Genomic DNA, 72,089 nt, shown 5'->3' on the forward strand with positions numbered 1-72,089 from the left:
CTCTTCCATTTTTAGGACCATGTCATTTGAAAATGATGTCTTCAATTTTCCCTGCTTTAAAATTGAATTTAGCCTGAAAATAAATATGCCATGCCACTCTCAGTGCAAACACACTGTAAGAGCCCCAAAGAATGTGCAAGCAATTCTGAGATTTCTCATGAGACCTAAATGTTTGCCAGATCACATCATTCCCTTTGTAGTCTCTTTTGGAGTTGCATTTTGTTTCATTTTGAGATGGGAGCCATGTAGCTCAGGCTGGCCTCAAACTTGCTAAGTAGTGAGGCTGACCTTGAACCGCCCCCTCTCCAATACTGTTGCCTATACCTCCGAAGTGCTTGGACTATAGGCCTGTGTCACCATGCCTGGCACACCTCTATTTTCAAAATGTGCCTGCATTGGATCTGCTAGAGAATGGCTTCATCATTATTCCTCTTTCTTCAGCTACCAGTCACGAAAATCCACCTTTCCAGGTGGAATTACCTTAAGGAACAACACGGGCCTGTCGTTCAGTGCCATTCTGCATTCCTGGGGACCGTGCAACTGAGAGCAGTCAAAATTTTACTTTTGCACAGCTGTGAGGAAGCACACCCTGTGGCCTCTTGCAAAATCTGTCTGTGACTTTTCTCACTTGACTATAATCTCACTTTCTCTAAACACAACACAAGCCAGCAAGCATGAGATTGTTCCCAAATTGTTACCAGCTTTTATTTTTAAGTGGTTGGTATTCCATTCACTAATTTATCACTGAAGCTTTGTCTAAAGGACTTGTTTCTTAGGGCTGGAAAGATGGCTTAGCCATTAGGAGTAGTTACTACTCTTTAAGAGGCCCTGACTTCAGTTCTAAGTCCTGGAGGTTCACGATGCCAGTAACTCCAGCTGCAAAGGATACAGCGCCCTCTTCTGGGCTTAGAGGCCACCTGCAGTTATGCACACACACCCATACATACACACACAATTAAAAGTAAATAAAACCTTTTTTAAAAGATTCCTTCCTTCAACACAGGATGGGAAGAGGCTGATTGGGAGCAGAAAAGTTGGTTAAAAGGAAGAGTACTATTTGTCACTACAGTCTCCATCTACAAGATGTGTCAATGGCTTCATTCTTCCCTACCTGATCTCAACGGCAATTTAGTAAAAACAAAAGGAAAAACTCTCCACCCTTACAAAGCCCTTGAACATGAGAACTTGTTTTGTGATCTAATTTGTTTATTAGAATTCAGTAACTTTTCTTTCTTGATGCTCTCTCTCTCTCTGTCTCTGTCTCTGTCTCTGTCTCTGTGTGTGTGGTGTACTCATGTGTTTGTGTCTGTGTGGAGGTGGATAAGGGGAGCTTGTACAGGCTAAGGATCAATGATGGGCCTCTTCCTCTATCACTCTTGGTATAAACTGACTACATGACTGCTCCATGGTATGGCTATGAGGAAGGTTTTATTGTAGATATGAGAGTACAACCTGGAGCATCTGGAACAGTTCAGAGCAGAGAGAGAAAGAAGTAGACTAAGCATGGCAAGCAGATTGGACATGGTCAGGCTTTCTGCAAAAGAGAAGAGAATAACAGGACATAGAAACAGGAAAACATAGTGAACAAAACAGGAACAGAACAGAGAGAGAGAGAGAGAGAGAGAGAGAGAGAGAGAGAGAGAGAGAGACGAGAGAGAGAGAGGAAACGAGCAGGGTTACATGGAGAACGAGAAGTTTGGGGACGGAAGCCATGAGCAGGAGGGAGTTTAGGGTAGGGAGGAGATGAGAAGAGCTGGGATACCAACATGGACTCTGAATGTGTAACAGCTATCTGTGATGCTGAGGGAGCCTGGAGACCAGCATGGACTTTGATGCTAATGGACACCACAGGTAGCTACAGGTCTCTTCTGTCAGAGGAGAGCCGACTTCAAAACTTCCTGAGGAATGCAGACTTCTATCTAACTGCCAGAACTCCTCCTCCAGTCCAGGTTGAGCTCATTTCTAGATCTTCGGACTGCGTTTTGGAGTTTGGAGGATTGTAGTTTCCTTTGGACTTGACATGCTCTGCCGAATCCCTTGACACAGGGTCACTCACATAACCTGGAGCTTGTGGACTGGCCGGGATCCTCTGTCTCCTCCAGCACTGGGACTGGAGATGTCCCCACTGTGGCCCACTTTTATGTGGGTGCTGGGATCCAAGCGCAGGTCCACGTGCTTATACAGCAGTCACTTTACCGACAGAGCTGGCTCCCCAATCTGTAGATGTTTCTTTGTGGGGTGGCTTTCCCCAACTGCCTTTCCTCACTAGACCCTTTCTCCAGTGCTGGACAAAGGAAAACTATGCTAGAAAGTCCTGCTTACATAACTAATTTCGTTTGACAACTACAACACAGGCCAAGCATTTAATATTTCACAACACAGGCTTTTTATGGAGTTGCTTTATGTTTCAACACAATACACTGTTCAAAGACCATCTGACCATCTATCCAGCCCCTTACATCCCAAGGGTGCAGTTAAAATTCTAGGGGGAAGAAAAAACGTTCCACACAACAGCATCACATCCTGATCCTCCCTTTTGTTCATTCCCCTCCCTCCTGTGTTCTCTGGGGTGGCCAAGCCAATACCCTGGGCAATTCACTTTCTTGACACTCCCAAGGGCTGGGAGAAAAACCCTCCTTTGATCTGAGGATGAGTGTATTGACTCCTCTCAGTGCCAGCAGGGTTGTGACAAATGGTCATTATCTCAGATGAGATAATGAATGAGAAAATGCTTTGTGATTGTTTTATTATTGTTAGTAATTCATTTATTAGTATTGTTATTACTCCTAATAAAATGATCCCCATGCTTCCGTCTCTATAGCTCTCATGCTGGCTGCGTACAATGCCTCAGATTTGAAGAAGATGCTTTGGGATAAGCAGTGGAGGGAGACTTGTCCATCACTATTCCAGGTCCTGGAATTACTTGCTAGATTAACAAGCACCCACCACGCCTAGCTGATTCTGAAAGCAGCTTCCCAATTCTGGCCTCACTCTTCTTTGTCATGGATACTATGTTCATGTGTTCACACAGTGAAAAATTCTGCCTTCCCCTGCTGAGTGAGGCTCCAGATGTTCACAGCATGAAAAGTTCTGCCTGCCCCTGCTGAGTGAGGTTCCAGATGTTCACACAGTGAAAAGTTCTGTCTGCCCCTGCTGAGGTTCCCAGCATTCCCCTGACAAGAGCCATCTCTAGATCTAGAACAGTTTAATGACTCTGCCACCTTCCTCCCCTCCCATCAACTATTAGAAAAAAAGGACAGATAGGGCCTGACACTTGCCGCTGAGGGAGAAGACAAAATTTTAAATGTCATCTAGAATACAGAGTCTGATCTCAGTCGTTCTAAAGTCACAGGCTGTTATGAAATGTGTTCTACAGAAATAATAAACTTGGTGTGTAGCATTCTCTTTGTGATATCTTTTTTACATTTAGAGTGCTTCTGCAAGTTAACAACCCAGAGCAGGAAGAAGGAAGCCACTCACAGAGGTGCACAAGTGTCCCCCAGACATCCCCTTTGTCACAAAGACACATATGGGGAGGAAGAGATATGTATGTGTGCGCACATGCGTGTATGAGTGCATGTGTGTGTGTATGTGTGTGTGGTGTGTCTGTGTGTCTCAGTACCTTTCTTAATTACTCTCCACCTTAGTTTTTAGAAAGGGTCTCTCACTAAACTGGCCATTCTACAGTGGACTACACTGGCTAGCCAGGACCACTGAGATCCTGGGTTCTACCTGTCTCCATCCCTCCAGCACTGAGATTACAGAGCTTCACTTGACCATATCTAGCTTTCTGGTGTGGGTGCTGGAGATCTGAACTCGGATCCTTATGCTCACACAACACGTGCTTTAGACTGAGCCATCTTTGCAGTCTCCTCCTAAGAAGATTTTAATGTCGGAGCATATTTGTTAAATTTCATCTAGAAATAGCTCTCTCCGAGTCCTATGATAAGTATGCAGTTACTGAATTGAAATGATCTACCCTTTGAGAAGAACACAAGGCCAGTGCTCTGAGACCACAGAAGAAAAGTTCACATATGACACATAACTAAGAAGGAGAAATGGAGAGATAGGAAGGTAATCATTATCCTAAGGTGGATGCCCAGGCACTCAGAGAATCGAGGCATCTGCCTTCCATATGATCCAGAAGTAAAAGGGGGCCTATAAGGTCTCCTTGAAAAGACAGTTAATGACGACTTCAGAAAATCAAAATGCATCCCAAGGAAAGTCTGAGGTAGGAATGATGGTTGGACGTTTTTGAGTGATTTTTACATACCAGACACTGTTTTAGTTGCTTTCTTTGTGTTGACATCTTTAGTCACAATGTCAATAAGAACTTTTGGCACCTGAAGAGCAGGGAGTCAGGAGGGCTTGTTAGAACTAAACTGAACTGTAACACACCAAGTGAATAACCCGAGAATTGGAAGACTGCTTGCTATGGAAAACATACCATGCATGTACACACACACACACACACACACACACACACACACACACACATGCATGTACATATATGTACCACGCGTCCCTCCCCCTTCCCTCCCTCTCTCTCTCTCTCACACACACACACAATCACCACATGCATGCACATATATGTACCACACCTCCCTCCCCTTACACACACACACACACATGCACGCATGCGCACACACATGCACAATAGCAAGGTGTGAACACAGGAGAGTTTCCTAGAATAAGGCACACATTTCCCATCCTTTACTTGTTGCTGGTCCTCTTGGCCACCCGTGAACAGGTTCCAGTCAGTTTCTCAAGAGAGAAAGTATTTTGGTGTCCCAGTGAATTAAAAGGAAGTTCCTGGGGCTTTCAGCCATTTTTATCCCACCTGCTACCACACGAAGGTAGCTAAAGAGTGTGAGCCTGCTTCCTCCAGGCTCTGAACAGTCAGCATGTCCCAACCCATGTCCCAGCCTCTGACAGCATGCAGTTTCTGTGGAGGGGACTTTGTAAGAATAGTAACAACCTCTAAGAACCTTCTGCTTGATGGAATGGTGCCACCAACAGATTTTGAGTTCAATGTGTCTTAGACTGGTCAAACCAAGAGTCTTAGGTGAGGACTGGTCATCTAGGAGCTCTGTCAAGTTCCTTCCATGGAGCTAAGAACTGGACAGCCAGAAAAGGCAGAGGACCAAAACTCAAACAGAAAGTGGCAGGTGCCAAGAAAGGGAAGGCAACAGATGTAGAGAAAACAAAAGCTGCAGACTTGGAGAGCAGAGACAGTCGAGGGCAGAGATGGAAAGGGCAGAAGCAACAAACTTTACCCAGAGAAGGTTATCTGACTCCTCTTGGGACGTGAGGGGCCCCAGAGCTGGAAGTCTATCCACCAGGGGTCTCTAGGGTGGGTATTTCATAGGATCCTGGTGCTTTCCTCTGCCCTGACTCCCTCCTTTCTCCCTCATTGGTTCACCTGGGCATCCTTTCTTGGGATGGCTCTGTTGGCTTTTCTAACACTCACAAAAAATGGAAAAGTCTTCAGGAACAAGCAGCTTCTGGGGATTCAAATGTAGTCACCTTACCTCAGTTCCCCATGACCCCTCTAGCTCAGCTCCCGAAAACCCCTCCTCAAAAGCATTAAGCAGAATTTCAGAAGGAATATCAAAACATTCTAAGCATTGACATCTGAAGTAAACAAATCTGGCTTTCAATGTTAGAATGTCCTGCCATTTATTAGCTTTGTGGTTTGGGGCAAGTTAGCTTACTTTTTCTAGCTTGTTGTCCCTCCTAGGTGGTCATTCAACCATGTTGTCCTGGGCCCACCAAAGTATGTACCAATTATCTCCTTAAATGTTGCTCTGAGAAAACCCTAGTTTGGAAAACAGCTCCATGATCTCTTTATGATGCTGTGAAATGGAAAAAAAAGTCACACTGAAAGGTGTTGGGCATAATATATTGTGACTGTCACTACGCTGACCCTCCATGTGGAAATGTTCTGCATATACTCATTACCTCTCTGTCCACTTGCTTGGATCCCTCACACAATAACTGCAACAAATTTTGAAGATTCATCCCAAGAAAAGATGATTAAAATGCCTCATCACTAATTTCATGCTGATGGCATAACCATTATGATCAAAATGACAGCACTTGGTCATATACAATTAAACAAAATATTGCTTTAAAATCAATTGTATGTTTCTTTTTACCTATTACTAGTGTGGCTACTTTAAAGGGGTAAACTCAAGGATTAGAGGTGTAACTCAGTGGCAGAGTCTATACTAACATGCCCTGAGTTCAGTCCTCAACACCAAGAGATTTTCACTTTTATTCTTCTCGCACATGTTACATCCTGACTCAGTTTCCTTCCCTCCACTCTTCCTAGTCCTTCCTCCCCCACCCCACCCCGTCCTTCAGAAAAGGGCAGATCTCCCAGGGTTGCCATCCAAGCATGACATATCAAGTTGCCCCCCTCATATTAAGGCTGGACAAGGCAGCCCATCAGAAGGAAAAGGGTCCCAAAAGCAGGCAAAGGAGTCAGGGGAAGCTACTGCTCCCACTGTTCGGGGTCCCACAAGAGGACCAAGCTACATGACCATAGTATAAATGCAGAGAACCTAGGTCAGACCCATGCAGGCTCCCTGATTGTCGGTTCAGGACCTATGAGCCCCTATGAACCCTGGTTAGTCCATTCTGGAGGTTTTCTTGTGGTATCCTTGATACCTCTAGCTCCTGCAAGCCCCCCCACACTTCCACAATATTCCCCCAAGCTCTGCCTAATGACACCAAGAGATTTTAAGACAGTAAAGTGATTTTTAAAATGTATAATTGCATATGTGGCTTGGTTTATATTTCTGCTGATTGACAGATTTAAATGATTCATTGATGTGTCTACTATTCTCCCCATCCTACCAGCAGCATCCCACATCCCTTCACCATGAGAATACTTCCCTCCAAACCTCAAGGAAAGAAATGAATATATTTATCAGTGTGTTTTAAAACTCTTTTCTGGATATTGAAAGGTTAAAGGGCCATAAACTAAGGGGCAAAATGAAATTGATCTGCATCATGGCTCACCAAAGATAGCATCTCCTTGGGAATAGAAACACTGACCTTGAGTGCATTGGAAAAGCTGAAAATCTGAGCCAATACTGGAATGTGTCCATGTTGGCCAGAAGGGGATTTGAGATGCCAGAAAAGATACAGTAGTCTCAGCCATTCGCTTGCTTTGTCTCTCTTTGTCTCTCTCTGTCTCTGTCTCTGTGATTTCCTAAGTCTTGAGAACACTAATACAATGTCTCAGGTCACTAGGAAGGGGGAGATCCTTCTCACACCCCATCGGCACTGTTGCTGCAAAAGAAATATTCTCATGGCACAAAAAAACTCACCCACGATACCTCTCCAGTATCTTTCCTCCTTGAAACAGCTTGATTCCCAGATATGCCCTGATATTGATGTCACTCAGTAAAACACAAGGAGTCAATTCAATCCAAAACAATAATAAACTAAACTGATGGCTGCAGTGGCATTCAACTAAGTAGGGAAAACAAATGTCCAATTAGGATATGCTAGCCCTGGAGTTTTGACATTCTCACGAGATGCTTAGTTTTCAAGAATAAATAGGAGGGGGAAAGTGAGGTGGAGACCAACACAAGCAGTAAAGATTTAGAAAAACTGGCAGGAAACCTCTGCATCTAAGCCCGTGCTGATGTTTAGATATTCACAGATCTGCTCTGTGAGTGAGTGTAGCCTTCTACTGCCATTGAAACACACATTCACATTGGGGACCAGGATTCCTTTTTCTATGTTCTCTTTTTAAGGGTTTACAAACAGCAAATTCTCAAAGTTTGTAGTAATTGTAAGGATATAAGATAAAAATGCATTGCATATCTGAACAATATGCATTCTTCTTATGTTTCATACTTACTAACTCACTGATAGATCTTTAATCTAGAAGAACCTGTTGGCTGAACTTGTAAAGACATCTATCAACTCTGTCACAGAGGTAAAAGAAAGACTGGAGCTTTGCTATCAACCCAAATTGAGTCTTAGTTGATGCATGGGGTTTTCTCATCTCTTCCAGGTGTTTCTGCACCAGGCATAAACACTGACATCACTCCCCAGCAGGGCACTGCCTTTCTGGACGGCCCTGCAGTTTGTAAAGAAAGGAACGACAACATGAAAAGTGTGGGTTGAATAAATCTAATCTTAATGCCTTCCATAAGATGGTTCGTGTCTGAGCTTCCTCAGCCCTCACCAACACAGTCCTCCACCCACCTCAGCCCACGGTCAAATGACTCCTCTTTGATGAGGAGCCAAGGCAATGGCAGAAGCCATGGCCTGAAACAATAGCGTCTGAGATGGAAGCGAAACAGCAAGGTCCTCACTTTCCCTCAGTAACCACAACAACTGGAGGAGATTCTGGCCTGAGTGATGAATCTGCAACCAAATGGTACCCAGATGGCAACTACAGCTGCTCTTTCTACCAGCCGCACCTCAGCTCATCCATCTTCAGGACACACCCATGGCTGAGGAGGAGTGAGAAACTGAGTTGACAGAGCCATCAGAGAATCTCTTTTGCCTTCTGCATTCTTTTCCTTCGATCATGTTCCTTGGGCTTCAGGCTTCTTGTTCTCACCTTCATGCTGCCTCTGTGATGACACAGAAATGCTGCCTGCGAACCAGGGTGAGTAATGGTCCCAGGCCCCGGGGGAATGCACAATGCCTAGTGTATTGGGTTCGGGAGGAAGGGCAGAGGAAGGTGAAAATGTGGTTCAAAATGACTGGGTAGGAAAAAGACCTTGTGGAGCCTGCAAGTACCCAAGGAGCATCTGAGCATTCATACCTATCCTCCAATTAAGCCTGAGGCTCATGACAGCACAGCATTCTAGAATTCATTGTTCAAACAGATTCCTATCCAGAGGGCTGTTAAGCCACTGACCACTTTAAAGCTAATCAGGGAAAACAGAAGACACTGGACACATTTAACAAATGGCATTAAGCTTCTGTGTCACCTTCATGACCTGGGATTTACAAGGGGATTTCACTGGCTTTGTAGCAATGTAACATAGGCATTAGATGTTGATGAGGAAAACAAAATTACTGCCAAAGGTGAGCAAAGTTTGGCAAAGAGGAACCGAGCAACTCAGAGCCTTCAGGATTCACTGCACAAGCCCTTCATGGCACTCAGAAGGAAGGCACAGAGGCACGGTGGTTTCCTGTTAAGAAACAACACTTTCAGGATTTGCATGATTCCTCAGGAAGGCACAAATGTGGCCCTTTGTCTCGTGGTCTTATTGTTCTATTCAGCTCTCCAGACAGCTGAATGGACAGTCTTTCTTTTAATCCATACAGACTACCCAGGTCTAAAGACTTTCTGTTAATCCACACAGACTACCCAGGTGTAAAGACTTTCTGTTAATCCACACAGACTACCCAGGTCTAACAGACTTTCTGTAAATCCACACAGACTACCCAGGTCTAAAGACTTTCTGTTAATCCACACAGACTACCCAGGTCTAACAGACTTTCTGTAAATCCACACAGACTACCCAGGTGTAAAGACTTTCTGTTAATCCACACAGACTACCCAGGTCTAACAGACTTTCTAGCCAAGGCATCCGTCTTTTGCTTGGAACCCTAGCACATCAGTACAGTTACCTTAGCCACCAACTGTTCACCAAAACATTCAGCTGTTTGTTATATAAGAGAAGGAAGGCTTTGCTTTCTGTGGGTGGGTGGCAGTGGCACTGTGGAAGCAGGGAGCCCTGTCCCCTGAAATGTTGCTGTCCCTGCAGTTTGCAGAAATGGACCGCTCCACCACTGTGTGGGAGGCCAAGTTCATTTGTCTTCTCTAGCTAAAGCCTTTTCTAATGAACTCAGATAGCAGAAAGTATTTTCAGGTGTGAAGGAAAGTATATTTGCGCACTGCAAAGCACTCACACTGTGGAGTACTGTAACTGTAAAGCCCTCCTAAGCTAGAGCAGAGAGGCCCACCAGAAAGTTGAATAAGAGTGGTAGACATGGATTCTAATGAACAGACCCTTTTTTCTTGCAATTGTTCCCCTCATAAGGTCTCAAGTATGTTCACAGGCAGCCAGGTGTGGAACAATAGAGCCTGTGGGTGGTACTTGTGTCCATGTAGGAATTTTGAAAGACAGGAAGAAAACTCAACTGTATTGAAGAAGATGGTACAGCGCAAGGGATAGCCCAGCACGCTGGTGACCTCAGGGTCCAGCCTTGCTGGAGGAAGTAAGTCGCGGGGGATGGACCTTGAGACATGATAGTCCAACACCATTTCCTATTCTCTCTACTTCCTGGAAGTAGAGACATGATAGCCCAACACCATTTCCTATTCTCTCTACTTCCTGGAAGCTGATGCATCGTGATCAGACAGCATCTTGCTCCTTCTACCACGTCTTCCCCACCATGAGGAATAGATCCCTTAAACGGATGGCCAGAATACCCATCTCAAATCACTTCTTGTTGGGTCTTTGGTCGTGGCAACAGGAAGCATAAGTAGCACAGCTCCAAGGAGTATTGCGAGAGTCTGCTGAGGGCATGATCAATAGGGCAGGGTGAGCCTCAGCTAACAAGGGTCGAGGGAACAGAGTGGATTCTGATTGGTAGGTAGGAACAAACTGGATTCTGATTGGCCTAATTCCCTCAAGCAGGGTAGGGCCATGTAAAGACCACTCAATCAAGGACCGCTCATCTACCTAACCTCAGGTTTTCAGGCAAGTCACTTGTCCCCAAGCTGTTACTTCCTCCACAGGAAAACTCCCACATCAACCATGTTGTTAGTGCAAAGATTAAGTACCAGGGTTAGGGGAGGACACTTCCAAAGTTTTAAAACCCCATTAAAAAGGTAATTAACTTCATTCCAATAGAGAGTTGACATTCGTATATGCAATGGATTAATGGAAAACCTTTATCACTACTACACCAATCTTCAATACTGCTAGCCTTTCTTTGGGTGTTAAGAAGGCATCTTAGGAAGCAGGAGAACCTTCCAGTTACAGAGGTGTTGTATGAATTAGATTGCAGTTACAGGTCCTGATATGTGTGTATTCAAATATGGATCATCAATAGTTATTACATCCCATTGTACACTTACCCCCCCAAATGTTATATAAGAGATAGATGTACCCACTGAAAACCTTTGTTAACTTGAAGAATTCTGAATGGCACTGAAAGAACAGAGTAAAAGGACACAGTTCTGCAGAATAGCCAGATATGCTTGGATACATTTGACTAAGGATGCCCTTCACTCAAGACACTTTGTTTCTATCTGCTGTTGACACCTTGTTTCTATCTGCTGTTGAATTATTGGGTACAATTTATTAAGGGTGCCCTTCACTAAAGACACTTTGTTTCCATCTGCTGTTGTGTTATTGGATACAATTGGTTAAGGGTTCCCTTCACTCAATACACTGTTTCCATCTGCTGTCCTGTTATCATTATATAATGTTGCCTAGAAAACCACGTAATAAATATAAAAATCTTGACTATCTACAGTGTGACTGGAACTCTTTTGAACCTTTGTTCCCAACCATTCCTGACAACCTGAGACATTTTGTTTTATACCTCTGTTTTATGTTATTGATTTTACAGAATTTATGGACTACCATGTGCAGTTTGTAAAGCATCTAACACAGACTAGTGGTGAGATGGGTGGTGTCTCTAGGACCCAGTGTGAATGTAAATGCGATAGAGCCTAAACCGAATGTCTAAACATGAATGGAGGCTCAGAGGATTCCTTTCTGCTTTGTTTCTCTTAACATTTACTATGTAATTTGGTCTCTCTCGCTTAACCCTTTCACACCCTCTTACATCATCCATAACCACAACAGTTACAGTTTAATGAAAGCACTTAGAGTGTCTGTAATCTGTGTATAATAAATCTGCCTTTTGTGAAATGGATCCATGAGTTTTAAGTAATATACTTAATCTGTTAGTATATGAATGCCATATTAAATTAAGAATGGGTTCTGGGGATCTGATCAGGCAAAAGAATGTTCTCTATTCCTGCTTATATTGTTAAACATCACTCCAATATTTTAAACAAATATTAAAGTATTTTGGTAATGGAAACTATCCAACAGTCCACTGAAAGGGGACTTTTTAAATATTTATTGGAGAACTATAAAGTTATTTAAATGATGAGTCAAATGCATATACTATTTAGGAAAAAACGCTAAAGGACCAGGCAGCATAGGATGCTAGCTAAAATGGATGATGATATAGGATGGATGGACAGACATTCAGAATGACTAACAAGATAAAGCCAGAATGGGGAGCAGAATGTATCTCAGTGGTGATGCAGAGCTAGCTTGAATGTGTATGATTTTCTTTTTCCTGCTTGTCTGTATATGCTTTTGATGAACTTAAATAGCAGCCATGACATTGCTATAGTTTAGGGTTTTTTTGGGGGGGGGTTGAAAGGCTGTGCCAGGAAAGTTTCTGACTGCCACACACACACACACACACACACACACACACACACACACACACACACAGAGCTGTACTGGGAATTGAAATTGGAAGAGGGCCTCTGAGCATCACAAAGAAGACTGAACTCTGATTTTAAACAGGAGGCAACCACTAGATTCACAATGGATAGGGTTCTTAGAACCCAGGGGAAATCACAGAGTAGACTTGGAATTTACAGTTGATATTAGCTTCCCTCTTCATCATTTCCTCCCAGATAATTGAAGGCCAAGCAGGAGGAGGATGGGAAAGTCATACCTATGGTCTCTAGCACTAGGGCTGCAAGTGGGGGAATATAGCTGTGAGAGCTGTGAGTGTAGCCAAACACAAAATCATAAACATATTTTTAAAACTACTGATTTTTTTAAATTAATAGCAAATCAACTATGTGGCTCTCAAGTGTGAACTTAGAAGATGACAACATTGTGCCACAATGAGTAAATATCGGACATACTTACTAGGAGACAGCAGCCCAGTTCAAGCTTGCCTCCCTCTAGGGTAGCTCTATTTATCTGTGAGTCTGTGTGTACACACCAAGCCAGTTAACATTTTTCTGAGTCTGTGTGTACATACCAAGACTGTTAACATTCTCACTTCTGCTTTAACTACAAGGAACAGGAAGTTCCTGCTGTGATTCAAATGGGAAATATCCTCTTAGGGCTCGTGTGTTTGAACACTTTGTCTCCATCTGGGGTGCTATCTTAGAAAGCATAGACTAAATGGAAGAATGTACTTCTGGGAGATTGGTTTCATGGAATAAACCACTGCCCACATCTGTTCCTCCCTTTATTGCTTTCTTCCTTCATAGATAGGTAGGTAGATAGATAGATAGATAGATAGATAGATAATAGATAGATAGATGATGATGATAGATAGATAGATAGATAGATAGATAGATGAATGATAGATAATAAAGGTAGGTAGATGGATGAGTGGATGGATAGATGGATGATAGATAATAAAGGTAGGTAGATGGATGAGTGGATGGATCTATGGATGGATCAATGAATTGATCTATGGATGGATCAATGTATTGATGGGTGAATGAGCAGACTATAGACATCCTTCCTGATCCATGCTGTAGCAAGTGAGGACAACTGTGTCATTCACAGAACCAATGGTTCTGAGAGCAACCATCCCATCACTCATTCAGTGAACAGTTCTATTGCCACATGGGGAAACCACCACAAGGATAACTGAGCCACCAACTTTACAGAAGTTGTGGATGAAATATGCTTAAGGCATGGGGGTATCATTTATTCTCAGACTGTTAATAAATAGGACATAGAATGTGTTCATGGGCACAGGAGTCACTCTGTAGACCTGTCATTAAGCAAATACAATGACCTCAGTGTGGTGAAAAGGAGAGTTAGAGAGTGCCAAGAACCAAGACAACCTTGGGTGGCTCTCAGGAAGCTGTGCTCAGCTCATTGGCACACATGGAAACATGTGCATGGTCATGAACAAAGAGTAATTGCAGGGTGGTTTATTAATTGAAACTAAATGTCCTCTTCTTTGTAACATGGCTGGATACTGAAAACCTCAACACATGACAAAAGGACACGCACAGTCAGCAGAGAAACCTCAGCTTTGAACATCATGCCAAGAAGGAGAAAGTTTAGAATGAGTTTGTTCTCTGGCTCCTTATGCCAAAGAAACCACAAATGGACTCCCAAGGATCTGAATAATGGATCGGCTTTCGCTCAAGCCCTTCTTTTCCCTCCCTCTGTCATTTCCCTCTCGTCTCCTGTGTGCACTGAAAATTGGTGAGCAAATACTCAGGAGACTGAAGCACACAAGGTCATCTTTCACACACGAGGTGAGCAACACGTGGGGAAAAATGAGAGCCGTGCATTCCTTACTGACAAACTAAGAGGTCAAAAGAACAAGACAGAAATAAAATGAGATCTCTAGCCATGAGCCAGCTTTTTCCATTGTCAAGTAAACGTGGTCAGCATTCAGTAATTCTACATGCAAACGGGAGTGTTGAGACATGATAAGACAGATTTTCTGTGTTTACGGGGTGGGGAAGGTAGGATGTGCATGCACGTGTTCAAGTGTGTGTGTGTGTGTGTGAGAGAGAGAGAGAGAGAGAGAGAGAGAGAGAGAGAGAGAGAGATGGACAGACAGACAGAGACAGAGACAGAGACAGAGAGGGTGTAGACCGTAGTTTGACGTTGAATGTCTTCCTCTATCTCTTTTAACCTCAGTTTTGATTTTTTTGAGACAAGAGTCTGAACTTGGAGCTCAAGGATTCAGTGAGACTGGCTGGCCAATGAGCTTCAGAGGTCCACTTGTCGACGCTCCCTTCCTCACTTCCCACTAGATCTGGGATTACAGATGTGCTGCTGTGCAGAATTTTACATAAGTGTTAGACATCTGAGCTCAAGACCATTAGCAACCGAGCCGTCTTCAAGCCCTGCTTCTCTGACTTTTCTGATCAGATTATTTTCCTGCATGTGTAACGTGGCTACCCTTGAGGGGCTGGCTGACCTATGGACCACATCCTAGTGAGCAAATTTAAATGTACTCCTGGATGTCGCCATAAGTGGGTGTTCTGGCATGTTCCTTGGGATACATAGATTGTTTTGAACCTCCTAGGTCTGATTCCAAAGTAGTCTTTTTGACACAATAATTAGGGAAACAAAAACTTCACTGTACCTCCTTCCTTACCCATGAAATAACAGTGCCGGGCTCAAGCAAACATCATACATACAGCAATTCTCTTGGTGTGAGCTCAGGTCAATGAGGTGCTTTGTCGAGATGATACTTGCCCTTGAACAAGGCCTCAGTGCGCAAGGAAAACCTTCACCCTTCTGCATTATAATTGCTAGGTGCACTAAGGAAGAAGCCCAGACCAACATCATATTCTCCTGTCTAAAATATGAAAACAAAAGGGAATAAGGAAACCTTCAGGAGTTAGTCCATTTCTTTTTCTCAGGCTGCTGGGAAGATGGCGGACACTCAGACTGAGCGTGCTTACCAAAAGCAGCCCCCACAGAACAAGAAGTGTGTTCTGCTGGGAGAAACCAGCAAGGAAAAACTCCCTCAGTACTACAAAAACATCGGTCTAAGGCTTCAAGACTCCCAAGGAGCCATTGAGGGCACCTACATAGACAAGAAATGTCCTTTCACTGGTAACATTCAATCAGAGGTCAGATCCCATCTGATGCCATGACCAAGATGAAGATGAAGAGGGCCATTGTCATCTGCCGGGACTATCTCCATTACATCCAGAAGTACAATCACTTTGAGAATCGCCACAGGAACATGCTTGTGCACCAGTCCCCCACTTCAGGGATGTACAGTTCAGTACATTGTCACCATGGGAGAGTGCAGCCCCCTGAGCAAGACCATGAGCTTCGATGTGCTCAAGGTCACCAAGGCTGCTGGCACCAAGGCTGCTGGCACCAAGCAGCAGTTTCAGAAGTTCTGAGAGGACTCTGACCAACTCCCCAGAACAAGAAAAAAGAAAAGACACATCTCTTTTTGCAAGACAAGGTGGAAGGAGGCAAAGGGAAGTTTCTAGAAATGAAGCCTAGCCAAGAAGTTCCATATTCTTGATGTCTTAAACTTTTGAGTGGTGGTATTTTTTGTTTGTTGTGCCCCCCAATTAAATATCTGAAGGTTCTAGAAAATTCTTTATAGGCAACACGCGAGAGACTGAAGGATGTGGCTTTGCTTCCTATAGTCCGTTTGTCATTCTAAAGCTCATTCCAATTTTCCATCAGGTCAATGAGGTGCTTTGTCGAGATGATACTTGCCCTTGAACAAGGCCTCAGAACAAAGCCTGAGACCGCTTCAACTGCACTGAACCTGAGGGTCGATTTTCACTTTTTTATTTGATCCTCTCTTTGGATTATTTCCAACCCGCCCAACCCCCAAGCTAACAAGGAAATTAACCTTTTCCAGTGAGGAGGAGTAAGAAAGGGAAGGAGGCAGAATGATAGGGGACTCACAGCAAAGTCAAGGCCTGGAGCGGGTCTACAGCTGCAGGCCAGGACAGACAACTGAGCACAGCTGGCCCCACGTGCCCGTTGCTGCTCTCCATTATGAGGGCACATGGGCTACCTGCCATTTTTAATTCCGAAACAACACGACTGGAAAGATTGCAGTCTCCCAGGTCCTCCTCCCTCAAGTTCTTTGCCATATGTTCCATCTACTTGTAGTTTAAAACAAACAGTTTTCAGACAAAAGGGAACTGATCTATTCAGGGACATGGCAAACCTAAACTCTTACACCTTAGAGGCTGGAAAACCGGTCAAAGGGCCCAAAACAGTTCTGCGGCTCTTTTCCAGGAAGGAGGCTGGAAGGTAGTGGTTCTCAACCTGCGGGGTCATGACCCCTTTGGGGGTCATATCAGACATCCTGCCTATTGAATGGTTATATTGCAGTTCATAACAGTATCAAAATTATGGTTATGAACTAGTAACAAAGTAATTTTCTGGTTGGGGGTCACCACAACATGAGGAACTGCACTAAAGGGTCACGGCATTAGGAAGGTTGAGGACGACCGATCTAAGGTCTTGTGACTTCATCAGATGTCACAGTGGAAGAAAGGAACTGTCTCCCATGATGCTCCTGGGAAGCGATAGGGGTTGCAGTTCCCTTGTACGGAGATAGGAGAAAGGGAAGCTGGGTAGAGGAACAGCTTGTGAAAGTTGACGTGTTCGGAATGTTGACTCAGACTCCTACAACAGCTGTCACCATTCTCCAGGTTCAATGTCCACCTGACATGGAAATGGTACCATTAGCACAACAGGGGGTCCCCTAGCTTCCCCATGTGTGCCAACATTAACTGTGATGGGCTGTGATTGCGTCCTCTCTCTCTCTCTCCCTCCCTCCCTCCCTACTCCCCCCTCTCTCTCTCCTTCCCTCCTCCCCGCTCCACCCTCCCACTCTCTCTCCCTCTCCCTCCCCCACCCCATGGAGTTTTTTCAGCAAAGCATTCAGCTTCCTGACAGATGAAACAGGTGGCTCAATATCACTCCAAACAATGTGACATGAACTTGATCGTCTTCCAAGTTTAGGACTGAGGGCACGGGTGTGGGCACGGGTGTGGCCGGAGCACCCACCCTCTGTGAAGATTATCACTGGGGGCAAGGGGAGATAAAAGAGCCAGCACAGGTGTCCAAGCCGCCCGCTGAGTTTGTTTTTGCAGCCCCAGTTATGGTGACGGCAGAACATCGAGGGACTGTTGTTTATGTGGGTTGTCGGTATATGACTGTACAATTACAGCTGTATTGACCCACGGCATTAAAAAGATGGAAATGCTGAACCACAAAAGAAACTATTTGGGTAGAGAAATGTTGATGGAAGCAAAGAAGGAAAATGCATCCTAGGTGGAACTTTCCCTGGTTTTCCAAACTATCTGGAAAAGAGTGTGTGGAGTAGGAGCACCAAAAAATAAGGACTCCCAACCATGCTTACCAACAAAATTCAATTATTAAAAGCATTCTAATTTATTCTTTAGTTTTTCAAATCAAGCTGTGGATATTTTGGACATTTTGGTAGCTGCAATTGGCTGGGAGCTCTCTTGGTGTGGCAGGATGGTTTAGTCTTCAGGAGTAGCATAGGCGCTCAGCTCCTATTAGTATGATGGTTTTTTTCCTGACCTTATAGTTGACAATGTGTTGGGGGAGCTGCAGAGAACAGCAAAGTCAAAGTCACGGGTTTTGACCGATGGCATTCATGGGGGCATTTCTTTCTGGAGCCACACTACGTGGGATCAGCTTTAACTGAGGCATGAGCTAGCATTGCCACAGACCAATCTTATGAACCCCTCACCTGCAGTGGACTGACATCAGGGTAGGTCTGACATCATTGAGAAAACTGACTGAAAATGAACATTTTTAGAATAATAGATGCTTCTTTGGTTTCTGGAATTCTAGAAGTTGGTATCAGAGATCTGAGAAGGAAACAACTTACAAGAATGGGAATAGCATGGAAATCACCTGTCCAATGTGTTGTCTCAGTTTGGAGCAGTGTCTGGGGCTTGGCCCTACACATTTAAAAATGTGTAGTAAGTAAGATCACTAACCTTGCATTTGAACCAAACCAGCAGACTCTTTCCAGATACAACTCCCAAAATGTTTTGGATATGTGGCAGTTAAACCCATCTCTCTTCTCCATGTCACCCTGGCCCTGCATCGGTTCCATGATGAGCTGTATGAGAAATTCTACCATGTATGAGTCAAGGTTCTCTGGAGGCACAGAACCCAGGGAATGAGTATGTCCTGAAAGGGAATTTATTAGACTGGCTTACACAATACAGTCTGTAGTTCAACACTGGCTGCCTTCACATTGGACAGGCTACTCAGCTTAGATGGCTCAGCAGTAACAATCCGATGCTGAAGGTCTGGGGGAATTCCTGAAGAACCACTGGTCCAAAATCCATGTCAGAAATCTAAGGAATCTGAATTCTAATATCAATGAAGGATGGCCTTCACGGTGGCAGCAGCAGCAGAATAGATGCACTCACCCGCAAGAGGTGAAAACAAGCAGGCAAAGAGCACTGGCATTTCCCTCAGTCCCCTTACATTCGCAGACTCACAGAAAGGTCTTGCCCCCTCAGTTATCCATCCCAATAATGCCCTTTGTATACTTACCCCGGGATATGTCTCTTAGTTGACTACAGATTCAGTCAAGCTGATAACCAAGATCAACTGTCACTACCAGGACCCCCAACCTGGCAAACACCAATAACCATAATATTGGGTGGGCCTGTGAACCACCCAAAAAATAAGAAAGTCTATCACACAGCTCTACTCTGATGAAAGAAATGAACTTATAATATTTATAACATTAATAGTGACTTGTCATTATTTCTAGAATTTAGTTCCGTTCTCCACAAGTAGCACATACTCAAAATAAGTGACCCCTGCCCTGCTTTTAACCTTAGGCATTTTTATTGCACACGTAACAACCTAAATACACAAGACACTCTAAATATAATTCCATGTTTCGCTAACAAATCAAATATCATGAAAGGTCTCATTCCTTTCCTTGCACCAGAGGGATGATGGCTCCAAAGTCAGGACCAAGGAAGCGAGGATATCTTTTCCTGCAGTTTATGGTCCCCACAGTGCATCAGGCCACTGAGCCTGCATCCTTGCCTCAAATCCTGCATCCCCACCCATCATCCATCCATTGCATAAGCTACTGAGGTCCTTATGACACCAGTTAGTAGCATCCTAAAACTCCTGGGAGCCTTGTTCCTCCAGAGAAGAAGGACTTGGGCTCTGACAATTCTCTATTCCTCTCACAAGCTCATTTAGCTTGCGGTTTTCTGCCTGCATTCCACGATGGGATTTCTAGATTTCAGGGGCTGGCCTGGGGTTGCTCCGGTGGGTGGGCTTTATCATCTTGCTGTATCATTGCACGGTGTTGTGGTGTCATCAGTCAGTTTTGTTGGTATTTGTTTGCCTGGGGATGGAAAAGCTCCCTTTACTATTCACCTAGCAACATCCCGAGCCTCCCACCATACACTGTGTCATCTCTAATGGCCTTAAGTATATGTCAGGAGACACAGAGGTCCTGCTTGTTTGCCAGTGACCAACATAGCACCGCACTGGAGAGGATATCGGCAGTCAGGCTAGAGAGATGACCCAGTGGTTAAGAGTATCTGCTGCTTGCAAGCACCCGAGTTCAGATCCCAGCACCCATGTCAGAGGACTCACAACTCTAGTTCCATGGTCTCCGCATCCTCTCTCTGGTGTCTACCATTACCCACACTTGTGGCATTTACCAACACAGACATACACATGTACATGCAAATAAAAATAAATCATAAATTATGAGGGTTAGTAGGACCTATATCAAAGTGGAATTAATTTTCTAAAAGCCTCAGGCCCTGTATTTACATAATTTAACAAATGAAAGTCTCGATCTTTCCAAATTGTTGTTCAAAATTTCATTCTACATGAAGCACAAGGGGGGGGGGCAGAGTAAACCCAAAACAGCCCATTGCCCATCAACTGGTTTGTCAAACAACAGCAAAGCAGGGAAGTAACAAGGCTGATCCTTGAGCTGGTCCTTCAGCAGGAACACTCAGGTTTCTCCACAGTTTGTAAATTGCTCCAGCTGCATTTTCACGGTTAATGAAATCGAGAGAGGCAAGCTCTAGAGCAAATTAAAGCCCTGGATCTGCTGGGAGATGCTGTTGCAGCAAAGGTGGTCTAGTTGCAGCCGAGTCTCTACCTACATGTAGAGCTACACACCAGGTCCTGCTGTCACAGTTTAGTGTCTGTGTTACTCATCCAGAGGGATAAAGGCTGGTTCGAACCAGAACACTGATCCGGTCTGGTTTATGCTGTGATTCACCAAGAGAAGACAAGGTCATAATATTTTATCCTGAGAACACTAATCAAAGGACCAGAAGGCCACGGGGAGCTGCGCTATGGTAACAGGGCATGAACAGTAGGTGAGGAGTGCCATCTTTTGGCTATGGGATGCCCTAACATTCTCTAAGAAGAAAAGAGTTTTTACTTCATGTGCTCAAGGCAATTTAGCAAGGCCTCTAAAGTTCTTTCCTGGGTACCTTTGGGTGGCATCATGCTTGTAATGGGACGTCTCAGACTTCCCCACATCCTGATCCATTAGTCATGCCCAAATGGTTGGTGTTAGATGCCACTAGTCTCTATAGCTCCCAGGGCAGGGGCAGAGGAGCGGGAGCAGCTAGGAAATACTGCTAAACAAGAGTGCATTAACACAGAAGAAACAGAGAGTCTGATTGATCTAGCATGGTCCTTTGAGTCCAATAGCCCTCAACTTACCCCCAAGCTATGACATCTTGGAGATGTATAGTACCTGGTTGGATAAGCATGGAATTTTCCAGAGAAATAAATTAAACATGCATGTAACACAAACAGCATGCAGGTACTAATATGTATTCCATAGGCTCCCCACCTTGAGAAAAATCAAAATATAGCTGTGTCGGTGCCCACTAACTGTAGTACAAGGGAAGACTAAAAACTAAGAATGGACCAAAAGGCAGGGGTTATGAAACCATGAAGGATCTGGAAATAAAATACCTTCATCCCACTGAAAGGAAAAGAGTGTCAAGAGCACAGTGAGAAGTCCTCACCCCAGTCATCAGAACACCTACCTGAAAGGGAGAATAGTCTAAAACATCTTTAGAGCATTTCCTAGAAGTTCTGGAGACTCCGCCACAGATAAAAGAAGCAATTGCTGTTTGAGGTCTTAGGGCTCCAGCAGCAACAGATCCCTGGTTTGTCTAAGTCTTAGTCCTACTGTGTGTCCTATGCCATCTCTACAGGATGACAGAAGAGAAACCTGGAGAAAACCCAACTATCAAACCAAATGAGACAGAGTGGAATGCTAAACTGCTAAATAGACCCTTCTGAAATAGCAGGCCTTTAATCCCAACACTCAGGAGGCAGAAGTAGGTGGATCTCTGTGAATTTGATGTCTACCTGGTCTACATAGTAATATCTAGAACAGTCCAGACTGTTTAGAGATACCCTATCTCAAAAAGGGGGGGGAGCCAAAAAATAAAAGAGCAAAAACCAAATAAATAAATAAAAAGAAAATGTGTGTGTGTGTGTGTGTGTGTGTGTGTGTGTGTGCGCGCGTGCGCGCGCACGCGTGCATGCGTGTAGCTGGGGAGATGACCTACATGGTAAGGCACCTGCCTCTCAAGTCTGAGGTAGAGTTCAAATTCCCAATACCTGTGCAGAAATCCTAGTAAGCATTTGTAGCCTGATTGATGGGAAGGTTGACAGGTAGAACCCCAGAGCTTATTGGCCAACCAATCTAGCCAATCAGTGAGCTCCAGTTTCAGTTCCATGACAGACCCTATCTCAGAAGACAAGGGCCAGACTGGTCAAGGAAAGCACCCTGATAGCTGCCACTGTCTCCACTAACAGTGATTTGTAGTCATCTGTTATCTCGGAAGCCCAGCTGCCTCTCCCTGGTCTCCTGATGATGGACAGCTTTGAGAAGACTTTGTAAGAATTCTTGGGGCTGGAGAGAAGGACCAGCTAGTTAAGTGCACTTACCATGCTCACAGAGGACCCACGTTTGTTTCCCAGTACCCATAACAGACAGATCATAACAGTCTGCTCTTCCACCCCAGTGGATCTGGCACCCCCTTCTGGCTTGTATGGGTACCAACACACATGTGGGGCACACACGCGCACACACACGCACACATACATGCACAAGCATGCGTGCACACATGCATGCACACACACATGCATGTGCGTGTGCACACACACACACACACAAAATAAGTACATCTTAGAAAAGACAGGTGACACTGATAGGAAAGAGCTTCTACAGTGACATCCTCTAAGGTCAGCCTTCCTCCCGAGGGTGCTGAGAGACCCATGAGCCATGCGTTAGGCACAGAAGCCAGCCTTGTCACCTCTTTCATTCATGATTTTCATATACACAACCCCAACCCAGGAAGAAGCAGGTGAGAGTACAGCTTCCTTACCCCAGATTCACAGTGTTTCTGCAATACTATTTGTCTAACTTAGCCAGCGGTGGGGAGGTCTTGATCAAAATGATAAATTTTATTTCCTAACTGTCCCCAAATGATAGTGCACCTACCTGCCCCTGAACTCATACCGAGGTCCCCACAATAGCCCCTGTGAGATGGTAAAACCCTGGCTTCACATCAGAACCAGGTCACCAAGCAACCGAGATGACTTCTGTGCCTGGAAATTCATTCATCTATCCCACAAATGATTGAGTTCCTATTAAAGCTGCAATGAGCCTTTCACCTAGAAGAACCATCCCAATTAATCATCTAAACAACCAGATGTGACTGGTGTTACTGGTGTCTCTACTGGATGGACAAGGTAGCTGAAGCTTAGGGAGGAAAAACAAATTCTAGACTAAGGAACCTGGTATTTGTTTGTTTGTTTGGGGTGTGTTTTGATTTTTTGTTGATGTTGTTTTTGTTTTTGTTTTTCTTTTACTGTGCCACCATAATGAAAGGGACTGATAGACGGGTGAATTCAGAGAAATGAAAATCTGAAAAGTACACAAGTTAAACCACTGAGAAGAGCCAGACAGGTGAGAAAGCGAGGTCACAACAAACACGATTGTGTTAAACCAGTGCTAAAACTGGCACTATTGGGGGGGGGTGGCCTTTCCTCCCACCAGGTTGCTTTGTCCAGATTTAACAAGAAAGAAGGTGCCTAGACTCACTGCAACTTAATATATGATGCCTGCCAGATACCCATGGAAAGACTGCCCTTTAATATATGATGCCTGAATCTATGGGGCCTTTGGTACTTGACCAGTATTTATTCCTGGCGTACAAATGGACATTGGATGCCCATCCCACAATGAGAGATGCACTCTCACCCTGGACTCTTGGAGGAGGTTCTAGGCCCTGTCCTGGATGAAATGACAGACTATGGACACCCCCATGGAAGAACTCACCCTCCCTGGGGAAAGGAGGGGGTATTGGGTGGGTGGTGGGAGAGTGTGGGAGGAGGGGAGGGAAAGGGAGAGGGACGTGAGATTGACATGTGAAGAAACCTTGTTTCTAATTTGAATTTAAATTTAAAAATAAATTTTAATATAAAAAATATATATGATGCCTGATGGATACCCATGGAAAGACTGCCCTTCTCAGAAGAGGAACTGAGGGGGAGTGGAAGGAGGAGGGGACTGGGAAGAGAGGAGGCAGGGGAAATCGTGGTCAGGACACAAAACCAAAAGTAAATAAAAAAAATACATAATAAACTTAAAAAACAACTTCCCAAGATCTCCAAAAGTAATCATTTCAAAAATAGGAAGGAGGAATAGCATCTTAATAATTGGAAATATTCCTAACCACAACCATTGACCCCTTACTTTGGACTTCACAATATATTTACAAATGTATAATGTCTTCTTTGCCTTAATTATTACAATTAAATATGGAAGATGGCCAAGAAAGATACATACTTGAGCCTCCATTATCCCCTTAAGAAACCAGATTTAGAGACTGGACTGATTACTCAGTGGTTAGACAACTTGCCTTTCCAGAGCACTGGAGTTCCAGACTTGGATTTCTAGGTTTATTTTGAGCTGTTGCTTTTTGAGACAGGTCTCAGTGTGGTCTTGAGTTAGAGCTCCTCCTGCCTCAGCCTCCCAGGCCTGGGATGGTACCTGTGCTACCCACACCTAGCTGGGTTTCAGTATTTCTGTTATACATTACACAGCCTGGAAAAATCAAGCAAGATCAAGGTTACTTTCTTGGGCAGAGTTAAAATGGGTGAAAGGCTACTCAACCCAGTTAACTGAAAACAATTTTGTTACTATTCCTATTTCTGTTTTTTTTCCAGAGAAATAAAAGGAAGGATAGAAGATCAAAAGAGAACAATTGAGCCACAACCACAGGCTAAGGAGCCAAAGCTGCTGAAATCTGGGGAGGAGCAGGGGTCAATCGGGACTCTGTTCAGCACCAAAACATAATAAACTAATTGTTAACTTTTATTTGATTTTGTTTATTCAGTAAATGTTTCAAAAGAAAATATGCACTGTAGAAATAAAATCTGAAAGAGAATGCCACTAACAATCTCTAGAGGACAAATTTCACTAGGGAGAAATAACAGACAATGGACCTCAAATGTTCCAGGTTAAAATCCTACATAGTCAGGCAGTGGGTCCCATGGGAGGCACCCTGCTCTTCCAGAAGACTAGGGCACATCTCCAACATTATAGCCAAGAGAGAGGAACAATCTTAGAGTAAGTTACAGGAGGGAAAAATTATCAGGAAGAAAGAAATGGGTTTAAGACAAAGTGTAGAATCATGAATTATTTCATTCTTTGGAAATAGGAGTGGCATTAAAAAGTACCTCCAAGCTGACATGTTTAGAGCAGGAGAAAATGTCTAGAACAGGACAAATTGCCCACTCTTTGTGTTTCTTCTAAACTGAAAGGAGAGTCCTAACGTTGTCAGTACCTGGAGACTAATAGAGTTGCCAGGAGAATCCATCGAAAAGAGCTGGCATACTGACAATTGGAACCAACATACAAGATAGAATAATGCATTTGAGTTTGGCCCTGTGTGTGTGTGTGTGTGTGCGTGTGTGTGTGTGCGTGTGTGTGTGTGTGTGTGTGTGTGCATGTGTGTGTGATCTTACTCTTTTCCATACACACCAAACTCAGTTTCTACTCTGAACAGTACCTCTCATCAGTACAGGGCGTTTGACTCACTGTTACTAATGAAGGCCAGCAGCTGTGTTGTATGTCTTTTTCAGATGCCAAATCTGTCAGAATCCATACCGCATTTAGTTGTCATATCTCCTTAGGCACCTCCTGATGGAGGCAATCTATCCTATTTTCCTAGTGTTTTGATGACTGTGACAGTTCAGAGGATACTGGCCAAGTATTTCATAATCCATCCTTCAATTAGGAGCTGCCTGATGGTTTTCTGACAATGCGACTAGAATTACAGGTTTAAAGAAAGAAAACCACAGGGGTAAGGTGCCATTTTTATCACATTACACCAAAGACAGCAACTGTCACTGTGATCTGGGGAGTCTGTCTTTCCCTCCATCCACAGGCTGAGACAGTATTTGGCAGTTTCTTTCCAGCAGTGTTTTCTGTTGTCATCACCCCCCCATTTCCATGCTGTACCCTTTGGAATGAAGCCACCACAGGAGCCCAGGCCTTGGGGGTAAAGAGCATTCATGTGCTCCCTTCTTGAAAAAAGACACCACAGCTATGTAAATTATATATATATATATTAATTTAAATTTAAATTAGAAACAAGGTTGCTTCATATGTCAATTCCAGGTCCCTCCCCTCCTCTTGGGCCCTCCCACCAACCCCCCTAATATCCCCTCCATGGGGGTGTCCTATGTAAATTATTTTAAATTATTCTGCAAATGAGATTGTCACTCCTTTCCTACTCATTTGTGCATTTATTCATTGACTTGAAGCAATATGGAGTTGTGGTTATTTATCTTCTCCCTTGTGCTATCGTACACACACACACACACACACACACACACACTGAAATTCTACCTTTGGCCATGTATCCATTTGACATAGTCCCCAAAATGCGGATGGATGGATGGATGGATGGATGGATGGATGGATGGATGGATGGATGGATGGATTGGCTGGTTGGCTGGTTAGACAGTTGATTAGGTGGTTAATTAGATGGTTGGAGGGTTAGTTAGGTGGTTGTTTGGTTAGACGGTTGGCTGGATGATTGGGTAGTTAGTTGATTGTTTATGTGGTTGGTTTTGATAAACTTTTAATACTTCCTTACTTTCTGACACCACAAAATAATCCTAGTTCATTTTATTCCTACTGCTGCTATTCCATGTGTCTTCCCCAAAGCACAATTTGAATGTAATCTCCATGACCAGTATTGAAAAGGTGGGATCTTGCAGAGGAGACTGAGTCTCTAATGGGTTAAGGTTATTATTATGGGAGTGAGTTCATTACTGAAAAAGTGGATCACTTATCAAAGGAAGCTTCAGGTATCTCTTATTCACCTTCCTGCCATCTTTTCTCCTTCCCTCTAGAATTCTGGGGCTGCCTCCGTATACTTTTAGCCTATGCCCTTGTTTAAATATAAAATGTCCCCTGTAAGCACATGTGTTTAAAGCTTTGATTCCCAGCTGGTGGAGATGTTTCAGGTTAGGAAATGGAGCCTGATAGCAGGAGCTAAGTGACTAGGGTGGGTCTTGGGGTTTGATAGCTTAGCCTCATGTCCCATCTTCTCCATCTTTCCAATAGCATAACAAATATGACCAGCCCACCTGATGCTCTGATGCCATGCTTTCCCTGCCAGGAAAAACTTATGCCTTAAGCTCTAACCAACAACAATGCTCCACGCTGCCTTAAATTGTTCTTGCTGGGTTAGGGTTACAGCAGCAAGAAAAGTAGCTAACATGGGCTGGAAGGACTATAGGAATGGACACTTCCTGAGTTGCTCTGTAAACTTTGCCCAGAGAATCCGTTGAGTCTGGGATTTCTGGCATCATCAGGATATCTGTCTGGACTCTCTTTCTCTCTGATCCTTGTGATCTCCATTGAAAGAATTAAGATGTGACACAGACACCATAGTGTAGGACACAGTAAGGTTTATTAAATGACAGCACACTCTCAAGAGGTAAGAATGGACAATAATGGTCAAAGGGGCCATTTTATCAGTCTACATGTTAGGCAGTCTTTCAAAATCCTCTGAACAAGTCACTTTTCATGAGAGTCTTTGTCCTATCCATGTGATTGACAGGTCTGTTTGATGGTCACATCCACGAGAGAAAATGGTTGGCGTTTGTTCTTTATTAGAAACCCCCCTACTCTATAGTCATCTTAGAATGCATGGAACTCTTGAGCCAACTTTAAATAATTACCCATTGATAGTCTTTGGGCAGTTCAGGATATCTCCTCCTAGGGCCAGAGATGAGACTCAAGCCCCCTTCCCTGACTAATAATTAAAGTCTTACTGTTCTAATCTTTAATTTTACAGGCTACTGAGTACAAGGGAGGGTTCTAAGGTCCAGTGCCAGCCAGGTCTGCTGAAGTCTAACACTGGACCTTGGGACCCACTCCTACCCCAAGCACATGCAGGAGGCAGCACAAGGGGAAGAAGGTTGTTGCAGAGCAGTGGTTTTCAGCCTTCCTAACACTGCGAACCTTTAATACAGTTCTTCATGCTATGGTGATACCTAGCCATAAAATCATTTCTTGGCTACTTTATAACTGCAGTTTTGCTGCTGGTATGAATTGCAATATAAATATCTGATATGCAGGATACCTGATTGTGACCTCCCAAGAAGCTGTGACCAACAGGTTAAGAACCAATATTCTCTAGGCTTATAATGTTACAGTGTTGTACTCTCTTATAATGTTACAATGTTGTACTCTCTTGGGACCCTTACTCCTTTCCTCTCCTTTTTGAAATCGAAATCTCGCCCTAGTCCCACCTCATCACTGTACTGTGAAAGCATGTAACAGGCTTACAGCTGGAAGGGCTGTCTCACGATGAGCCCTGCTTTGACTAGCATCCATAGCTGATTTAGAGGCCCCCGAGGCAGAGGCATGCCTGACATATGAATGGAACAAAAAATGAGACCAGTGAACTCAGGTTCCCTGAGTGTAGAGGAAAATAAGATCATAAATACAATGGTCCCATGTACTATCCCCAGGGGTGAGAAGAAGGCACAGTCACACAGAGCACCAAGGCCACTGTGAGGGATTTGGCTTTAATTCTAAGAACTATGATGGGACCCTGGGGAATTTAGACCGTCTCAGCTGTTATCAATGGAAACATCCATTCAAAATGATGCATCTACATGTTTTATTTTGAATTTTCCTTAGGAATCATGGAAAATACCATTTGACTCTACACAAAAGAACACACCAAAGTAGAGAGACTCTACATCGCTAACATGGCAATGATAGAATGTCACAGGTTTTATGTATATCCTGGCTTTGGGGTATGTCTATGAGACCCTAAGGCAGGCTGGGGAAGCCCCCATGAGGATTCCTAGGTACTGTCTTTAAAGATCAAAGGCAGAGAAGACTCCCCCAGGTCCTACTGGTGAGCTCAGGATCAGAGATTCCATTGTCAGCCTTACCATTAGTGTTTGGTGCAACTGATGTAAAGACAGAGGGAGGACAGTGGATGAGGGAGACAGTCTTCCCAGGGGAGTTAGGTAATTCCTCCCATGAGATGATGCCCATGGTGGAAGCTCAGATTTCTTATGACCCTCTCCACATTTTCCGTCCTTTCCTCTCATTCATATGGTCCTACACGTTGTGTTTGAGATACTTATAGCATCACTTAATCAACAACCAATTAGAGTTCAGAAGAGTTTGGAGTCTACAACTGATCACAAAGCCTCCTGGAAGTCCTGAGACCAGAATTTTCTCTCTCCTTTTCAGTGGCTTTTCTGTCTCATAGCAGGTTCCTGTGAGAAATACTGGATTGCTGATGGAAGAGGACTTGGACTCATTCCCACCACTTGGGGGCTGTGTGGCCTTGGTTGGTTGACTCATCCTCTCAGCCTCACACCCCTTAACCAGACAACTAGAAAAAGGTGGGAAACATCTAACTTACAGGGTAGCTTGTCTTCAAATCAAATGAAGAAGGCAAGGTGTCTAGAAGATTTGGTGGCAAAGCTTTGCTTTTTGGACACCTTCTTCCTCTGTATAAAATCCTTGGCTTTAAAGACTGTCTAGCTCAATTCTGCAATTTCCTTAAGAACTAGCAAAGACCTGTATTAGTGAGGTTTAATGGCTTTGAGTTGGATTGGAGAATAGATGAATATTACTGTATCACTTCTCACGTGTCTAAGAACACACACACACACACACACACACACACACACACACACGCTATACCTGTTCACATTATCTTTCAGCAATCATGCTGTACCTTTAGGCATATGTTATTCACTTATGATGAAGTGCCCCAATGCTCATTAATGAACATGGACTCAGTGAATGCTGTTGACTGATTAAAAGCTCAGATGCCAGGAGAGATGGAGAACTATTAGGTTCAATAGTTTCCACCTGTGATTTCTGAAGTCATTGCCTTCCTTGACACAAGGGACCACTAAGGGAAACCAAACACTTAACTTGCACTTCGTTTTTAAAGACAGACAGATTTCACCAGGGTTCACATTGGGCTGTTGTCTTTTTTTCCCCAACTCTTCCATTCAAGGGAAATTGATTATGCTTATTTCAAATCAGAGTGGAAACGAGGTATGAGCTGCTGCTCAGAGAATGGTCTCTCTACACCTGGACTCCTCTCTCCCCAGGAGGACTTTCCAAAGACAAGCTGAGTGACATGAAAGACACTGGAAAACAAAGACTGACTGGCTACCGGCGACCAGACTCCTGGAGTGTAGGCGCACTGCACATTATACTTCCTCCTGGAGCTACTGGTCCTACATCAGCATGGAAAGTCTCTTGGAAGCTGACCTCACACTCCAACAAATGAGGCTCCAGAAAAGGGACTGAGAGACGGCAATGAAAATACCCTGCTGGGTCACATGAAAGCAGTGTGGTCCTGGTGGCAGCACCCCAGCTAGGCTCAGCTTACAAAGACTTGATGCCACCTGCCAAATCACACCCATTTCTGATGGCCTGTCCTAGGTCACACACTGCCAGCTGCATTTGGGACTGCAAATGAACTTCTGAATGACCATACTTCTTGGGAAATTTCTTGGGAAGTGCTAATGTGTCTCTGGGTAGTTAATCGCAGGAGACAGAGGTCACACCAGGAAAGGGTTGTGTACGTACGCCATCCAAAATTCTCTTCCTTTCAGCTGGCTTTGCAGCTATATGCAGAGCAGAGTTGATAAGAAAAGCCTGAGCCTAGTCCCTCCCGAGTTGGTCTTGCTGACAGCTACAATGTGGTTTTGAAGTATCCGCCTCCTGAAGATGTGGCCTCTAGTCTGTGAAACTATTGGGGAAAGATGGAGACCTCGGAAGATGGTGCATGGGAAACAAAGCTAGGTCACTGAGGGTGTACCCTCAGATGGGACATCAAGCATATACATAATTAAAAATAAAAACAAATCCCTTCTTTTAAATGGGCCCAGACAGAAATGGGGGTAGGTGTCTATGTTTGGGTGGGGGTGTATTTTTAGACCAAAGGATCATGTTTTTGCCACTTCAGTTTCTGAGCATACTTAAGCCATTCTCCAAACCTGATCTATAGGGGTGGGCTCAGACATCAGCATTTTCTTATATACTACGGGTTATCCCAGGATACAGCCAAGCTGGAGAAGCAATGGCACAGGCCATCAGCATCTAAAGGAGAGGCAGAGTTGACAGAGAAAGCCCAAGCTCTGCCCCTCGCCTCCCCAGTGCCAGCGCCGCAGCCTCTAGAAGCTAAATCTACAGCACCGCTTACCCAAGCTCGCACACACGTGCTGGCATGCGTCCTGCCTGTTTCTAATGCTTCCCAGAGGGCAAAACGTTCCTACAAGCCATTTCTTAAGCGAGTCAGCTGAGTACACATAATTGAAAAGTCGCAGACACATCAACTGAGGCAGTCCCACTTAAAGACGAAGAGCCATAATGAGAATAGACTTGAATTAGTACCTGCTCAATTTCCCAGGACAAAGAGCAACCTCCGCACAGACGCCAGTGAGCACAGCGGATGCCAAAGGCTTGGCATGGGTTGGGTTCAATTGTTTCTAAGGAGAACAGGAAATATTTATTTAGGATTAGAGGCAGCTGCTTCAATCGGACAGCTGGGGATGCTGGAAGATATAATTAATAAAATTGTATGAGGGAGGTCTGGAAAGAGACCAGGAGGCAGGGGAGACTAGGTAGACGCTGTTTGCACAGGGTTCTTTTTGTGGGGGCAGCTGAATGGTACTAGGTGCTTAGGGGAGAAGATAAATATGCCATCTAATTAGCAGCTGACTTGGGGTTGCAAGATCAAATATGGGGAGAATCCTATTAGAGTTGATGCTGAGAGTCTTCAAAACCGTGTTGTTGAGTGACTGCATCATAATGAGTACCTGCTAGAAACAAAGGAACACCTGTACCTCTGCCTCCTCTCAGCGCTCTCCTCTGCCTCCGCTTCTCGAAGGGAATGTCCCCTTCTAAGTGGCATTTGGGAAGGGAGTGGTTGTTAAGTTTACCATCATCATCAAAACTGTGCCAGAATTACCAGAAATAAAAAGATGGAGCTGTGTGGGGAAAAAAAATAAGCAAAGCTATGGTTCTTTCTGTTTTCTCGTCATGTAAAAAATTGAATTGTTTTAGCAAAGTAAAAAAGGTATCCCTTGTCATCCCACCTGCTCTAGTTTGTATTGACGTTGAGTAGATATTTCATGTTATGCTGGACCACACCAGGGTGTTACATGCCTCCTAAATTAAATTAAAACTGGTTAAATAAAAATGAATTTATTTTATTCATTTTCTCTCTGGGGTGTGTGTGTGTGTGTGTATGTGTGGGGGGGGGCTGGCGGGCTGGCAGGAGGTGTTTCCTACATGTGTGAATGCCTGTTCTCATGTCTAGATGTGTACGTGTGCAAGAGCATGTGGGTGTCATCCTTGATAGCTCTCCGCCTTCTGAATTGAAGTAGGGTCTCTCATTAAACCTGGAGTTCACTACTTCAGCTAGTCCAGGTAGCCAGCTTGTTCATGGGTCACCTGTCTCTGCCACCCACATTCTGGGCCAGCACACCAACACGACATTTTTTAAAAGGATTTATCTTTTAATTAAATTATACTGCTACCTTATAAAAGTGTGGGGTTCAACATTTTTTCTTAAAATCAGAGCATTAGATAATTTCAAGTACAGTTACTTGTGTTAGTATTCAAGCATCTGTACTGGCTGGCCCTTGGGGTTCTGACAGGACACGCCCTCAGCTGCTGCCACTGAGAGCACCAACTGTGCCAATTCACTATGTTCCCTTTTAAAAGGGGTCTGCCCACCTCCCATCTTTCTGTCGTTCTTTCTTTCCTTCTCTCTATCTGCCTATTCCCCTCTCTCTTTCCCCTCTCCTGCTGCTCCTGTCCCTGGAGGCTGGTCTTTCCCCCCACCTTTCCCCCTTTTTGTGATCCTTTTCCCCTAATAAAAACTCCTCCGCTTGAACTCTGTCACATGGCATCTTTCTCGAGCCACTTTTTAAAAATTGCAACAACAGATAATGCGTCTAGATGAAACATCTGCAGAACTGATCGATCACAGCCCACCAGGCTTCCCCCTTTTGGTGGCTTTTGAGTTAGGCTCTTACTGTGTAGCTCTGGCTGGCCTCTAACTCACAGCCCTCCTATCCTAGTGCTGGGATTCCAGGCATACGTACCCCACATGGAATTTTATACGGTACTGAGGTCCAAACTCTGGCCCTCATGCTCTCTGCAAGGGTTTTGCCTGCTGAGCTATCCCTTCCCTCATCCATCTTTTATGATCCAATATTTACAGGAGGTGAACAGGAGTGTGAGTTTGAGTTATGGTGGCTCCAGTTCTCTCCAGAAATAAGATTTGTTTCTGACTACAGTTTCCTTTCCTTCTATTTCAAGATACAAGCATTAGAGCAGCAGTTAGATAGACCCACCTGGAAAACACTAGCTCTAAGGCGTGGGTGGCCTTTAAAAAAAAAAGACCTATGAGAAAAATAGCCTAACGGAGTCAAGTTACTTGTACAGTGATGCTTGCAGGTTAGGGTCAGCCAGGCCTGCAATTGGACCTCATGTCTATGGCCTTCAGTCTCTTCTCTGTGTCCTTTGACCAGAGAATATGATCATTTCTGAAAATCTGTCCCTAAAGCAGTCTCATTAATAAACCCTCACTTGTGTATTAAATAATATATTAAAAGTAATTCTGTTGCAATTAAAATGCAATGACCAGTGTCACCCTCCCCTATTCATCCTTGTGTCTTTGCTAATCATCATGAAAGTGAACTATCACGGGGATGAGAGAGGCTCATGTCCCCACCACAGGCATCCAACCACAGAGAGATTACCTGAATTCAAAGATCACTAAGATGAAATAAAATCTGTGTCACCATCCCTCAGGTGTCACCGCCATGCTCAGAAGTCCAAGAGTCATGGCAAATATGTGCTGCCACATAGGACAGCACAGGTAGAGGATGTCCTTACCGGTGCCTGAAGCAGCCACCAGAGAAACAAAGAAAGGGCCACAGGCTCCTAGTGAGTAAGCATGTCCCTCCTGCCTGCCTTAACGCAGATCTCTTAATGGGACTTACTCAGGTTTTCAAATGCTGGTTTACAAGAATCAGAAAACTCCAATAGACTTAAATTTTAATCTCATAGTGTACCCTCCTTAATGAAAATCCACACACCATTACCAAAAGGCTAAAAGTTGACTAGCATTGGGAGCTAGAGTGTCAGCTCATGAGTTAAGGGCACTGGCTGCTCTTCCAGAAGACCTAGGTCTGATTCTCAGTACCCACGTGGCAGTTCTCAACCATCCAGAACTCCAGTTTCAGGGGATCCAGCGCCCCCTTCTGACCACTGCAGGCTCCAGGCTCACACACAGTGCACACATAGACATGTAGGCAAGACACTAGCAGTGCGCCAATTCTCCTCCATACCTGTTTCTTTTCCAGATCCTTGGCTTTTGGTTTTATTGTGTGAGCCATTTGGTTTTACCAGAGCCATTTGTGTGACCATTGGGTTGACATTATCTCTCCCAAGCCCGGTGGGGTCATTAGTGGTGCACAACAGAAGGAAATGACTGCCCTCTTCCCGAATCTCTCTCTGGGAAATAGTTCAGCAGTAGGGTGTAGGGCCCCCGTGAGTCCCTCCTCCATCCTTGTCTGGCTGTTGCCAGTATATTTAAGTTTCTCCCATGAGCCGGGTTTGAAGTGTAGCTGGATGCTTTATACTTTACTGCCCTTAATCCTCTCAACAACTCTGTCTACATTTTGTAGATTAGGAAACCAGCTACGGGGATACGGTTCCCTGCCCGTTATAGGTTAGGCATTTGCAAAGGACTGAGGAACTCTTCCAGGGTGCAGGAATTTCAGTGCTATGAACGGGAACACGTTGGGTGAACCGAGATAATAATCATAGCATATCAGGGAGGGCGTCGCAGAACAATCTCAGAATCAGGAGCCAACTGAAGTCACTCTTGCCCCAAAGAGTGGATATACTTCAGAAAGAAAAAAAATTCACATGTGGTTATGTAATAAAAATTCCCTCCCCCTGTATATCTCTCATCATGACCTTATTTCTCTCCTCTGTTTCTAGTTATCACTGGATCACAAATCCAACTTGAAGATTTAGAGTCCATGTGATCCGATTTTCTGTTTTTGTTCATTACCAGCTCTCTTCGTACATAAATCAGGGCTTGTGCTGACATTCCTGTGATTAGAGAAATCTCATGAGCTTCAAGAGTTTGTTTACTGGCTTGGCAAGGTTTTATTTACTGGTTTGGCACCTCCTGTGCTGCAATCCAACTCTCCTGACTCATTCCCTCACATGATCCGGCCTGTTTCCTTTCAAAGACTCAGGTGAGTACATTTTCCCAGATCACCACTCAGTATTCTTTGCCCTGTGTGCAGGATCCAGAGAGATTGCAATGCTACCCACTATGTAAACACCATCAACATCACCTGAAACTTGGAAGAAAGAGCAAATTTGTGAGCTTCAACTCAGCCAGAGATTCCAAATGGCAGAGTGAGGACCAGAAATCTGGGTTTTCACAGCCCCTGAAGACAACTTGAAAGTACATTAAGTTAGAGAAGTCCTGGGCTGTATTAGACCCATTATTCCCAGACATCTCTAAATACTCATGTCTCCCGGGAAGGGGCTGGAGTGAAGTGTAATGGTTGCAGCATGCGGTATCTATGTAAAAAGTCTCTGTGCACTACAACACCAAACAAATAAATAGCATAGCATAGTATGAGAACTTCTGGCTCATCATTGAAAAAGAAGTCTTTCCAAAATCAAACAAACAGCCCACACTAAGAATCAATGCAGTGAAGACAGCAGAAGCACTTTCTGGGATTTTTAATGGTTTTTCAAGATGGGGTTTCTCTGGATAGCTCCGGTTGTCCTGGAACACTCTCTGTACACCAGGCTGGCCTCAAATTCACAGAGATCCGCCTCTGCCTCCCAAGTGCTGGGATGAAAGACCTGCACTACTACCACATGGCTACTTTCTGGAAATTTTACATCAGTTCCTTGCCTATGGAAAACAATGTAAAAGACACATAGTGATTTCTGTCAAATTTTCCAAATATACAGCCTTTTGGAACAATATGAAACACAGAAACTGAGACCAAAGGATAATTATTTTTTTGAAAATTTGAGTAAATCAAAATCTGAATCAGAGCTAAGGGCATGCATTGCTCTTTCAAAGGATCCAAGTTCAAATCCAAGCACCTACACCAGGTGGCTCATGACCTCCTGTTACTCTAGCTCCAGGGGATTGGATGTCCTCTTCTGGCCTCAAGAGAACATGCACACAGGTAGCATATGCTCACACAGACAAATGCATATAAATAAATCCTTTTTAAGAAATTAAATCTTATTGGCTATACAAACCACAATTAAGGGTAGGCCCTATGCCCAAAAGTAAATGGCCACTACAAAACAAACTCATTGGCAATTTTGGAGAGTTTTTGTCTCATAATGCTTTCTTTGTCTGAGTACCTTTTTTGTAACCTTACAGGTATTTTTCTTACATACTATGGTTTTTTATTTAAGTGTTTTTATGAGATTAGTGCTTTATGGGATTCCACCTCACTCTTGTCTCTCTTGTCTCTCTCATCTCTCTCTCTCTCTCTTTTTCTCTAGCTCTCTCCTGTGTGTGTGTGTGTGTGTGTGTGTGTGTGTGTGTGTGTGTATACATGCACTAGATGTATGTCTGTATATGTTCCTCATGCTTTTTCTTTGGCTCTTCTTTTCTGTTTGTTTTGTACTATTCTGTATTGTTTGGTTGGTTGGTTTTAGTTGCAGGTTTATTTTCTAATGAGAGAAAAAGAGGATGTGGATTTGGGTAGGTGGGAAGGTGGGGGGCAATCTGGGATGAGTTGAGAGAGGGGAAACTGTGATCAAAATATATTGTATGAAAAGAATCTGATTCCAATGAAAATTAAAATTATAAAAAATGTAAATTATATACAAATTAAGCCTTAAAAACATTAAGATTCATTCGCCAACTGGTAAATACCACCCAAATGAAAATTTGCACTCATAACCACTTTAATCATGTTCCACAAAGGACTGAAACAACATCATCAGAGGCAAGAGGATGCTTTCTTCCTAAGGTCACGGGAGATGGCAAGGATAAGTTGGCAATCAAAGGAATGACTTTTTGATGTCTGTTCTCCATTATTCTAATTATGGAATGTGATGATTGCCCATTTGCTATTAGCATTTCTACAACTCTGTGATTTGTGGCCAAATGTCGAAGTTTCCTTGATGGTGTGGTGATCTGAAGCAAGGCCAAATGACCAGAGATAAAGTAGAAGTGTTGAAATAGGGCATTATACAGTACTCGAGCACATCTCTCCTTGGCAGCCATAAGTGATGGTGAAACAATGATATGACAGCCCATGGCTGTGATTTGAAGCCCAACCATTTTGACAAAATTTGACTGAATTAATAAATGCCCAATTTTATCAGCCCATCAATTTGCTTGAAGTTGCGTTCGGTGGAAATAAATTTAATAACATCTATTCCGCCAACTAATTTTTTGTTGTTTGTTTGTTTGTTTCTTTTAACTGGAAAGACAATGTACTTCTTATCGTAGCTTGAAAGATGATACAAAGGTCACCAAAGTTAAATTCTCTCTCCCTGAGGAGGCATGGACAGCTCTTTGAATGGCCACAAGCATTCAGTCAGTAAGAGTCCTGGGATTCATTACCTCTTTAAAGACAAGAAACAATGAGATCATCAGGCTGTTTTTAGCCACTGATCTTCCTAATCTTAAAAGGGAACATTATTTTAAAAATTTTTATTATGTTTATTTTGTGTGTGCATACACACGCATATACATGCTGATGCACATCACAGCACACATGTTGGCAGGCAGAGGACAGCTCTCCCCTTCCACCATGTGGGTCCTAAGGATCAAATTCAGGCCATCAAGTCTGATGAGAAGTGCCTTTACCCACTGAGTCATCTCATCAACCCTAAAAAGAACATTCTTGGTTGTGAACGTGGAGCAGAAAGAAAATGTGTTGGGCAAACTATGTTAATGAATTTTGAGTGAAATTTTCGATGTGGAAAACATAGCTGAGATACCCACCTTATGGGGTAGAAAGGCTTACTTAGTTAGGCTCATGGCTCCAAAAGTTCCAGTCCATGCACCATTTGTTTTTGACTTGAGCCTAGTACATCATATTGAATACCAATGGCAGCACAAACCAGTCATGGCAGCTAGAAAGCAAAAGAGAACGATAGGAAAGGACCCAACCCCAATGACCTAATGTCCTCCTACTAGACTCTGCTTCAAGATTTCCACTGCCTGCAACGAGTACCTCAGGCTGGGAGCACGGCTTTAACACTCGAGTCTTCAGGAAATATTCCAGGTTCATACTACAGCACCAGCCATGACAACAGGCACAAACTGGATACCTATGACCATAAAAAGGAGATTAAAAACCACGAAGAATGAGTTATAACACTCAGTACAGATAGAATAGCAAACCATCTGTTTTTAAAGACCACACATGCCAGAGTATCTAGGAGAGTTTCACATCTTACAACTTCACATTTCACAACCAGGAGAAAGATTTACAAGTTCGCCTTCATAAGGCTCTGAATCTAGGATTCATCTAGGATTTGTTTCATCTTGGCTGCAATATCTTAGAGCAGAATGGTAGTTAATCTTGTCAGCTTGGTAGGATTTAGAATTACTATGGAAACACATGCCTGGATACCCTTACTATGTCTGTAAGAGTGTTTACAGAAAGGTTTAACTGAAGAGAGAAAACCCACCCTGAAACAGAAGTGGCATCACTCCCTGGACTTGAATCCTAGACTGAATCAAAAGGAGGTGACAAGAAAAGCACCAGCATTTATCTTTCTCGGCTTTCTGGGGACTTAGTACAAACAGCTTCCTTTTGCTCCTGCCCCATGCATTCCCAGTCATGATGGACTGTGTCCCCTAGAACTGTAAGTCAAAATAAATCTTCTCTACTTAATTGCTGTTTGGCCAACATGTAGTCATAGTAATGGTAAAAGTAACTAATACATGCAGTATGTGCCTACCTGTATGAAGACTTCCCATCCTTTTGCCCAGTGTTTCCCAAAGAATAGGACTTATAGGGGCAGATAAGAAAATGTTAAGTCAGTAGCATTTACTATTATGAACTCCAGATAAGCCCTAAGAAGGACAGGGCCCCAGGGCACCTTCTTTTCCTACCTTCAATCCATGTGTACATTACATTGAGTCTCACATGCACATTGAAGTATTCAACCACCCACAAATCTGGGAACTGGAAGCCAGGCCCCTAGGCTGAATACAGACCGCTGCCCAGGCCATCAGCGTGGCAAGCATGGAGCTGGGGGTGTGTGGAACGAGCAGTGAATGTCTAGAGTCGGGAGTCCGCACAGTCTTGTCCCTTTGACTTCTGACTCCATGGAGAATGTTTTCCAGGAATGGAGTACAAATAGAGAGACAGGCAGAACAGAGGCCTCTAAGCAATGGGGCCTACTTGCTAGAGTGAGGGATACACAGTCCAGTATTTCTCCAACAAGAACTCTTCTAGCTTTCTAGAGGCTGGGCACTCATCTCCTCAAGGAGCCCTCTGGCATTTCGGGAAGGTCAAACTTCAAAGAGCTGCAAACAGTTAGGGGATGTAAATGAACAAAATAATCTGATTCAGACCTGAAGAAAGGTGTGGGGCATGTGGTGAGCTGGTAACTACGGAGTCCTTTCCCAAAGAAGCTTCCGGGCTGGGGAGTCTGAGCTCCGAAATGCCAGGTCTTGAATGGGGGGAAGGGGGCAGGAAAGGAGAGAGGGATGAAGAAGGAAAGGAAGAAAGAAAGAAAGAAAGAAAGAAAGAAAGAAAGAAAGAAAGAAAGAAAGAGGGAGAAAGGGAGGGAAAGAAGGAAGGGAGGAAGGAAGGAAAGAAGGAAGGAAGGAAGGAAGGAAGGAAGGAAGGAAGGAAGGAAGGAAGGAAGGAAGGAAGGAAAGAGAAGCCAGAAATCTAAAATGCTGTGTATTCTCTTTATCCTTAAATTCTGGCAACTAATTCAAAATTTGACTTGGACAGTCTTTGAGATTAACAAGCCATTCCAGCCAATGGGATTAGCCTATGTGCTACCAGTGTGAAACTCAGGAACAAGACCTTCTTAGCTTCCTTGAGAGTCCACAAGTCTGGAATAGCGAGGAGTCTCTCTGTTACTCTGCTACATATCTCACTGGGCAGCCAGATCATGTTTCCCCCAAATAGCTCTCTCTCCTTGGATGCTATGTAGCCAAAATGCCTTCAGTTACTTCTCTAGTGGCTTCTACTCTGTAGATTCCCTGTCACCCACCTCCATGAGCCTCTCATATCTGCTTCGTCATCAGTCAACACGAGGAACAAAGGGCCTCAGAGATGACAGCTTCCCTTGCTAGTCACTACTTCGGTTAATTTTTCATGCCAGGGCCCAGACAAGAAAGTGATGACTCAGCCACCAAGCTTGATGCACAAGAGTCATGATCACAGTCAGTGTGCTGAAGGCTAAGACTGCGAACAGAGGTCTTGATTAACCAGGGTGTGAAATGAGGTGTGTGGATGACTGAGTGTCAGAACAGCAGACGGAACTCGGCGGCCATGCCAGGGTAGAGGTTAGGCTCCATGCATCATCCTGACCTGCCTGGGACTGATTAGCCATGGTGCGGCTCCGTGCAGTCTTTAATTGATCGATTTGAGTTTGTGGTCAGAAAACGACTGTAGGCTCCAGCTTATCTATAATTATCAGTAATCAGAACCAGACTTCTCTCTCCTTAACAGGGCAGGACTCCTCCAGCCTGCTTGACTTGCCTACTTTTCAGACATTTGGTATACACTGCCTAATAGCTTTCTGTGCCTTAACGTGATACCTGGTGACCATCAAGAAAGAGACTCTGGGGGAATGGATACAAAAGGTAGCCAGCGCTGCTGATCCTTCATTAGTTTAATAGTGTGACTGCTTGGAGTTCAAGATAGTTTCAAATGCCTCTTGCTCACAATTTAGCTAGTTTATTATAGGTACAGTCCGGTGAAAGATTAAAATAAGAATTCCTGTAACTCTAGCCAAAACCACTCTTTTTAATCAAAAAAGGAAAAGGAAAGGAGAGAGGGGAGGGAGGGAAGGAGGGAGGAAGGAAGGGAGGGAGGGAGGAAGGGAGGAAGAGAGGAAGGGAGGAAGGAAGGAAAGAAAGAAAGAAGGAAGGAAGGAAGGAAGGAAGGAAAGAAAGAAAGAAAGAAAGAAAGAAAGAAAGAAAGAAAGAAAGAAAGAAAGAAAGAAAGAAAGAGGAGAGATCCTAACACTAATTAGAAACTGGGCTAACTCATAGGAGTCAGAATGTTGTCACTGAGGGTGAGGATGAGGATAAGGGTGAGGATGAGGATAAGGGTGAGGATGAGGATAAGGGTGAGGATGAGGATAAGGGTGAGGATGAGGATAAGGGTGAGGCGAGGGTTTTGGTGAGGCGTTGCTTTCAGACCGACAGACCAGACAACCCAAACCAGAAACCAGGAAGTTACTGAAGACTGTTCCCCCCGTCAGCCCTTCACCCCTCGCTGTATCTAGTAGCAAACCGTACTGACTCCATCTTTCAGATACTGGGCCTTAGGAACACGTGTCTTGGAGCTGCAGAATCTGGATTCAAATTCCCTTTCTATCATGTATGAGTTGAGAGACTTCAAACAAATTATTCTTTCTATTGTATCTCATTTCCCTCAATTCTTTGTACATGAGGTGTGTGTGTGTGTGTGTGTGTGTGTGTGTGTGTGTGTGTGTGTGTGTGTGTGACAAATAAAAGGAAGCCATGAATTGAAAGAGAGCAACAGGGAAGTGTGGTGATATTTTCATTCCGGCTTTAACAAATAAGCTTGCCTGAAGTGTGGAGCTAGCCACTAGTTAGCCATAGATGCCAGGCAGTGATGGCACACCCCTTTAATCCCAGCATTCAGGAGGCAGAGGCAGGTGGATCTCTGTGGGCTACACAAGATTAATCCAATCTAAAAGAGAAACAGAGTCAGGCTGTGGTGGCTCACACCTTTAATCCCAAGATATGGGAGCCACATGCCTCTAATCCCAGCCCTAGGGAGGTGGAGACAGGAGTGATATGGCTGGGCAGAGAGAGGAATATAAGGGGGTAGGAGATAGAAGCTCATTGCATTCAGTCTGAAGATTCAGTAGAGGTAAAAGATCTCCCTAATGGCTGGCTCCTTCTCTGATCTTTCAGCATTTATCACAATATCTGACTCCAGGATTTTATTATTAAGACCTATTAGAATTCACAGTACAAGGAGGATCAAAGGGAGGAAAATATACAATCATATTACAAATAAAAATGAAAAAGTGTTGCCAAGAATGAAGTGGGCCAGAGAGCTGGTACTGTTCTGAAACTCAAAATCCCCCAGCCAGGAAAGTCTTGATCCTCTGTAGGTCATTTACATAGTGCCAGCCTCCTCCCCACTTGCACTCACACATGGGGAAGCTGACACTTCTCCCACACAAGCTGTTTTGTTACATGAGGGTGGTAAAGGTTCTCTGTCTTCCTGCCAACTGACTCCTTTCCTGTTAATCACCCTGACTCCCTTTCCCCGAGCCCTACTCTCCCTCCACAGGAGAACGGTGCAGAAGACACCTGTGCATCTTAGCCAACTCCTCAGCACCCTCCAAAGTTCTACATCCCACTGGCCTTGGCCTCCATCAGTCACTGTGTGTGGCACCACCTCAGTTAAAGTAGCTGTCAGCAGCTCAGACAACCCCTGAAAGGATAAAGCACCAGAGATCTCTATCATAGCACTTCCAGCATCCAGGGACAACAGGGCCTTTTAAGTGGGGACTTGGGATCCTCACTCTTGGATCCCAAGAGTGTCTCTTGGATCTACAGCCTCACATACACTCAGAGAGCAGTTCTTTTGTGACTCTGGGAAGCATCTCTTCTACAGAAAAAGTATGGGAGGGTAGTTGTTGAGATGGGTTACAGCCTCAATCCCTGAACCTGGTCCAGGGCTATGACTAAACACTCTGTGATCTAATCCTAGAGTCTTCTATATGAAACTGCTCAAGCATGGCAAATTCAATCACTTCCCACTCTGTGTGACCTTGGGGTAGGATCTCAGTCTTCTCCCAAATAGTTCCTGGAAATCTCACAAACAAGACACCACTTCAACTCCTTGTATCCCTATCATATAGATACATAGCTTATCAATTTTCCTCCTATTGGTGCATCTCTGAAATCACCCTATGGTCTTGTTATCAACCCTTTTAAAGACAAGGGGTCAAGCCCACCAAAACCCTGTGAGTGACCATTTGAGGCTCAGTCTGTGGAGCTCCAGGAGGGAATTGGAGGTAGCCCTAGCCGGTTAATCTGGCCCCAGATTCCTTGGCCTCAGAGAGTGCATGAGATAATAAATGCCTGTCTTACCAAAGCTGCTAAGTACTAGAGTCATTAGTCTCACAGCAATAGATAATAGAATCAAAGACACACATTTTATAAAACATACAGATCACAGGAGGGAAACGATTATTCTAACAATCACATGTGTATGAAATTAAGAGTTGTTTTAAAAGATGTCTAAGAGAATATTAAGTGTGTGACTAAAACTTAAACCTCCTAATGTTTTTGGGGGAGATGGGTGAGTGGGAATTACTGAAATTGATTTAAGAGGTTAAAGAAACTGAATAGACTAGTAACCAATGAATATATTTAAATAGAAACTTAAATGTTTATTCTTTTGGGGAGGGGTGGTGTCAAGACAGGGTTTCTCTGTGTAGCTTTGGAGCCTGTCCTGACTCACCCTGTAGACCAGGCTGGCATTGAACCCACAGATATCCACCTGCCTCTCTGCCTCTGCCTCCCAAGTGCTGGACTTTCCAAATATGATTTCATCCTTACAATGAAAGAGTCCTTCAAATGTTTACGATCAAATCGACAGGTTGATACTGGTGCTGAGAGGAGAGAGAGGAGACCGGGGACTCAGTCCTAAACAGGACCAAGACTCAGGAGCATCCTGGAAGAGGGGGTTGCAAGGATGTAAGAGGCAGGGGGTGGGAGATGTGCTGTAAAGTGCTGTCCTCTAGACCTGACATGGCCATCACAATCACAGTGTCATAACAGTGTGGGCACCTGCACAAGACCAGCAAAGATCAAGACAGCCAAACTCTCGCTATAGACGAGTAGACCACCTCCAGGTCCAGTCCCATCCTCGGGAGATACTGGCAATGGACAGCTGCTTGGGGAAGAAGAATCATCCTTTGCTTAGGATATGGCTGCTAGTAGTTTTCCCAGTGGATGGCCCTACACTCATGCACATATGGTAGCAATAACTACACTTAGTGAGTTAGCACACAAAAAACATGGAGTTGTGTTAGGACAACAGAGGAGGTAATATAGTTGAGAAAATGGGGGGGGGGTAAACATGATCACATTTCTTGATATGCAAGTATGGAAGTCTCAAAAATTAAAGAAAATTAAAAACTTCTCTGATGCTAAAAATATTAATACAAAAGTATACAAATCAACTTGAAAGTGACAAACTGATGGCATGCCCTTGCTACTAATCCTTATCTAGGTAAAGAGAAAGTGCAGCTACAGACATAGGTGCACACCTGCAATCTCAACACTCAGGAGGCAGGAACCAGAGACTACTGAGTCCATGGCCAGGGTTGGTTATATCATGAGAACCTATTGTATGTGAAACAAACAAACAAACACACACACACACACACACAATATCATTTCAGACTGAAATCCAAACAAAGTACACAGTTTTTCTAACAAATGATGTTGGGTCTTTTGGATACATGTGCATTTCAGAACTAAATCACAGTTACCCCACACTGTCCTGGGTAAATGGCAGGTGTGACAACAAGAAAATGGGTCTAAGAGCTCAGACTACAACAGAGAAACAAAGAGTGGTTTTAAGAAGACTGTGGGACCTGGGAGTATTTCATAAATGGGCCCTAAATGGCTCCATCAGGAAAGACTGACACATTGGACAATGCATTTTTAAACTTTCTTGTTGACTTGTTGGTGTGTTGGTTGGTTTGTTTGGTGGTGGTCTACCTATGTAGTCCAGGCTTGCCTAGAGCTTAAAATCTTTCTGCTGCTGCTTTCCTAATCCCAGGACTACAGGACTCAATGCTAAAAACTTCTTATTGATTCAAGCAACACTTGAACACTATAAAACAAGCTTTAGAATGAGGAAAGATATTTGCAATACACATGTCTGTTTTCATACAATTTCTTAAACTTTGATAAATATATCCTAATTAGTCCTATACTCTTATAGAAAAGTGAGCAAATACTTAAACTGACACCTCACAAAAAGAGTATTTGTATAAACTCAACCTTATTGTAGTTAGAAAAATGAAAATTAAACCCATAAAGAGCTTCTGTTACACATTCAAGAACTTTATTAGAATGAAAAAGAGAGATGGATTAACACAAGTTAAGATGGATTATCATGAGTTAAAATGGATTAGCACAGGTTAACATGGTACAAGAATGTCTTGTTTTACTGATGAGATGAAAATTAGGACAAAGATTTAAGAGTTGTCAGTAACATTATGTGCTAAAATTAATTATGTATATAACCATAATCATCACTTTCACTCAAAAGTCTATGCTAAACATAAAGCAACCTTTTAAGACAAAAATATTCCCAAGAATATCAAAAGGATGGTCACACACACACACTCACACACACACACACACACACACACACACACATTGTAACAAATTCATTCAGTGGAAGACCATGAAATGATAACAACAAATGAATGGCAACTCCAATCTATAACTTGAATGAGTTCATCTACTCAATAAGGAGCCAAACCAAGCTAGACACAAGGCTTACTAATACGTGACTTCACTTAGGAAAGCTGGAGGAACAGCTGAATTACAGTTGGAGGGTGTAATGACTTGGAGGAGGCATTAGGAGATTTCAAGATGCTGGAATTTTCTTTCTTGACTTGAGTGGTATTCACCTACGGCATGATAGATATTTCTGTTATTTGGGGTGTCATCCTCTGACACCCCTAACACATCTGGATGTCTGGAGAACCCAATGGTGTTCCTTAGATAACAGAACGTTGTCACATATCCAGTTACAGCATCAGGAATGTTATTGGATACATCCTACAGAAAGGATTATGAAAGAGGATGCCAGATAATGAACTAAATGTGATTTAAAATAAACAATACACCGAGTAAAATTAGTCTTAAGTAGACTTTCTCTCGGCTTATTCTAAGAAGGCTTTAACAACCAAAGCTTGAAAACCCCGCTAGGAGACTGAAGAAGGATCTACTGTGTTCTAAACATGTTTAAATTGTTTCACTTTCCATGTCTTCTTTAAGAAGATCAAGGAAACGGTGTTACTTTTCTGTCAGTGTGATACAGTACACAGACAAAAGTAACAAGGGAAAGGAGGCTTGTTTAGACTTATGGTTTGAAGTCCAAATGATGGAGAGGGTGTGGCAGCAGGAGGGTGAGGCAACTGGTCATGGTCATGGTCAGTCATGAAGTAGAGAGAAATGGCCTGTCTTTGTGTGTGTGGTCCTGGACCCAAACCCAGGGAACAGTGCTACCCATTTTATGGTGAGTCTTCCCTATCTCAAGTACCCTAATCAAGGTGATCCCTCATAGCTCCAACCAGAGACTCATCTCCTGGGTGAATCTAGATCCTGTTGCTTTGATAATCAACCTTAACCATTGAAGTCCACCCCTTGTCAATTTGACAGCCCAGTATATCATTTTTAAGCTATGACCTCCTATCCTACAAGACATAGCATTTATGAATCTCAAAATACTATGCTGAATTTAAGCAACTCTGCACTAGAGAGCACATGCTGAAAATGCAAACAAAATACTAGAAGCCTCCAAGTGATCTTCAGAGACACACAGAAGATCTAGGATAGGATACAAATGCCATATTGAACCCAACTGAAATATACAGTTAATAAGTATTAATAAGAATTTGCAATAAATGATTTTTAACTTGAGATTCAGATAAAGACTGGTTTTGGAGATATTTGCAGAGAATCTGAAACAGTAAAGATGACTCTATATCTGGCTTGTAGAAGAACATATTTTCTATGCAAATTCTGTCTCAGTAACTTGGTGAAAATTAATCTTAACATCCAACAAGTAAAACCAGCTCCATGTGACTTATACACTTGGCAGCACTGCTCTCAGAGGTTTTTTAAAGTCTAGAAAATTCATGTAACACCATAACTACAGATTCACTGTAAAAATATAATATGGTTTGTTGACTTCAATATACCATCATACTCCCCACAAAGGAAAATAAAACCATAAACTGAAAGACATGTTTAATGTACCTTCTTATTTATAAAGTCCATGTTGCAGGAAGGAAGGCAATTGCTTGGCAGCTAAGAGCTAGGGATTACCAGCTCCTTAACTCACAAAAATTATAGGTTTGCTTTCACTCAAGAGTTCAAATTAGGACCCTTCCAAGAATTTTTTTGAGTGTGTGGTTAGAAGAAGAGGCTCCTCCAGGAGTCAGCACGAGAGGGGGTTTGGAGACATCAGGGGTCAGCCAGAGAAAGCCAGTGTGTAATCCCAAGAAAGGAAACTTGAACAAGGCTGTCTTAGAAGGGGACTTGACCGTGCACAGGAGAGAGGACACAATGAATTTTTTTGGGAAATAAGTAGAACCCATAATCGTGTTGCAGGAACAAGAATGGGAGATACGAGAACTCTCCTGAGACTTTGTGGCTCTTGGAAACCACGTGTACACAGCATGGACTTGTCATGAAGGGTCAATGACCTCATTCCTACTGGGTCTGAGGGCATCATCCCACACATTATGGGAAAACCATTTCAAACCCAGTATTTTTTTTCAAAGAAATGTCAGGAAAGAGAAACATAATAAACCCTTAGCGCTGGTTATCTTTAAAGGCCAAAAATATGCATGTATTTTCACTAACTTTCTATATTTTCAAATATTGTTTTATAAGTATTACTTTTGCGATGGAAAAATACAGCAAGCATGTTATTATGGTCTGTGTCTAATGATAATGAAAAAATTGAGGGACAACAAATTGTTCTGTTATAACATCCTAACTTCTATAAATTTCTGCTGCTTTTGAAAGAAAATTGCTACATATTCTAGTCTTTTCTGTAAATAAACACCATGGTGTCTTCTTATACCACAAACTATTTTATGCTTGTTGGTGCCTTTTTCTGCTGCACGTGTCCAATCTATCAATGTCGCCTCCTACACCCTGCAAGCCACAGAGAACACAGACACCTGAGGAAGCAGAAATGCACCTTCCCTGAGAGTGTTCACCTCTGGAAGGAATTACTATGCTTTATGTCAGCCCAATGCGTTCAGGGAGCTGGAGTGCAACATGTTTCTACTCAAGAGGAAACACAATGTATTCCAAATAAGCATGGCAAATACAATGAAAGATGATGATAGGTAATCAAAGAAACTCCCTTCCCTCCCCCAGTTAGGTTTGTCTTTCAAACTGGTGGCAATTTTAAACAGTCCTCAATGGGGCCAGGAAGATAGCTTCAAAGTGCTTGGCGTACAAGTATGAGGATCTGAGTTCAGATCCCCGACATACACATGTTATCCAGTGCAGGAGAAATAGAGGCAGGAAAACCCATGGAGCTCACTAGCCAGCCAGCTAGAGGCAAAGGCAGGCCTCCCTAGTGCTGAGATTAAAGGCATGAGCCACCAAACCTGGTCTGAAGACTGAGTTCCAGGACAGGCTCCAAAGCAATACAGAGAAACCCTGTATCAGAAAAAAAATTCAACACCCTGAATGCTTGCAGAGTCAGAAAAGGACAGTATTTGCATAAGTGTGTGTCCATTTCACATAGGTGTCACTAGAAGCAGGCCAGGCTTTTGCCGTGTCCTCTAAGTTTCCCTTGTCAACCCACTTTCTCCCCTGACTATTTCTTCCTTTTCTACTTTCATTGCCATGATGAATTATGTTTGATATTTCATTCCTAGCAGGCTTGTCCTAGCAGTGCTGGTGACAAGGACTTTGATGGAGTCATGGACAGTTCAGGTGTTTATTAAGTATGACATAGCAGCAAAATAATTTTAGCCAGTTTATTCAGTGAAAAAGATGGCTGGTTCTAACAATATAAGGGAAAAAGGAAAGAGTTTCCCTGAGTTGTAAGTGGGGATGGAGGAGGATTAGAAGGAGAAGGGAAGGGAACTGAGAGGAAGGGAGAAGAAATGAGGGAAGGAGAGGGCAGGGGAGAGGAGGGATGGGGAAGGGACGGGAGACACGGAAATGATCACACAAGACCCCAAAGTTTACCCAAGCAAACTAATGTGGTTTCCAAAGGGGGAGATACCTAAGTGGTAAATTTTCAAAGTCTTGATATAATAGGAGTTGATACCATTTAACGTGAAGACAAGATTATCTCGGGGGATTACAAGCACTCTTCAGTAAGTCAGAAGTCAGGTGAACAATGGCATCACTTCATACAGTCAGAACCCTCAGTAATCAATGGGCTGCTTCCCTCAAATTCCTTCACAATCTGAGATTATGTGTTTGGCCCAGCAAGTGCTACCCAGGCTGTGCACAGCCAGACTAGAAATGCACACACAGTAACATGGAAAGACCCAACAGGCTTTCAACTCCGAGTTGGTAGTGGTTTTAATATCAACTATATAACTAGTTTTGTTTGCTCTGGATCATCTAAAAGGCATCCTGGCCAGAGAAAGGTAACCTTCTGTAAGACTAAAAGTCATGAAGAGGCCCGTGCCTGGACACAGTCTAACTGACAGCTTTTCCTGTGGCCATACCCCTCCACAACAAGAGCCAGCCTCTCCTCTTTTCAGGGTGTTTGGTTTCTGAATTGAGTAGTGAGAAATGAGAAGTCCATCTCAGGACTAAAGCACTAGAGTTATGGTTTCTTCTGGCATTTAGGGAAACCGGAGGGTAGGATAAGCCTTTCTAAGTAAAGGTTCCAAGGGCTCAGTATGTGGCTGCTTCCCTTTCCAGCACAGCCATTAACAGCTATGATGTAAGTGGCTTCGAGGCTGGGCATCTGAGTGACAGGCTGAGAGGACCCTCGTGGTGAACATTCACGGTGGCCCCCACCCAAAGTGCTTCACCGAAAATCAACAAAGACAAGAAAGCCAATTAACTTTACAAGATAAAAGGGGGACGGAAACCCTTTTTTTTTAATTTTCAATTTACATCTATAAGAACTGAAAAGATTTAACCTCCAAGAAAACTATTAATTTTTACAGTGTCAGGAGACCTTTTTATAAACTATATTTTTATGATACTATACTTGATGTTGGAAACATTTTCACACCAGAGAGAAAAATCTGAGCTTTTGCAAAGTGGGAGAAGAGCATTTAAGCCATTTGATCTATTTGTGAAAGTGCCGAGTTTAAGCCTACAAGCGTCTTTGAAAGCCTTTTAGATAGACCCTTTGCAAGGCTTCTAATTCAGTATAGTATTCCACTCCATGCTTCCTCCATGTGACTTCTGACCCTGGTACATGTACCTCAACAGTGTGCTGTTGCAAAGACAGATTGCTGGGGTCCAGCACACAGCCCACATATCAAGAAAGATGCCTAGTACCCCTTCCTACGGTGAATTACTCCACTGTTGTCAAGAGAAGAAGAGCTGGTGTTATAAAAAGAGATGAGGACAGATCCCTGCAAGCAAAGGGATTTTTTTCCTAAAAGCAATAATCAAATAGATGGGTATTTATGATTTATGATTTATGCCCCATATCCACAGAGAAATGACAAAAGGATAGACATTTAAGTTGCATCCAAAGAGTTTGCGATAGAACAAATAAAGGTCTTTCCAAGATTTGAGTGGTGCAGGAAAAACGCTCCATCCTGGCAGGTGGCTGCACCTTTCTTCCTACAGAGATTCCACAAAAGAGCCGCCTCTGTGCCTTGGATGACCTAAACTAAAAATGTCCATGTCTCAACTGCAGAATCAGGACCAGTGGCAAAGACAGGAGCAAATCCAGCCTGTTACAAAAGTCTGTAAGAAAATATGACCTGAAATCACTTCAGTAAATTATAGTCCTTTAGTACCTTCCTTATCAAGGAGTTCTTCACCGTGACTCAGAAGTTATTTCAGATGTTTCTCCACGAGATGAGAAGTTCTTGGTTGGCTTATATAGGGGAGGTGCCAACCTTTAGCCTGGTATCATGGTGGCCAACCTAGTCTATTCTCCAATGTACCCATCACAGGTCACATGAAGAGAGACCTTAAAGGGCAGTACCCTTTGACCCCTGACTCTGTGTAAAGGAGTTGTACGAGACCTTGCCTGAGTTCGAAAGATCTTAGCATTGAATTCAGCTGAACTCAGCAGTTTGTTTTCAGTGATTTTCCTTTGCCTGGTTCTAGGTTAGGTGCTAGGAGAGTTCAATGCAAATGTAAACTGCATCATTGGCTTCAGGTGACAAAAATATTATGGATTAAAAATGAAAATGCTTACTGAAAAGAAAGACAAAATACTCTTTGTTGAATGACAATGTGGCAGAAAAGAGAAAATCTAGGACACTTTGATCACAGTAGCTGGGGACAGCTCCATGAAGCAGACAGGACAACATTTGGGAATCTAAAGACATCTAACAGCTAATCTGCATTTGGGTCAATTCTCAGATAAACCTAACCTTTCCCTCTACACAGCTAAGCAAGGCTTACAAGTGGCCAATCACTTTAGTTAATAGACAACTTATGTCTAAGTTTGAACATGTTTTGATGCCAGCTGAGTCTGTGTTGTAGTTTTAGTAAGACATTTCATAAACACATGGAAGTAAAAGTATAAAGGTCCCTTCTTGAAAAGATGTGTATTACATGCCATTTTGCCAACTTTCCCTTTCCTTTACAAAACACCTGAGGTGATGGACACACCCAGAGGAAAGGCTAACTTTACTTCCCAGTTTTGAATATTCCAGGCCACAATCACTGACCCTATTACTTTTGGCCCTCTGGGGAGATGGTGTACCACTAACGAATGCCAGGGGAGCACGGTGCTGACTTCATGATAGCTAGAAGTGAAAGGACAGAAAGATGAACATCCATCACCCACAACCCCAGTGACCTAATGCCTCCTACTAAGACCCACTTCTTAAAGGCCCACATCTACCAGTGGTACCAACCGAGTACCAAGCCTTCCATGGGGTTGTACAAGAGATAAACAATATGGTTTATACCTTTAAATCATTGATCCAGTGAGTCAGCCTTCCTTTGGGTACTAATAAAACCACCATAAAAATAGAGAACTTGTTAAAATTTAAAGAGCTATATGCATGGATTGTTTTATGAATGCCCTTTTGCTCTTGGTCCACTTTAAAAGAAATCCAGTTGGAAATCATGACTCGTAGAAAGAAGACAACATGAACTCTGTCCTATTCTAGGATTCATGGTAAGAAAACATAAATTATCCTTGGCCATAAATTCCGTTTAAAAGTTATTATGTGTTCAGTTATGTGTTTTTTATGATAGGAATAAAAAGTTAAAATATATGTTTCACTTTTAATAACTTTCTGCTTTACATCACTTAATTAACCTGTCAACTCTAGACCTAAGTCACTGGACTAGTGGAGTCAAGACATGTATCTGGGTTTTTCCTCTCTACTGGAAACTGGTCAAGACAATTCCTTGTCTAGCCCATTTTGTTTTCCATAAAGTAACCAAGGTTGACCTCTCCCCAGGCGTTTCCAGCCTTCTTCATCATCCTGTCAATCAATATACCAGATTCCACAAACATTCTACAATTTCAAGCCATAAATGTCATTCAGGAGGTTGAGTGTTCCCTACCCACTTAGGCGCATAAACACTATCAGTATAGAAAGAAATTCTACAGCTTATACATTATTTATATAAAGGTAATATTTTGTAATCAAGTATAGCTCATGTTGTTGCCCTTGCCCACACACATCATAGAAATTCATTTTTTTCCAGAAACACTAGAAATCTCAAAGTAGTTCCCCACTGTCTATCTCTGATTTTTTTACTCTGGAGGGCATCTTTTTGCATAAGCCCATTGCCCTTGTGCTTATCCATTCTCTAGCTGACAAAACCCTAAACCCTGGAGCTCTAACATTTGCTGGCCTTCTGTTGGGATGACCCCCTTCCAGGAAATCCAGATGGCTTCTAAACCCACAGGCTTTTCCTCTAAAGTAGTACAGTCAAAGTAGAGCACAATGTATTTGCAAAAGTTTGTGTAATAGCAAGACCATCACTCTAGGAAGTCAGTGCCCAAGAGCTCACCAATGGGCAAATTATAGAATATACATCTCTCATTAAGAGCAGTGAGATATGGACAGATGGATTTTCTTTAGGTATTTTGCAGACATGGTGTCATGAACATCCAACGGCCTTTTAACTGCCTTTCCTCTTAGATCTGAGCCCTTCTATTTGGTAGCAGACTTAAAGGCCAATGAGGATGGACTATTCCCTCATAATTAGAATGTGTCAGGCCAGAAACTAAAATACACAGGACTATGATTACAGGCCAAAGGAATGGGACTTGGGTCTTATCTCTATTGACTCACTCCTTAAATGTTAATATGAATGGGCCTGTCAATCACATGAGCCAGAAAATTGCCCTCAGCAAAATTATCCACCCTGGATACTTTAATAGTATAGAGGTGAACTGAACATGGATATTGGTGCAGTGTTCTCTCTACCATCATCCACTCTCATGCTATGAGATTTGAGAATGTTGTCTACAGCAGTATCTTTGGTCACTGCCCACTCTCATCCCTTGAAGGTAGTCCCTATTACTCCGTAATAAATCCTGTCTGTCTTGACGCACCTCCTCTTGATACACCTCACGAGGACTAGGAAGCTGAGTGGAGGCCAGATCGAAAGCCCATCAGCACTTCCTCCAAGAGTCAATAGTTACTACTCCAGTGGTAGTGACAATGAGTAATGGAGAAGGCCATTTATGGAAACACAGTCTTGAGTCCCTGATAGAACTATGGTTATTTCCAGGACTGTTATTCAACTCTATGTCTCGGGTTCTCATGCCTAGCCATACTGTATATTCTGCACTGCTGATTTAATTGAATAATATAGAATTGGATGGAAGCTGAAACTCCAGTTCATCAACCCAACCAAAGATGCTGATTATAGGAGAGCGGTCCATCTTCAATGGTCCTCAAGTCTGCTAATATCTGACTAGCTACCCAACATAAAGACTCAGACATAAGAGCAAAGACTGCTAAAAAAGACTCAAATGCTCATGACGCCACATCTGCAAAATATCTAAAGAAGAACCATCTATCCATATCTTGTTGCTCTTCAGGGAAAGACATCTATAATTTGCCCATTGGTGAGCCCTTGGGCACCATCTTCCTGGAATAAGGACCTTTTTACTATTTGGACACTTGTCACAAATACATATCATATGAGCAATTAGGGGCAGGCCTTCTCCCCTCAAAGCCATTCTGCCTACAAGTGAACACTAAGCATGGGATTGAAGCTGTGAGATCTTAGAGCTGGGGGATCTATGAAGAGCAGGCTGGTGAGCAATGTCAAGAGTATGTAGAAAGATTTCTTCTCCAGAGCAAAGCAGTCACTGGTGCTAAAACACATGATGCCATACTCTTAGAAAGCCTTAAGAGTACAACCAGATCCATAGCTCGTATTCTCAAACACTGATTCAATAGTCCAGCCTCAGTACAAACATTTTAAAGAATCAAGGAAGCCTGTAGACCTCCAACTCCAACCTGAAATGTTAATATAGACCTTCACAACTCCATGGTAGTATGTGATCTGCAAAGTAAATGATCCATGACTGCATCCAATGACCAATTTTTTATGTAATGATTTCTTCCTGGGAAATAAACAGTATGATTAACGGTGCAGAATGAGTACGTGTCTCCAGGCTCCAGCAAATCATAGAAGGAGAGAAAAGAAACACAATCAAAACAAAACAAAATCTCATTTCCCCACTGCTTTGCTATGTGTGTTCCTCCCTAGGGGAAGCTGCTACCAACTATGAATGAGGCTTTGGTAGCAGCATAACCTGCTTCGGTGAGCACTCAGCTGGGCTGGCTTAATCAATTACTGATTTCCTGAAAGCATCTGGAGACCCAGCCCCACTGCAGAAATCCAGGAGGGCAATGATCAGGGTTAATCTCATCCCTAAGAGCAAAACAAAATAAAGAGTAGGGAAAATGACTCTATTACCTGTGTGGGTGGAGAACAAGCAGCACAGACCAAAAGCAGGGTCTCAGGCACAAAACAATCTATTCCTTTTTCTACTCAAAAACATCTGGAAGAAAAATACAGCGCTCTCACATTGTATCCCTCTGAGAAAGTAGCTCTCAACATTAGACACTGTTTTCACAAAATACCCTTACGACCCATGCCTCCTGAGAAACACCCCCATTAAGTAATATGAGGTAGGAATGAGGGGCTGGAGAGATAGTTCAGAGGCTAAGAGGTAGGAATGATCCTGAAGGACCTGTTTGTTCCTGAATGGTCTCCAAATCAGCTTGCCTCACATTAAACTCCATTCAAAATTAAGACATTATGTTACTGGACACTCTAGTCCATAAACTACCCCGTATTCCAAAATAAATTAAGAACAGAAATGGGAAAGGAAAATTAATTTGTTAACAATTTGACCAAACTGGGAGGGGGAGCGTTATTTTCTTCCAGCAGCCTATGGCCATCTTATAAGGCAGAAGAGATGCAAATTTGTCTCTGGGGTAAGTTCATGGGTTCCTTTCTAAAGAAGATGGGAAACCTGGACCAAAGATTACCTCTATTGTTTGTTCTCTGTTACAAAGGAAGACTTTTACACAATTCCAGACCAAAGAAGATGAGATCTCAATTTGTCCCCATTTTTTAAATAGAAGTGCCTCAGAGGTCTGAGGGATGGAAGATGCCCAGCCATCCCAGGCTCCATTCCCATGATGGATGTAGAATGACAACTCCTAGTCATTTCTTTGGAGGGCAGCTTTAAGCTCCTCTTTCGTGTGCCTGTTTAAACACTGATTTTGCAAGAGAAGAAAGATGATGGTCTGGGAACAGAGGGTCAGCCACAAGCATCTATCTTTATAGTATTTTCTCTCCCTGGAGTTATGAGTAAAATCACAGTTACAATCATTGTAGGGTTCTAACTTTTTTTTTTGAAAGCCAAAGGACAACATGGCTATCTGTCTCTAGTAACCTTATAGGCTCCTTCATTTATTATGAAAAATCAACTGTTTTTGCCATATCACAATATGCAGAATTTTAAATCAACATGCCCAGGTCCAAAGTTTCAGTAGTAACTGAACCTAGTTTGGAATCTAGAAAGAGTGGTTGTTCCATTAAGAACTCTTATGCAATGTGCAGCATAAGCCAGAGGTCAGCACGATATATATGTTCCAGTTCTAGCCCACTGCCTGGCTTTTGTGAATAAAGACTTCATGGAGAATGAGCATGTCAGATCATTGATTTACCATCTAAAGTGTCAGTCACAATACAATGGTGTGACTGGGTAGTGGTCACAGAAACCACACAGCCCACAAAACTAAACAGAAAGGAGAAAATCACTGCCCCTTTGCCTCCAGCTGATAGGGGAATTTGGTGGGCACACCTCAAGGAGTTCCAGATTCTTGTGTCTTGGAACAAAGGATTGGAAAGAGTGAGGCGGGGAGTAGCAGGAAAAGTGAGAGACTTTATTAAGATACACTTCCAGGAGAAGAAGGGCCAGAGCAAAGAGAAAGGTAGGTAGCTCAAATGGCTACCGTGTACAATGAGCCTTATGTCACATGGGGTGGACTTTTATGATCATCTCCATTCCAAGGGTTGCATTGCCTATGATACATGAGCTTGTCCCATATTACATGTCTCATTAGCATCTTAATCCCCACACAAAGGTGTGTGATTTAGTGATATAATGAGGTAAGGTGTGATGAAGCGTTCTAATGAGATACTCTGGGGCACTGCTGGCATGCACCAGTAATTCCAGCCAGTTTTGTTAGTCTTTGGTAGGAATTTCTCCAACTTCACTCTTTACCAGCTTTTTTGTGTGTGTGTGTGTGTGTGTGTGTGTGCTACTTTTCAAAGGCTTTAGGTAAAGCCTTTGGGGTTTTACTCTCTACCTCACTTTCCTGCTCCAACCTGGTTCTTTGAAGCAAAGGCATCTTGATTCTGAAGCTAGGACGTCACTCAAACAACCCATCTGGTGTACGGCACAGTGGCGGAGCTCTGGACACTGTTCTGTGTGATAAAGTAGTTTTCACTTCCTATGCGTCCTGGGATCTCACTCTGGCCTCCCTTGGCACCTGGAGTCCTTGTGATTTCTAGTCAATGGATTCAAATGAGGTAGAGTGTAGTATCGACGTCAAGCAGTTTATACTCAACATTATGAGGCACTCTCAAGTATTCCAAAGGTGCCATCATTGAGCAGACATGTTCAGAGAGGAGCTACGGCCAGGAGGGCTACCGTGCAGGGCACATGCTTATGGAGTAAACAGGGACAACAGTGAAGGGGCCGTTGTACCAACCCACATGTTTATGTGGCCTTTATGCTATTACTTAAGTCTGCAGAACAGGGAGCTTTCCAGAGCAGTGGTTTCCTACTGAGATTACTGGCAGGCTCATTTGGATCAACACTTAACAGAGAAGGCAACAATCTCTGCTGTTATTTCCAGAAAACTTTCTGCTACATAGTAACCTTACAACCTTCCTGGCAATTCGGAAAACAGTGTCTCCACCCAGGGCCAGAGGTACAACTCAGACTCCATGGTGTTTGACAATTGTCATCGTCATCACCATCATAAAAAAACTGAAGAAAAAATTATAAAAACCAGTCATGCTTTGCCAAGAAGAAAGAGCCTTTCCTCTGTGGGTGCAGCAAAACCCCATTACCCCCACCTTCCTGCCTTTCAGACACTCTTTAACACTCAAGGAGGGCACAGCTGTGATGTGCTCCCCTTCCCTCACGTGACATTTCAAATCCTAAGGAGGGCAGTTGTTACATTTCCATCTTCCTTTACTCATCCCAATTTTTCACTTGCAGAATAAGCATGTTCACCAGGGACACAGAGTGTGGCCCCAAGGCTGATCGCGGGTAGGGATTCATCCATCATGACTACCCTTTGGTAGATCCTTGCATCCTGCTAGCCTAGCGTGTGGACACAGTCAGGGAGGCGGGCAGGGTGTGCTCCCATTCTCTCGTGGACACAGTCACGGAGACAGGCAGCGTTTGCATGTGGGGTGCTAATGTGACTCTCCAGTGCCTTTAATTGGAAGAATGCTCGAAGATTGTTGAGTTCAAGCTGGGCCCCTCCCTAAGTTACTCCACGCTGTGTATAAATGGTTTTTCAGAACGTCTTCTGCCTTCAGAGACTCCAGTTCACAGGCCGGTTTTTCTTCCATCTTGAAGATGAAGGATGATTGTGCACCTGGGCGGACTCGTTCACCGTCTAGTACCACCCACTCAGCATAGACTGACAGACAGTGTGTTTCCTGGAACTAGAAGGCATGCCACCCTATTGATTTTTCAGGGGCAAACTAAAACTGCAGAGACACAAAGGCAGATTAAACTCTGAGCAGGAAAACCAGGCCCAAAATGGCGGGGGGGAGGGTAACCCCCCTCATCTGGACCCTATAGGGTGGTGGATACCCAATACAGCTACAAGATAGCCCTTGGCTTGTCACCTAACTTCATGTACGTCAGAGACTGGTGGCAGAGAACTCCCAACTCTCCCCAGCTCAGCTCGGTTCGCACTGCTGGCACAGCCTGCTCAGCCGTGCTCTGGCATCTTCCCGTCTGCCCGCCTGGATCCGCCATCCATCCTTCTTCCTGTTCCTTCCTCCATAGCCCGTACTCACTCTGCAGCAGGGCTTTGCTTAGCTCATTATTGTTATCAATACAGGCTCTGCTTGCATTTCTCTCCACTTCCCTGCTTTTCCTGAACTACGCTGTGGCCTCTTAACCCTTCACCGCCACTCCGTAACCAACATATAGACATACAGAGGGATACGTTTACTGTGTGGTGTGTTTGTGTGATGTGAGAGTTAATAATCAAGCTTGGAATGAAAGGACCTGTGTTCCCAACATCCAGGGTAACCAAGGAAAGCAGAAATATCTGGCAAATGGATGTCATCAAAACCATTGTGTCTATCCGTTTAGAAGTCACCTAAAGAAAGGATGTCATTGTTTTTGATGGCTGTGTTTTGAAATTTCAAGCATAATAACGGAAAATGAAAATAAAAAGAATTATAGGCTAGCTCTGTCAGGAGACCAAACTTGATAATCGCCCTTGTGTTTGATTCAAAAGCATTCTATGTGTCTCTCCCTATTATATGTTCAGCTAACAGACACTGATGAAAAATGAACAAAATTAATTATGTTCTAGCTCAACGGTTTGATTTCAGTTGTTTTTACTGCTCTTAACCAAGTCACTTGGCCTCGGTTACCCAAGTCATCGGAGCTTAGTCCAAACTGGACACTCATTCCTCTACTCCGAAAGCCTCATATCCTGTTTTTCACTCATTCCCCTGATTTTAGCAGATGTTGTCTATTAATGTGTCTGAGAACTTGGGATGTTGCAGTTATGGTCCAGAGAAGCAGGCCATTTGCACTCTTTTTGTTTCCACACAATTATTATTCATTTGTCACTTTCTAGAGCACCACTATCAAAATAAATAAGTTGCAAATTGCAAGGTGTGGGATAAACCACCTCTTTAGCACCCAGACCCCGTGTGTCAGAAGGAGGAAATGCTACAGCTGTCCCCTTCTTCATCACGAGTCACCATTCTCACCTGCATAATGCGATCCAGGCAAAACGTCCTGGTTTTAAAAGATCTATTCATCATCTGACCTCCCTCGCCAAGGCGTCAAGGCAGGGTAAATGGAGAGCAGAGTCATCAGTGTGTGTTGTGTGTGTGAGCAAACAGCAGGGAATCTGGGTTGGTTGAGAGCGGCACAGCTGGAGAAAGTTGGTGACGCTGAAGCCAGATGAGGTTGAGCCTCGACCACATCGTTAAGTGACACTCAAGACCACAGTGAGCCAGAGAAAGAATCCGACTGGTCGGGATAACAGGGCTGTATGCCTCCATTCACTTCTCACCAGCTGAGTAACCTCTGATAGTACTTCATGAGCTTATCCTTAAGTTTAACCAGCAGTTAAAGACAGAAGGTAAAGCCCATCTCATATGGCCTAATGGTGTTGCTCAGAAGAGCAAATGAAAAAGTCTGCCTGAGGATTAGATCCTAAAGCTCATTCAATTCATCATAACCACCCATGTTACAGTATCCGATTCAGTTCATCAGAGCTAAAACACACACACTACATGTGCATGCGCACGAGCGCGCACGCACATACACACACACACACACGATTAGCACACTTGTCACACGCGCTGCCTGAGCTGTGACAGTTTAGAAAAGCCTGGCATGGCTGCGGAAAGAGAGTGGGGGGTGCAATAAAGAATGAGGTGAACACGGAAAGGCATTTTACTTCGTGTTTTGTGTTGGGATAATGTGATTGCAAAAGCATGCCTTTGGACCTAAGTTGCTTTTCAATTACTTTAAATTCAAGGGCAGGGGTGGGGGGTGCTTCTTTGAATGTCTGGTCCATGCTAAATGAGACCACAGTCCACACGCACTGCGGAAGAACTGCCTATATCCCAGGGAGGCAACCCCAGGATCTGGAAGATACATCTCCAGAAAGTGTGCTTGTAATTCCTGCCAAAGAGAAGAGAAGTGGGACAGGGGTCATTCTCTTTATGAGCAAATATAGAGGTGTAAAATGAAAGGCTGGGCAAAGACAAGGCCTCTCTTTTCTTTCTCCTCTGTGCTTATGCACTCAACTTTAGTAGGAAAAGACCAGGGAAACATAGAGGAAAATGAAGCTCAAGAAAGAAAAAAAAAAACCATTCAGCCCCAACAAGAATGAGAAGCTACAGTGTGGTCAGTGTCTAGGCTGAACAGCACAGCCAGCCTTTGTGTTCTGCTGCTTCTTAAAATGACACAAATTAATCAGCCCAAAGCATGGAGGGTAAGTCATGCAATCCAGCAGACTAGGAGACCGAAACCACAGAAAGGGGGAGAGAGGGAGTCCGATTTGCTTGGCAAAAAATTTAAACGTGATGTGCAATAAATCTATATTATTTTAGCCATTTATTATCAGAGCGCCATTACTGGAAGCAAATAGTCAGTCGAGCCGTTCGCAGGTGAGGGATGTGTGGGAACACAAAGCAGGAACTGCACAGAAGCAAGCAGCCAAACCCCTGGCAAAATTATGTCTTGGGATCTACAGTTTAAGTTTGTAGTGTTTGTCTAGAAGGACTGGGGCTTAGGGCGTGTTGCTATTTTTCTTGTAAGCACAGTAATGAGTTTGCCTCTGAACACATACCCTGCCCATCCATTATTCAGAAACACAAGACTGGATGTAACTGAGAAAATTCTACACAGCCCCCTGCAGCTACCCAACTGGCTAAAGAGAAGAGTTTCCCTTTTAGACCCTGACTATGTGGACAGGGAAAGCAGATGTCAGAAAGAACTACATTCACATACAGACTCTTCGGTAAACAAGCACATCTATGGAAAAGCTGAGATGTTCTATTTTAAACCTTGACAGCCACCGTCAAGGAAAAGCAATTTTGGATATGCTTGCTGGAATACTCTCTTCGATTTGTTCCAGGCAGTAAGCACCGGTTACCAGCTCCGCACTGTTTGGCAGCTCCCGTCAGAGTGCCACAGCGAGACACTTACATTATCCCACAAGTATCAAAACAATAGGGTGTGTGGTCTTACTTAATCAGTAGGATATGCCGATTTGTGAACACAAGGGAACTCTTTTCCTCCCACCCCCCTCCCCCGAAGAAGGATGGAAAGGATGGGATGGAATCCCTGAATTACCACAGGCCTGGAGAATGACAAAATGCTGGGGTGACTGCCAGTTGCTGAATCTGGGCATCCATAAAGAAAATTCAGGGGATGTCATCCTCACGTGCTAAAGGGAACCACGTATTCTCTCTGATCCCATACTGCCCACAAGAGAGATCCACAGTCAACAGCAAGGTCACTCTAATTTCATTCTCTTTTGTTTACAAGTCATGATCTCACAATTATAAGACAAATACTATAGATAGCTTATCGTCTACATAAACAAACAAGTAAGCCTAGTAGGGCAAGCTGTCCTTCCACAGACCTCTACATCTAGAAATCCCAATCCCCAGGCCAGTGCATATCTCATCAGACCACGGAGTTTTCTGAAATTATACCTCCATACAAGGCGAGAGTAGGGTTGTTTTGTTTGTTTGTTTGTTTGTTTGCTTGCTTGCTTTTGGTTTGGTTTGGTTTGTTTTTTTTGTGTGAGTCCCAATTAAGACTCACTATAGTAGAAAAACATAAAGCTATCTCTTAAATTATTCTGGAAGTAAATGAACCTATTTTAAGAACCACCCTCTTTTTAAGCATTCATACTATCCTTAGAAATTCCTAACCTAAATCAAAAATATCTAATTATACTGCAGTTCAGTGGTGACTTAAGTCTCCAGCCAATAAATAATGAGGAAGATTCCTTCCCAACAATACAAGTGTTACTGTTCCTTTACATCCAATATCGGCCAAAATCTGTCAGTTAGGAGATATGAAAATGCACATTGCCCCATAATCAGTCATTAACCATTGCCACAGTACAAGGATGCCCTCATCTTTGGTACCCGCCCTGCCATATCCTGACCCATGCAAATGGGATGTAGCCTTGGAGTGTGCTGAGGGACTACTGGCTCTGGGAACCTCTCCATTTATAGAGCCGCCAGTTGGCTCAGTTGGATAGCACATGACAGTTGCTCACTAAAGCCAATTCAAATTCAAATCAGGGAGCCTAAATGTCCTCTAGCTCTTGGAGCTTCTAGAAACTGTCTTCTATACTGCTCAGGCATGTGAAAAAGACTATGTTAAGAATGCAAACACAGTCTTTTGTACAGAGAACAAGACTTCATCTACTTTGAAAACTGCAAGGCCAAATTTTACAGTCAATGAAAAATAGGGCCAAATGTATTCATCAAAGGTCAACACAGTGGAAATATCACTGGTCCATCACTTGTCCATCCTTTTTTTTTTTAAGATGATCTTTTTTTTAAAGATTTATTTGTTTATTACATATACACCAGATTGAATTGTAGATGGTTGTGAGCCACCATGTGGTTGCTGGGAATTGAACTCAAGACCTCTGGAAGAGCAGTCAGTGCTCTTAACCTCTGAGCCATCTCTCCAGCTCCCACTTGTCTGTCCTTACAGGAAGATACTGAATGATGCCTACTTGGTTCTGGCATTTGGCTTCCTTGTCATGGCTTTGTCAGAAAAGTCACTCTTAAGTCAAACACTTCCTGGTGGTGTCACCACAGGGCATGATAGAAGAGGGAATTGTTTCATTTTCTTTTGTTGTTGTTGTTGTTGTTTTATTACTAGTGCACATGTATGTGCGCAGTGGGGGTCAGAGTACTGCATTCATGTAGAGGTCTGAGAACTACTGTATGGAGTTGGTTCTTTCCTTTCTGCTTTGCATAGGTTTCTGGAATCAAATTCATGTTGTCGCACTTGAGTAGCAAGCACCTTTATCCACTGAGCCGCCTCTCCAGCCCCACATTGTTTCAGGACACAGCACGATTGTGTGATAACTGTACACATGCAGATAGACTACTTTAAGAGCTAAGTAAAACCACAACATCTTACTGCTCAGTCACATCATTCATTCAGAAGTTGGACTTCCTCCTGGAAGACTCATCCCAAGGAGAAAATTGTTCTTGGAGTAAAAAATCTGGGTAGACAAATGCTTTTTGGAGGAGCACACGTTAGGTTACCTCGGCTCACACATTATTTTGAAATGCAAATCTATCCCTGAGTGATTGGTTGGTGTAACTTCATCTCCTTTCTTAGAAAAAGAATGAGGGGTGATGATGCAAGATCACACTTGAAAGGACCATCTCCCAGCAGGCCTGACTCTCGGCAACCACCAGCAAGAAGTTTGTCAACTAAACTAAAAGAAACCAGGGCTGTGACCACAGGAAAAACTAGGGAAATGGCCAGTGACTAAGCACTGGAATTACACAATAACAAATGACAAGTCAAGACCCTTTTCTGGTTGTACATGGTAGAAATTACAACGGCTGATTCCAAGCCTAAAATAAAGATCTGCTCCAGTTTTGTTGAACTAAAAGAGAAGTCATTGGCTAGTATAAAAGAGAAATGCCCTAAGCCCCCTTGCTTTTGTGTTAAATGATTTACCTTCATGGGGAAAAATAGTGGCTACAAAAGCATGGGAATTTGTTTGCCATTGGACATGTGCCCTAAGCACATTTTGCAAAGAAAAGTCATTTGTATATGGAAAAACAATATTCTAGTCAAGAGAGAGTGCCTGTGTGTTTTGCAACCAAAAGAATACTTACAGGGCTCCAGATTGCTTGCCAATGTTACAGGGAGACTCTAAAAAGTTAAAATAGCAGAGATTGTAGAGTCCACATGTTGGCTGACCTCTTTGTTGTCCTTTCTGGAAGAGCAATGAGAGTTAAGGGTAAGCAGTAGGGTGGGGTTCCAGTAGGTGGGTCACAGGGTGTTGGGTCACATTTGGTTGTTTCCCATAATTCCATGAAATGAGAACTGATGGAATCCCTGGAATAGCACTGGGAACATCTTCCTGGCACTCCTGAACAGGAGCCATTTGACCAAGAATTATCCCATGACACAATCATGGAAACAACAACACAATCACATGAGTGTGAAATACAGTAAAACCCTGGGTGTCTACACCAAGTAGACTGTGCCTACCTCCCTGAGCACCTCTGTCCTCTCACAGCGGGGTGTCTGGGTCAAAGGTTGAGGTCTTCCTGCCTGTGACGCATCCCTCCTCAGCTCCCACGGGAAAGCCCATCCACCTGTGAGACTTGAACCCTTGTCAAAGCTTCCCTCCAACTGTGCCATGTCCTGTCTGCAACCCGGGCACTGTTAGCTCCAGTCCGTTTATCTAGCCAAGTCCACTCCTAGTCTAGAGTCAGACTTCAGAACAAATCTGAAGGTAAAAAATCCCTACATGGTTTTAGCCAAGTCGTAACCTTAAAAGCCAGACCTACTATCCTTGTGACCTACTCCTTACCCCAGCATCAGTTGCGGGGGCCGGCGGGCAGGGTAACACATATAATCATGGCAGCTAGACTCCTGGAAGTTACCTTGAAGCTTTGTTCTCCACGCTTTACGTCTCACAGCCATCAGCTCCCAGTGGAAGGCTCTTAGAATCCACCTCCCTCTCTCCTTCCCAGACAGTTTACCACACTACTAAAGCCACCCCCTGACTGCCCCGGGGCCTTAACTGCCATCTTGCTGTCCTTAAACAACTCCCAATGCAGTCACTAACATAAGGGTTGATGGATTCAACACTGCTGTGCCTTGGTTTAGAGGACATCAATGAGAGCCCGCAGAGTTGGGCGCAAATGATGTGCCAGGCCTTTGGAGTGTTGTGGGTACAAGAATCGGCAAATGTGGTTGTGGCTGGATCTTCACAGAACTGCACTCTGACAACGTAGACAACAGTAAAAGACTCTCCAACACAGACAGGCAAGCTCACACTAAGAAGCAAGAGGCTCTCAGGACGGCTGCTTGGAGATGACATTTGAAGAACAATACAATGGGACGTCGGATGAAAAGCATGACAACAGGAGAGAGGAGTCAAAGCTGTTTGGAAGCTGACCCCATCAACTCAGTCTCATCAGCCCCATAGATAAATTCTGCAGCTCCTTCCTGCATCTGAAACCCCGCCCCCCTCTCTGCTCTCTTGCCACACACCTACAGCATTAAGCTGACAATAGTTCTCCGAATTCCCCATGCTATCTCATTTTCATATTGAGCTGGTCCTGCACTGTACCACTAGGCTGCATTCCCAGTCTTATTCCTCTTCTTCATGAACTCCACCCTCTAAAATGCACTCCCCAATTCCATCTCCTCCTCAGCAATCACCAGGCTCAATTTCAATCAGCTTCCTAAATTGTCTCTTCTCCCTCCCTCCCCCTCTCCCTCCCTCCCTCCTTCCCTCTCTCCCTCCCTCCCTCCCTCCATCCATCCATCCCTCCCTCCCTCCCCCCCTCTCTCTCTCATACACACACACTCTCTCTCTCTCTCTCTCTCTCTCTCTACACACACACACACACACACACACACACACACACTCAAAGTACCCTGGGCTTACTTTATTTACATTGGCTGATAGTTTCAAGCATAAAAGTTTAAAATGTTGGATGGTAGATACAGTTTATTTGGTAAAGTACTTACCATGCGATCATGAAGATCCAAGTTCAATCCCCCAGAACTCACATAAAAAAATCCAAGTGTGATGCTACATGTTTATAATCCCAGTGCTAGGGAGATAGATGCAGGAAGAGCCAGCCCTGGGACTTGTGAGCCAGCCAGTCTAGTTGGACTGGTGAGTTCCATGTTCAGTGATTTAAAAACCCTGTCTCAAAAAATAAAATGGAGAGGAACTTAGGGAGACACCAGGCTCGGACCTCTCCTCTGGCCTCCACATACATGACACATACATGAATGTTCATACACACACATACATTGTTAAACCTTAAAATGTTGCAAGTTTAAATATTTTTTAACATCTACAAGTATTGCCAGGCAGTGGTAGTGAGCATCTTTAATCCCAGCACTCAGGAAGCAGAGGCAAGGAGATCTCTGAGTTTGAGGCCAGCCTTGTCTGCAGAGGTAGTCCAGGATAGCCCGGACTGTTACACAGAGAAACCCTATCTCAAAAAACCAATATGCATATGTGTGCATGTACACATGCATGTATGTGTGTATGCAAAGTAAGGAGTTTAAATATATGCCCACACAGGCATATAATATACTTTGATCACATTAACTCCCTCTATTATCTGGTCTTTTACCCTCTCCATTTTCCCTTCCCACATCCATAAAAATCCCCTGTAGCTGTTTTCCTCCAGCTTCCACGCATGAGAGAAAACATGAGATATTTGCTTTGTGGGACATATTTCATTTAACATATTAATATAGTTTATGCTTCATGTACTCAGTCTGAAATCATATGCACTCCTTTCAAAGTCAGCTCTCCCTATTTCTAGCACTAACAAATGGCTTTCATCTTTGGCCAGTGTTATGGGAAAGATTGTTTTGAATCTTAGTTTAGTATGTCTGGGTTTTGTTTTTGTTTTTTGGTGTCCCCGTTAGGTATTTAAAACACATTTTTAGTTCCTCACAGTCCAAATACTATTTAGGGGTAGTTTTTACCTAGTATTTTTGCATAGCAGCATTGCAAGCTTGCCACCTTAAAGAGATGTTAACTGAAAGTCTGGGCATCTGAGTCAAGAGAAAATTCCAGCACCATATCTGATTGGCTGGGTATGCTAGCTCCTTGGATTTGGTTGTGTGAATTATGAGAACATACCAAACATACTTCCTTCAGAATCCTAACGCTAGATACCCATTCCCCCTACATCCTATGAGACCCAGGAGGATCAGGTTGAGTCTTAAAGGGCTATGTGTCTTTATCATCTAAACCAAGGGCCAGAGACATCATGAGCTCCTAGGAAGCAGATCTTGACAAAATGAAAATTGAATTAAATAATTGCACTGAAAAACTACACAAGCTGAGATTTTAACAGCTGAATCTGTGATGCTCGGGCCAGCAACCAAGAGGAAGGGAAGGGATCCACTTAGAAAACATGAAAATTATGTGCCCCTTCTGCCTCCAGCCCCATTCTTCATGTTTTTCTTGAGTCCATCCATCAGACCGGATGGCTGAGTCACCATGTGAGTGCTGGAAACAGAACCCAGGTCCCCTGTAAAAGCAGTCAGAACTCTCAACTGCTAAGCCATCTGTCTTTGCATTTGTGAAGAATTTATTTATGTTAGTTATACATTTGTCTTAAATATGAACAGTTAGAAATTATTTTGCTTCTATTTGATGGTGAAACCGATAAAGCATAGACAGGATGACAGCTTTTCCCTTTTTGTCTTCCTGACGGTTATATGACCATAACACCTTGAACCTCCAAGAAATACTGTGGTAAATTTAGGGATAGGTCTCAGTTGACAAAGACCTTTCCATACAAGCAGGAGAACTGGAGGACAGATCTGCAGCACCTCAAAAAAATCCATGCAAGTGTGGTGCTCCATCTTAATCCCACCACCCGGAAGGCTGAACCCAGGAATGCCTGGGCAAGCTGGCTCGCTAGACTGGGTGAATTGGGGAGCTCTGCGTTCAGCTAGATGTCCCGCCTCAATTAATAATCGGAAAGCAACTGAAGAAAGCATCCTGAATCAACATCTGACCCCCACATGTACACAAATACACTGAACACATGCAGAGCACTTCCAGGTGTGTGGCAGAGAGCAGGACCTGCCCCTCTTCCTTCTGTTTTTGGTAGTAATGGTTATACTATTTTCACCTGTACTTTTCCTGTTCTGAAATGTATAATTGGTTTGCAGGAAGTAAAACTTGAACTTGGCTCCAATCGGCGCTTTGAGAAGTGAGCCACTGCTGGAGGGGAGGGGGTCAGTCCCTTTCCTTGGGCCAGACCACATGGTCTCCGAGCAACGACCTGTCAGTCATCCGTCTCCTGCAGAGCCCATCCATTCCCTGACCTGGAATGCCTTGGCCGGTTCCCTGTGGATCTGCCCGACCTCAGACCTCAGACATCTTCAGACCCGGGAATCGCCTTCCCTGAGACGTTTATTTTGCTAAAGCAACTGAAGGATTCTTGGGTCCACGCTATAGCTGTTGGCTGCTTTTGTTTCCTTCATTCCGAGGAAAACTGTTGCTTCAGGCACCAGCAATGCCACCCACAGGAAAGCCCAGTGGCAGCCTCTGTGTGGGTCTGGGTCACCACCTGAGCCTGGGTGGGAAGCGGAAACGGGGTGACACATTAACCCTTCCTGCTTTCACAGCCGTGTGGACACCACACAAACCTGAAGTCTTACTCTGTGTGACTCCTGGATGCAAAGCTTACACTTTAAGCAGAAAATCCTAAAATGTAAAAAGAAGTAAATAAAGAGCTGAAACGGAGCCGGACAGTGGTGGTGCATGCCTTTAATCCCAGCACTCGGGAGGCAGAGGCAGGCAGATCTCTGTGAGTTCGAGGCCAGCCTGGTCTACAAGAGCTAGTTCCAGGACAGGCTCCAAAAGCCACAGAGAAACCCTGTCTCGAAAAACAAAAACAAAAACAAAAAAGCTGAAACGGGGAGAGGTTTTAAAATTAGATGTAAGTGGCCAACGAAAACTGCAGCTCATTCATACTGAGAAGGCCCGAGTCCAAGAAGACACTGAGGGAAACAGGACATCACCCGGTTCGAAACTCGTTGTTCCGCCTCCTCATCTGGTGATCCCACCAGAAGGCCGGTGTGACCAGGCTCACAGAGCCTCAAGGGAAAGGCCTGAGACAGCCATGAGAGCAGTGTGCACTCACCACGCTCGTCCTCTAGGTGGGCGTGGGCAATCGTGACTCCTCGCATGTCTCATCGCCATGGATAAGAACGCAAAGGGCCAGGCTTCACTGGCTAAAATACACAGGGGGAAGGGGTGAGAAGTGATGGGAAGGGAAGAAAAGGAGAAGGGAGGGGGTGGGAGGGGAGGAAAGGGCGGAAAGAGTAGGGAAGCGAGGAGGAGAGGGGATGAAGAAAAGAAACGAGAGGGAGAAAGGGGAGGGGAGAGAAAGGGAATTGGGGGAGGCTAAAACCGCAGCTTAAATTCTGCAAAGTCCATATATATACATAGATAGATACATAGATAGATACATAGATAGATAGATACATAGATAGATACATAGATAGATACATAGATAGATAGATAGATAGATACATAGATAGATACATAGATAGATACATAGATAGATACATAGATAGATACATAGATAGATAGATAGATAGATAGATAGATAGATAGATAGATAGATGATAGATGTTCTACTTGAGGGTAACTTCCCCTCACATTTCCTTAATCCCATCCCACCATCCCATAACATCTGCCTGGTCACAACTAATGAGCATTGAGAATTCTTCACAATACGTAAGAAGGGAGCACAAGCCTTTAAGATTTTTTTTGTCAAATTACTGGGGGGCTGGGTCTCCCCGCCACCCACTATCACCCCTGTGCCTACATTCCTCCCTATCCCCGCCTCCCGCCTGTACTGCCTCTTTGGCTTTGGGACTGGGGCACCAGGAGAGCCTGGAGAATAGGCCCTGAGGAAGGGATCCTTGCTGGAGTCCTTCTGAATGTTTTTAACTAGGGTTTCTTAAAACGAAACCATAAAAAGCACAGATGCCAACTTACAACAATTTTGTCCCCAAACGATATTTAATCGCAGCGTAGTTACCAAATGAAACAGGACAGCAGACGCGGCTTTAGTGCCTAGGAGAAAAGGAAAACGGCGCATGCTTCCAGAGCACCCCTCCAATCACACCGCTGACAGCTTCCGATGAAGGCTGCAATCCACGGAGCCCTACTCAGTTTACTCAGGCTCCAAGCAAGGCTGCGTGTCATGGGCAGCGCTCCCTTTAATGGTGGGTTTCAGAAGCCTTCTTCCTGCAATTAGTATAATGGAAGATGTTAGCGTGGAAACAGGAGATGTTTTCCCTGCTCACCTAGGCAATGAAAATGTTTAAAATCGCAAAGTAGTCCCAAGGTTAAACAGAGGTCACGCAGACCATGCCTCTGCTTCCATAATCGCGTTTCTGCTTAAAAAATAATTCTGGTCTGACCACAAGCCACTTACATAGATCCAATCAACCGTCCATCGACAAACATATAGTCCTAGAGGAACTCCTTCAGCTGCTCAGGATCCATTGGGCGGGGCTGTGTAGCCTTCTGCCCCCAGCAGGGGGCAGTATGCTTTCTGAAGACTGGCTGTGAGTGCTGGGCCATAGACGGTCTTCCCCACTTAGCTTCCAAGTTGTCAATGCTCTTGAGTTGCTCTGTTGCTTTCTCTTACCCTAGCTCGTGAAGTCTCTGTATGTGCCTTACCGCAGTGCCGTGTGAGTACCTCACATCCGATGGTTCTTAGCCCATGCACTCTAACAATGTGAGAGGCTAGGGAGACGGCTCAGTCAGTAAGGTTTCCACACCAGCATGGAGACCTGAGCTCAGAGCCCCAGCAACCGTGAGGAAAGCTCGGCTCATACCTTGTGTCTGCAAAGGCAGCACTGAGAAGATCAAGCCAAGGAGATCTCTGGGGTTCGTTGGCAGACAAGGCCAGCCAATCAGTGAGCTACAGGATCAGCTAGAGACCCTGTCTCAAAGGTGGTAGAGAGTGAATGAAGAAGACCCCAATGGTGACACCCACACCTGCACACTGTGCACACACATATGAAGCACACAAACACACCACATAAAGACACATCACACTCATACAAGTAGAACAAAATGAAAACAACCAATGAATGAAAGCGTGGGCCTTGTGTCTGTTTTCCTTGCTGCCGTTCCAAATAAGTAATGAGATGGTCAATTATTTAATCAAGTCCTGATGGCCTAATAGCTGGTAAGCTTTGGGCTTTATCAGCCACCTTTTAATAAGCTAATTAAGACAACTGAAAAGGCCCTAGGTGCCTGAAAAACAATTCATTCCGTGTGTTAGCCAAGTCAGGAAATCCACCATTCTACATTCCATTTATTACTGGAAATTGAGTGTTCTCAGAAAATAGTCTTAAATTTCTATCAAGTAAGAATCTTGGGAGGAGAATTTGATACTTATAGAAAAAGGAATAAGAATAATGAAAGAGGAAAATGCAGTTGATGAACAGAAAGGGGTTCTAAATGAGAAGATATTAAATGGGAAGGCCCAGAATTCCAGAGGCCTCATCTTCGCCAAAAACTCTGTGTGTGTGTGTTTGTGTGTGTGTGTGTGTACATGTTTGTGTGTGTATGTGTGTGCATGGTGTGTGTATACATGTGTGTATATGTATGTGTTATGGTATGTGTATACATGGTGTGTGTGCATGGTGTGTATATACATGGTATGTGTGCATGGTATGTATATACATATGTGTATGTTCATGCACCCACACACATCATTATGGCTTCTTGAGACAGGGTCTCATTCTGTAGCCCAAGGTAGTCTAGAACTCAATGTATAGGCCAGA

The 72,089-nt window shown here is 43.7% G+C and overlaps 1 long non-coding RNA gene and 1 pseudogene across 1 annotated transcript; both read left to right on the forward strand.

Annotated features, from left to right (window-relative positions):
• The first annotated feature begins 8,284 nt into the window (after positions 1–8,284).
• On the forward strand, positions 8,285–24,868 carry LOC121136787. The gene is made up of 3 exons (XR_005873924.1): positions 8,285–8,635; positions 23,404–23,481; positions 24,744–24,868. It is a non-coding gene; the product is annotated as an uncharacterized LOC121136787 (long non-coding RNA).
• On the forward strand, positions 13,841–16,563 carry LOC121136785 (annotated as a pseudogene).
• Positions 24,869–72,089: the final 47,221 nt, after the last annotated feature.

This window comes from Mesocricetus auratus, unplaced genomic scaffold (genome assembly GCF_017639785.1).
Source record: "Mesocricetus auratus isolate SY011 unplaced genomic scaffold, BCM_Maur_2.0 Super-Scaffold_100676, whole genome shotgun sequence".
NCBI classification, from domain to species: Eukaryota; Metazoa; Chordata; class Mammalia; order Rodentia; family Cricetidae; genus Mesocricetus; species Mesocricetus auratus.